This window comes from Glycine max, chromosome 4 (assembly GCF_000004515.6).
Source record: "Glycine max cultivar Williams 82 chromosome 4, Glycine_max_v4.0, whole genome shotgun sequence".
Lineage (NCBI taxonomy): Eukaryota > Viridiplantae > Streptophyta > Magnoliopsida > Fabales > Fabaceae > Glycine > Glycine max.
The window spans coordinates 1,043,679-1,114,509 of NC_016091.4; the positions used below are offsets into that span (position 1 = coordinate 1,043,679).

Genomic DNA, 70,831 nt, shown 5'->3' on the forward strand with positions numbered 1-70,831 from the left:
TTGTGCGTCCTACAATTATACACATGCGTATGTAAGGTAAATATTAATTTTCATTCTTGAATTTGTTAAGCTTTGATAGTTAGGTCTTTGGAAGATGAAAAATTAAATTTTTGTACATATATTTTTAAAAAGCACAACAAATTAATTATACCATTAACTTGTTGTGCGTACATAATAACACTTTCAATGATGACATGATAACTAATGGTCTCCACGTGATTGTCATGCATCATTTACATGGTTATCATGTGTCTAAGAATTATTATTTTTTTAATTTAGTTTCTAAATTTAACAATTTATTGACATTTTAATCCTTAAATTTAATTATTTATTAATATTTTGATTTTTGGACTTAACTATGTATTATCATTTTGGTATCTGAAAATTCTTTTAAATTTTTAATTAAGTCTAACACTATATATATATTATTAACATAATCATAATAAATGACATTTATTTTCGGGGATAATAATTATTTATAATGATAGAAATTGAATAAAAAGTAATTGTCAAGCAAAGAAATAAGAAATATTATATTTTATATTTGAAGTTATTGTTAATTTATTTATTATATTTTTTTAATTTAAAATTTCAAACAAATAACATTATAACACTGATAAACATTTAGTATAACTGAATTAAAAAAAACTAAACACATAAAATTAAATTATTTTCCATTAGAATCAAATTAATAATGCATATTATATAAATATATAGATAATACCAAATTATTTATTTTTAAAAGTTAGTGCATTTGTTTAATTAAGGAGGAAATAAAAAAAAATATTTTATTCAACCAAAATTTAAGATAAAATTAAATATTTTTGGTTTTTCACCATTTATTATATTTTTTGTATACTTCAATATAACTAATATAACGAGTGAATTATATTTTATATTCAATTTTATAAGTCGTATATATTATATATTTTAACAAAAGATGATAATTACCTTATTTATTAAGAAGTAATAAATAAATTATATTTTATACTTAATTTTTCAGATGATAATTACCTTTTTTATTGAGAAGGTAATAAGTGAATTATGATTTATACTAAAATTTTCAGGTTCTATATTTTTAACTCATAATTGGTTATGTTCTTTAATACTTAATCCATAAATAATAATGCAAAAACAAAGGACATGCAAGAAATGGTCATAACACTTTTATTTTTCTTCATTTTGTGATTGTCAAATATTTTTAACTACTTCTTTTATCATTAACATTGTTCTATAAAATAGATTAATTTATTAATTTAACATTCTACAGATTAATATCATAAAAGATAATAATTTGATTTGAGTAGAAAATATGATTTGAAATATTATCAAATATTATTAATAATGTTCTAGATTTAATACTTACTATTACAATGTAATTATTTATAAATTAATTTTATATTTATAGTATAATTTAAATGATAGAATTATAAAAAAATAAAAACGAGAGAATATTTTCTTTTATCTTTCTCACCTGTTTTGTTTTTTCTCCTATTCATTTTTTTGCTTCCTCACAACCAAATACAAATTTAGACAAAGTCACGGAACACCATCCATCTAATTAATATCAGCCTTGCCTTTAGCTTCTCCTATATGAACTTTAAAGTTGCATAGTACAGGTAATAAAAGCAATCACTCTCGAACCGAGCAAATATATTGCTCCTTCCCTTTCAAGAATAGATGATGTTTAAATTTTTTACATAAATATTAAAAAATACAATTAATTTATTAAAATTTAAAGAAAATAGTAGGTAACATTTTTAATATTCTTTTTTATCTATCACTATCTTACACTTCTTATATACTATTCACATTAAATATTTGTTAAGAGACAAGACTATCTATGTACTATGCTAGTAAATGTTTGAATTTTCTTTATATACAAGAATCAAAGATAGATATATATAAAAGAAATTACAACTACTGAATTATAATTCTTGATAAATATTTTTCTTTTTGTTACAGTGTACCGATAATTCTTAGTATATTAAGAATTTAATTTAATTAGCACATATTTATAGAATAATTCTTCTTTTACATTATCATTCAATAATTACATTAATGTATGACAAAATTATTTAATTTTATAATATTTATTTAAAGATTATATTTACCATAATATACTAATACCATAAAATAAACAGTATATTAAATTTAGTAAAAGAAAAAATTTATTACCATTACTTAAAAAAAAAGCACGTACGGGAAAGGTTGCCGCGCAGGGCAAAGACCGTATTTAGTCCCCATTTCAAATTTGTAAATTGTAAATGTCACTCTAATCTTAAATGTAATCCTAATTCTCTATTTAATTTTTTTGGTTTTCCAATTCTAATTCTAATCTTAAATGTAATCCCAATTCTAATAGCATTGGCATGGCAATGACCAGAAGAACAGCAACAATGTTGCTGCGTGGTTAGCAGTGAGAGAGAGAAACAGAGAGAATCGAATGCAACAACTCTCACGTCGGGACCAATTTCCCTCCTTCCTTGTTCGAATTTATTTCCCCTGCAAATCGTGATGGAAGCGTTGATCGAGTTATGCGACCTCATTGCGCAGAATCCGTCGCTATTCTCCGACAAGCTCTCGTGGATATGCGACAAATGCCCCCCGCCGGAGTACCTCTCGGCGGGATCTCCTAGGGTTTCGCGCTCTCAGCTCAATGCCGTCCTCGCCGTCGCGCGCTTCCTCTCCAACTGCCCCGATTCCGCCGATCTGCGCCCAAAGTCCGTCGTCCTCGAGTTCCTCCGCTCCGTTCCCCATTCCTTCACGCAATCCTTCTGGCCCCACCCTTTCAGCCTCGATTCCGTCGCCTCTTTCTTCCTCGATTTCATCGGCTACGTCTCCAAGGCCGCACAATCCTCACCGGATTTCGCCGAGGAGCTCGCCGCCTTCGCCGGCGAAGTAGTGATTTCCGCGATCGGCGAACAGCGCTCTGGCATTGCTAGGGCTTTCTTGGCCGCTCTCTCGCAGAACTTTCTTCCAATTTCGTCCTTCGATGCCAACAGATTGGTGACTTGTTTAATCGATCAATTCGCTGCGCCTACGGTGGGGCCTGTTCCAGGCATGCCGAGGGAACAACTTGCTGCGGAAAATTCCTCGGCTCAGAGCTCGCCCATCAGTGTGAACCACCAATCCCTAACCAATTACAATGACAGTCCCGGGAATGAGAATGCTTCGGGTTCCTCGAGCAGTGTGGCTTCTAAGGCCGCGGATGATGTCAGCACGGCGTCGTCGAGAGGGATGGTGAATGGGGGAAACCATGTTTGGAGGACCGGTGCTGATCAATTGGCGCAGAATTTGGGTTTAAATGATGGTGGTCTTGGCGCGTTCTCGTCTGGCCAACAAGTTGTTTTGTTCGAGGAAGAGTCTGTGGAGTTCTTGGAGAGGCAGGAAATAGCTTTTAAGTTGATTGCTCACGTGTTGGAGAAGGCCCACGTTGAACCTGCGCTTTTGGAGCAGGTTAGGTTAATCGGGAAGAAGCAGATACAGTCCATGTCTGTGTTTCTGAAGGTATATTTTGTTCCTAACTATGCTTCCCTCTGTAGTCACTTTATTTGTTATGCTTGTGTAAATTAGTGAGTGTCTTGGTTTACTCACTGTGGTTTTTGGAATGTAGTTAAGAGAAGTGCTAGTAACACATTTTTTATCTCACTCTTTACTATTGGTTTAAATTAATTCGAAATTACAAAAATTATGAGTGAGACTCGTTAAATAAGAAGTGAGACCTACAATTTTTTATGATTGCCAATAAAATTCAGTTAATAATAGAGAGTTTTCAAAAGAGTGTGTTGCTAGCATTTCTATCTAGGTTAATTTTAAGAGTGAGCTGTGTTTCATGTTTGTATGTTCTTGCAGATAAGGAAGAGGGATTGGCATGAGCAGGGGTCTCTTTTAAAAGCTAGGATTAATACCAAACTGTCAGTTTATAAAGCAGCGGTGAACCTGAAAATCAAGAGCCTCTCAGCACTGGATTCCGATTCGAGGTCTGTTAAGAGGTTGGTTTATGAGGCAGTTGCGATATTGATAGATGCTGCCGAGGCGTGCTTACTCTCTGGATGGCGTAAGTTGAGATTGTGTGAAGAGCTCTTCAGTTCATTGCTTCTTGGGGTAGCACATATTGCTATTGCCCGAGGAGGACAGCCGCTGCGTATTTTGCTCATTCGCCTAAAGCCAATTGTTCTCAACGTTTGTGCTCAGGTACGCTTTGTCACTTTTCAATATTACATTTCCATTGATGATTTCTTTTCAAACTTACAATCCAATTGGCATTCAATTTCATGATTTTTTTTTTTAATTTTGAAATATTTTTGTGGCAGCCTGATACATGGAGTAATACCCACGGAGGCATGTTTGAGAGTGTCATGAAGGTCAGCTGTCAGATAATTGAATCCTGCTGGAATAAGGAGCGAGCCCCTGTTGACACATACATAATGGGATTAGCCACAAGCATACGTGAACGAAATGATTATGAAGAACAGGTACATATACTAATGGTCACATGTGCACTATGCAGAAACTGGCTATAAATAAAAATAAATGTATATCTGGTCATGTCAACACTGTACTGTCCTTTTTTTGTTTTTGTTTTTGTACATATCTATGCAAAAAACATCATGTCTGTACGTTTCCATATATATTATGGACTTATACTTCAGTGTTCACTCCCTTTAATCTCATCAGTTGCTATTGTAATTATATCCATTCATATGGTTAGTATAGTAGATTTTTCCTGTTTCATCTGCATCGTATCTTGTCCAAAATTACTGACATCTTTTTAAGTTTGTTAAGATTTTATTGTATCTATTAATGTATTAAGTTATTTGCTTGCTTATGGAATCTTGTCTTGCCATCAGGACAACCAAGAGAAACCTGCAGTTCCTTTTGTACAGCTTAATGTTATACACCTGTTTGCTGAGCTGAGCGCTGCAGTCAACAAGTCTGAGCTGGTAGACGTGTTATTACCTCTTTTTATTGAAAGCCTAGAAGAGGGTGATGCTTCAACTCCTAGTTTGTTGAGACTCCGAGTATGGAACTTTGTCTTCAGAGCATGTATTTTGAAATTGATATGAAATTTGTCAACATATTTTATGACCCTCCTCTTTGTTCAATAATCTGTCAGTCCTTTGGCTTCTTTTATTATGATTCTTACATTTTTATTGTGATCCATACAGCTTCTTGATGCCGTGTCTCGAATGGCCAGTTTAGGTTTTGAGAAATCTTACCGTGAAACAGTGGTTTTGATGACTAGAAGTTACCTGAACAAACTTTCCAGTGTAGGATCAGCTGAAAGCAAAACAGAGGCAACTGAAGCCACAACTGAGCGAGTTGAAGTATGTAGTATATCTTAAAATGTCAACATGTTCGATTTGGTTTGTTTGGTGTAATAAACTGTCAAATGGATTCTCACTAGTTGAATTACATTCTAGACTCTACCCGCAGGATTTCTTCTTATTGCTAGTGGTCTTACTAGTGATAGACTGCGTTCAGATTTTCGTCATCGATTGCTCTCCCTATGCTCAGACGTTGGTTTAGCTGCTGAGGCTAAAAGTGGAAGGTACTCCTTTTTTCTATGCCGAGCACATGAAATGTCAATGTTCTAATAATGTTTGAAATTTTTGTTGAGAATTTGGATAGGTATAAATTCAACTTCATTTCCATGATGAGTTATGCTTTCTGAAGATATCACATCTGATGCTTACTCACTGCAGGAGTGGAGCAGATTTCCTGGGTCCTTTGCTCCCTGCAGTTGCTGCAATTTGTTCCGATTTTGATCCTACTTTAAATGTGGAGCCATCACTTTTAAAACTATTTCGCAACCTATGGTTCTATGTTGCTCTTTTTGGCCTAGCGCCACCGGTACAGAAGACTCCAGTAACTACAAAGTCAGTTTCAAGTACACTGAACAGTGTGGGAAGCATGGGTGCAATTTCCCTTCAAGCTGTAAATGGACCATATATGTGGAATGTGGACTGGTCTTCTGCTGTTCAACGAATTTCTCAGGGGACTCCTCCACTAGTAAGTTGATCATAGAAGATCTTCAAATTTTGGGTAAACAATTCCATTGGAGTTTTTTGCTGTGCATGTTTATAGTTTTATATAATAACATTGTGAAATTTGTTGCTTTGCCTTGTTATTGTCTTATAGTATATTTATGCTTCATCGTGCAGTACTATTTAGTTTTTTTTTCCGTGCTTTCCTAGGTTATTATGAATTCAATAGCTTTCTCTATCACCCCCAAAATTTAATAGTTTACCGTGCACTATACTGAAGCTTTACTTTTATATCTTCCTGTTTTTGCCCAGGTTGTTAGCTCAGTGAAATGGCTCGAGGATGAGTTAGAACTAAATGCTTTGCACAACCCAGGCAGTCGTCAAGGCAGTGGCAATGAAAAGGCTGCACTTGCACAAAGAGCTGCTCTTTCTGCAGCTTTAGGAGGGAGAGTTGATGTCACAGCAATGACCACAATCTCAGGTGGATTGCACTTGTTTTATATTTAGTAATTCTCTAAGTATATGAATTATCAACACCTTCAGATTTCTAGGAAGGTGCCGCATCTTGTGTCAGGCTCATCAGATCCTTTGCTTGTATAACACTCCTTTCCATGTCACACACATTGCTGTTGGATACAATTCATTGTAAAGTTCAGGATGATATTTGACAAGAGCCTTGGGAGAATCATACCACTAAAGCTAGTCGTTGTAATTGGGGAACCCATGGACTTGTAAACCCCCCACTAGAATCCCATACTTCCAATGTGGGACTCAGGTCCCATACCTTGCATCCATACCCTATTCCCACCAAGCTTCACAGTCCCAACGCCCACACAAGGGTTGGCTATGCACTAGCCCTTTGACTAGTTCCGAGCGAACACTGCAATGTTGGCATCATCACCCATGCTGCTTGTTTGCAATTGAGTGACATGTTGGAAGGCTCTGATATCAATTAATAAGAACCTTGGGAGAACCACACCACAAAAGCTAGCTATTGTAGTTGGGGAGCTCAAGGGCTTATAAACCCCACACTAGAATCCCATACTCCTAATGTGGGACTCAAGTTCCATAGCGATTGGATCCTAACAATATTTCACATACCTTGGACAGTGTTTGAACAGGTTGGCATGTCTTAGACGGTGTTTTCCATATGACTTGTTCATAGCCATGTGCCATTGATAAACGTCAAAATTAATTATTTCTTCTATGACATGTTTTGTGATCAACTTCATATTATATAGAAGTGTGAACTTAGCTATTATTGGTTTGTGAACATGAATCAACCTTTCAAGGTTAATGTGATTGTTTTTATTATTTAATCATTTTTACATATTGGTTATACCCACAGCTCGTTATAGCCTTGTGCTGTTGAGTATTGACGATTTTTATTTGCCACTGTTTTATATATTTAAGTTCTTATGTCCAATTTTTTTGCAGCTGGTTAAATTTACACTTTTTTAGCCTGACAAATAGGAAAATTACAATTTATAATGTGGTTTCTTGTTTTATATTTAGGTTGGAGTTACTCCCTTCCCCCTTCTTAACTCTGATATTCATTTTTGTATAACCTCCTCTCTATCATGACTGTTGTGGTGCTTTTCTTTTGTTTATTTGTTTGCCAGGAGTGAAGGCTACTTATCTTCTTGCTGTAGCTTTTCTTGAGATCATCCGCTTCAGCAGCAATGGTGGAATCTTAACTGGTGGCACCACTATGGATGCTGCAAGAAGTGCCTTTACTTGTGTCTTTGAATATCTCAAGACTCCAAATTTAATGCCAGCTGTCTTCCAGTGTTTAGCAGCAATCGTCCACAGGGCTTTTGAAACAGCAGTGTCATGGCTGGTAGACATTAGTTTGACCTTTTTACTACATTTATTGCTAATACTTCCCATTATGTGTACTCATGAGGGCCATAAACCTCAACCCACGAAGCTAGGACACACGTTTACTTAGTGATAAGCAGTTATTGTCTAAATTGAGCTAGCATTTGTTTACTATTCATCCCAAAGATTTAAGGTGGTATGAAAAATAGCTATGTATGTATATGTAAAACAAGTCTATGTTCTCTGTTTCTTGTTTGAAGAATGTTACTTTTCATTAGTTTGACCTTTTAACTACATTTATTGCTAATACTTCCCATTATGTGTACTCATGAGGGCCATAAACCTCAACCCATGAAGCTAGGACACACGTTTACTTATTGATAGTTACTGTCTAAATTGAGCTAGCAATTGTTTACTATTCATCCCAAAGATTTAAGGTGGTATGAAAAATAGCTATGTATGTATATGTAAAACAAGTCTATGTTCTCTGTTTCTTGTTTGAAGAATGTTACTTTTCATCTATGTAAAACAGCATAAGGGTTACTCTTTAGATAATTAGCATCTGCATTTACTTATTTTTATGTCCAAAATTGAACTTGTTCAAAAGAAATTTGAACATTGTTATATCTGTATACTTGTATTGACAAATTCAATGGGTTCATGCCCTTTCAAGTGATCATGAATTTTTATGGTGATCTAATCTAGATTAGGCGTATGTGACCTAATGGTTGTGGTTATAGCTTATTTACCGGTGCTCTTATTTATGTGCCTGTTTATGTTTTTCTTTTTGTTAAAGACTGGTTTTTGTGTTGTTATCTATGTCTTTGCACTATATGGATTATGTACACAACTGTTTGGTCCGGCTTCAGGAAGATCGAGTTTCTGAAATAGGCCATGAAGCTGAGACCCGAGATTCAATACTTACAATGCATACCTGTTATCTAATAAAAAGTCTGTCCCAGAGGGAGGATCATATACGAGATATTGCAGAGAACTTGTTGACTCAACTCAGAGATAAGTTTCCACAGGTAAATTTTCAACAGTATGTTATAAATATGCTTAAATGTATATGTAGTTAATTGCCTAATGTGTCTCTGCCTTTTTTTAACATCTGCAATATATTTAAGATTAATGGTATCTTTGCAGGTTTTATGGGATTCTCCTTGCATAGACTCTTTGCTATTTTCATTTAATGACGACTCTTCCACTACCATCATCAACGATCCTGCTTGGACAGCAACAGTCCGTACCTTGTATCAGAGAATTGTTCGAGAATGGATAATAAAATCAGTTTCTAGTGCTCCGTGCACTAGCCAGGGCCTTCTTCAGGTTGAAGTGATCTGTTTCATTGATGAAAATCAATATTTAAAGTTTTTATAGTTTCCTTGTCATCATTGTCTCAACAGAAGGGTGCATGCTTGCTTTGAAGGGTGCTAAGATATGCTGTTTCCTGTATGTAACTAGAATTATGATTTTTATTTGAAAACTAAAATACAAATCCCTATTTTAAGCTAGTGTCAAATGTTGGATGATATTCTTTTCCTCGGGGTGAGCATCATTCTCTGCACAAAAAGTAATTTTTATAGATACTTTGAGGTTTGATTTTCTGTGCTTTTGCTTCTTCTGTTAATTCCCTTCATTTGCCCTTCTATCTCCTTGTTTTCATACCGTAAGTAATGGTCCATATATGGCTACACTACTGATTGTTGTTAACTTTCATTCAGAAATTGTTCCCAAAATGTGGTGGTTGCACACATTTTATTGTGCCTTAATTCCTTCCACTTGTTAATGCATATATCTTTCTGTTTAAATTTTCTATAGGTGACATTGTAAAAATATCTTTATTTTGATTAAGTCCTCATAATTTTCTCTTTGCACCATCTCTGTATGCATTTCATGTCAGGATAAACTCTGTAAAGCAAATACTTGGCAAAGAGCACAGCCCACAATTGATGTTGTTTTACTTTTATCTGAGATAAGAATTGGCACCGGGAAAAATGACAATTGGCCAATACAAACAGCAAATATTCCTGCAGTCACGGCTGCAGCAGCTGCAGCTTCAGGGGCAAACTTAAAAGCATCAGAGTCTTTTAATTTGGATGTTATTAGTTCTGGTAAGTGTAACCAAGCTGCAGCGACAGTTAAGTGCAACCATGCTGGAGAAATTGCTGGGATGAGAAGGTTGTATAACAGCATTGGTGGATTTCAGTCCAGTACTGCACCTTCTGGTCTTGGACTTGGAGCTGGGCTTCAAAGAATTATATCTGGAGCTTTTCCTCAGCAGCCACAAGCTGAGGATGACTCGTTCAATGGAATGTTGCTTAATAAGTTTGTGCGATTACTTCAACAGTTTGTCAACATAGCAGAGAAAGGTGGGGAAGTGGTCAGGTCTGAATTTCGTGATACTTGCTCTCAGGCCACTGTGCTGCTTTTATCAAATTTGGTAAACACATTTCTTGTTAGTATTTTAGTTGTTAATACTATAAGTTAGAATTCTCAGGGAATCTATATTTTGTACCTTTATCTGAGTTATGTTTTTCTTATGGACAAGAGTTCTGGATCCAAATCAAACGTGGAGGGCTTCTCACAACTTCTTCGTCTTCTTTGCTGGTGTCCTGCTTACATTTCCACTCATGATGCAATGGAAACTGGTGTTTTCATATGGACATGGTTGGTTTCTGCTGCACCTGAACTTGGAGCTCTCGTTCTTGCTGAGCTTGTTGATGCATGGTTATGGACAATTGACACCAAGCGGGGTCTTTTTGCATCTGAAGCAAGGTATTCTGGACCTGCTGCAAAACTCAGGCCTCACCTATCCCCTGGGGAGCCTGAATTGCAGCCTGAGACTGATCCCGTGGAGCAGATAATTGCTCATCGACTATGGCTTGGATTTCTAATTGATCGCTTTGAGGTTAGGCATTGGTCACCATATTTTTTGATGTACATTTTCTCATTTTGCCACTTTATCTAAAAATTATAATGATTGCCTTTTGTAAATGTTTGTTTTGATCTTAGGTGACCATACTGCGTTTTCATATTCCTATTGTATAAACAAAATTCATTAATTCATGACTGATTATTGGGTAAATTGTTTAGTTTGAGTAACCTAAGATTTGCCTTTGAATCACTGTTCACATTGCGATTGTTAATAAATTAATAATCAATAAATCATTAGTTGAAGTTGCTGTCAGGATTACATTTACATGGAAGTTATATTTTGTTTGGTGCTATATATAAATGGGCATAGTTAAATGTGAAATTGGTAGGGTCGAGTATTTGATTTCTCTATTAATCTACTGTATTTTTAGTAAACAATTATGTTATAGTTGTTTGATGCGGATTAATTAATGAATTCAGGAACTTATTCATGAAGCACTCTTTATTTGAAGATTGATAGTCAGTTCTTGGTTAGTGGATCTTGTGGGATATTATTTTAGTGTTAAATTGCCATCAAATGTTACTCGCTCTGTCCCATAATATTTGTCATACTAGGTTTTTTTTACTTAGACCAAGAAAAATCAATAAATAGATGAAAAATAGTAGTAATTTTACAAAAATTAACCTTCTCATCATTAATTCATTTATAGATTTTGTTGCCCATCATTAATATTGTGAGAGATATAAGTGGAAAAAAATAATTAATGTTACGTTAATCGGACAAAAGCAGAATACCCCGATCAAAGAAATCTTGAATTATCTATCTCAAACCAAGAAAAAGATATTGAAAACGATTATGTAGGATCAGACAGTGAAAAGAATAATAAGGGTATAAAGAAGAAGAAAGACAAGAACAAGATGGAGGCAGAACTTAATTTCTTACTAAGAAATTTTTTGATTTTACATTTAAATTGGAATAATTTCTTAGGTCAAAGAATATTTAACAATGTCAAAGTATATTAAAAGCTAAGATGACAATTATTTTGGGACTTATTTTTTCTTATTATGGGACGGAGGGAGTAGTTGCTAGTGCTTTTTATGCTGGTTGACTAATTGTGAATGAATATGTTGATAAACTTTGTGATTGACCTATTGAAGTAAGATAAATTGCTCGAAGAAGGCATTGGCACATTGCCTTACCCTTACTTCCTTTACTGTATTAAATACTGAATCTAGTTTCAGCTTCAAATATTGGAATTATTTAAATTAATTCCCTGAATCATTCTTATCCTGTCTCTTGTAGGCAATTCGACACCAAAGTGTGGAGCAACTTCTGCTTTTTGGTAGGATGTTGCAGGGGACAACAAAGCTTCCCTGGAATTTTTCACACCATCCTGCGGCCAGTGGCACTTTTTTCACTCTTATGCTTCTAGGGCTCAAGTACTGCTCTTGCCAGTTTCAGGGCAATCTGCAAAAATTTCAGATGGGGCTTCAGCTGCTGGAAGATCGGATATATAGGTGAACACGGGTGTCTCTTGTAGTTTTTTTTTGGCATTCTTGGTGCATTTCTCCTAAATTGTTCTTTTTCTTTACCTGTGCTAACTGCTAAGAGTAGTGCTGGCAATAGTACTTTGTTTGCTATTATTTATTCATCAATTTGTGCCTTTCTTCTTCTTCATGAAGCATACATTTTGTATTCATTGCTCAGCTCCTCTCTTCTTGCATGGTTTTAATTCCCTGATCTTGGCGGCTTGAAACATTTTCTGGAAACTGCACAACTTAGGACTACTTTTTTAGAGCGCCCCCCTCCCACTGCCACATTATGTTCTCCATGATTTAATAATCATAAATTGTCACCCCTTATCTTTCAGTTCTGACCAATAAATAATGGTTGGAAAGTGAGCTCTAATTTATTTTTTATTCAAGCTGAATGCTTTGCCCTGTTTAAAAATATTCAGGAAATTACTGAGATGATGGAAGTAAATAGTTTATCTTTTGTATTCTTTTATTTTATCTTTTCTACTGAAAATCAAGAAGAACCAAGCCCTGTTCCACTGACAATAAATATTTATGTCTCTTAGGGTCCATTTGATTTGCTAAAAAGTAAGGACAAGACAGGACAAAAATATTTGTTCAATCATCAATGTTTGATTTTAAAAATGAACATGGAACAGAACAAAAAAGAGGTTGAGGGACAGGACAAAAACTTCTTTTCTTGTTACTCAATTATCTATGGGACAACTTTTTGTTCCCAGTACAAGACATTCAAAAGACCAAAACACCCACATATCTCTCTTCTCTTTCCCCCACCTCTCCCTCTCCTCAGTTTCTTCTTCCCACTATCATAATAAAATAACTGCCCGTGAAACTGCCAACGTTATATGATGCTGCACATTGCTTCTTCATTAAAAAACTGAAACGTAAACATTTTACGCTAGAATATAAAAAAGCTGATATAACAAATATAGAAGTTGTGACAATTTTAAAATTATATAAGAAATAGACATGCAACTGAGTGATATTATGAATAAACTTATCAATATATATAAATTTTTTTATTTGTTTAATTTTAATTATATATTATGCATATATATAAATAATATTACGAACAAATTTTTTATATTTCAAAGATAATATATTATATAATATATATTATGAAATACAATAATATATTATTTTTTGATAATGATGATGATAGTAATAATAATGAATTATATTAAGATATTTAATTTTAAAAAGGGTATTATAGTAAATTTTATATTATTTTTCCTGTGCTGTCCAGACTCCAGTGTACACCAAACAATAGACTGGACAAAAATTTGTTCTGTGCTGTTCTCCTTGTACTGTACCTCAAAGCCATTATATTAGAAAACTTAGCTTACTCAGTAAGCTAAAGAGAGGTAAGTACAAAATACAGAGCTCTGAACATAGCAGGTACAACAGGTATACAAAAGACAAAAAATAAAATGTAAGCTACTACTCTAGGTACATCATAACCTATTTTCCAACAAACACACCGTTAATAGTGTTAAATCTGTTATTTATTTCAATTTGAGTTGGAACATTTGGTAGATTAATCAACTGAATGTGTGTGGGTGGGGGGGATGGTATAACTGCAAAGGACTTGTCTGGTATTTCATGTTAGCTCTGTACTAAAGTAGATTTTAGGCTATTATAAATATTTTTAATGGGCTATTCTGCTGGAGCAATAGTTTCTTGCAAAGATAGGGACCAAAATTGGATTCATGATGTTCACCATTCTTATTAATTGATTTTTTTTTTTGCTTCATTTGTAGGGCATCTTTGGGTTGGTTTTCTTTTGAGCCAGAATGGTATGACACAAACTATACAAACTTTGCTCAGTGTGAGGCTCAATCTGTTTCTCTATTTGTTCAATACCTTACAAATATGAAAGGAGATACTGTCCAAGTTGGTTCAAAAGGAAATGGACAAGAAAATGGGAATCCTTTGGCTGATGTGGTAATAATTCAATGTCTAGCATTAACATCTGCTTACACTGGGGACTTTGGAACATTAAATTGTTGACTTTAAATAATTGTCATGTCCTTTTTAATTTTTTTATCTTTCTCTATAAAGTGGTTTTAACATTCCCATTGGACTTAAAAATATCCTAATCCTAATTTCTACATTTGTGATAGAGTGATCACCATCATCCTGTTTGGGGTCAAATGGAGAACTATGCTGCAGGAAGAGAAAAACGGAGGCAGCTACTTTTAATGCTTTGCCAGCATGAGGCTGATAGGCTTGATGTCTGGGCACAGCCGACTAACACAAAGTATAAATATCTGTTTCTGACCACTGGAATTTCGTTATATGTTTTGTTTTTCTTGTCCTAAGCTTTCAAATATCTGGTATGTATTTTCAGGGAAAGTAGTTCCCGACCCAAGATTAGTGCAGATAAATGGATAGAATATACTAGGACTGCCTTCTCTGTGGATCCTAGGCTTGCTTTATCCTTGGCCTCAAGGTTCCCGACCAATGCATTTGTAAAAACTGAAGTAACTCAGCTTGTACAGGTAAGTTTTCTTCTTCTTGTTTTTTCAATAATAGAGTTTGTGAACAGGAAGTCCTAGTCAGTTGAGTGTCTGCAAAATGGGAATTGTTTTAATAAGTTAAAATTTAAATGTTTTTAGCAACTACTGTTGTCTATGTTCTCTTGTCAGACAGTGGAAGGTTAGGCTTGGATTTATGGTAGAAAATGTAGGATTGGAGGGTTACAGTGAGTTGGTAATTGCAAGAGGTGTCTTAAAGTAATATAATGTGGTTTAAGGAGGGGTCAATTGGTTTTGGGCATGAAGTGTAAAAGTACCTTCTGCAAAAGGTTTTTGGTTTTGATAGAGAAGATTGAGGTGTGGCAACTGCGGTTTTGAATGATATTCTGTCTAGTGCCAAATAAGTCAGGTCTGGGTGGTGTGAAGTGAAAAAACCATAGTAGTGACAACAAACCTAGGAATGGCATAGAGTTTGATTGCATTGCACAGCTGCGAATAAAGCAGTTTGCTGCCAGCATTCGTAAGCTGATCATTCTATCAAAAGAAAGCATTACAAGTGTTTAGATTGACCTCCCATGAATATCCTATTCACACAAGGATATGGACTACTACTATTGCATAGGGAAACTAATTGGTCGACTAACTGCCTGCCTTCACTTAGACACTTACATTATCTTCCTCTATTAATATCCTGCCTCTGCTACTGCAGTTGTGGAGCTAACTAGCTAACAATTAAAACTTTTCTAACAACTTTAACTAACAAGGTCTAACTAGTCGAGGCAGGCCCGCTTGATTCCTTGGGACTATCATTATTTCTCCTAATGTAAACACTCTTAATTGGGGTTGGTTGCTAATCACATTAAGAAGTCTATCAGCCACTAAAACTAAATACAGTAATACGGTAATACCTACATTGGGGATCAATTCAACCTGAAAAGCTTAAGCTGTTCGGAGGAAGAACACAGCTGGTTTTATCATCTAATAAACCTCCTCATACAAGAGCCCTCTAGTGTTTAAGGATGTACGAGGCACAAGTCTACGTTACCTTGTGTTGGAATTATTTAATTAATGAAGAATGCTGGTGGCGTGGTGCCAAGGATCAAACACTTGACCATTAGGTCACAAAGGCTCAAATACCATGTAATGGCCCAACACGACCTATAAGCTTGCTTAACTTTGGGATGGTGCCATGGTAGCTTATGAGTTGTTTTATTTCTCTAAAAACTGAAATAACACAAAACCAAAGCCCAAATACAACCCAGTACCAGTACATAATAATTTCTCTATATGTCACATTATATAATGCAACAACTTACTAATATCATTAACCAACAATAAGGTTATCTAGCAAGGTTATGGACCATACAATCTGCACCGAAATGAAACCTAGACCAAAATAGAGATGATTTGATTTGTAGCTTATGCTTTCTTGATAATAGTATATGTTGTGTCGTGTATCTTGAAGGCAAGGAATAGAGAAAGGAAATGTGTTGGTTGATGATAAAAAAACTAATATTTTACATGGAAAAAATATTTGATTTTATGTCTGATCTTATATCTAGCTGCTGCAACAAATTTTGGCTTATTCACAAGCATTTTTAGTTACACATTTGGGTTGGATGAAGATGGGAAATTGAAACTTAAAGTAAACAAATACATTTATTGCTTAATAGGATGCTGTTGAACTGGTTGTCCTAAACTGAAATTTCATACATTTTAAATTCTAATAAGAACTTTCAGTTATATAGTTATTGCTCAAAAGCAATATTCTGTGTTCAAGGAGTAAATATAATCATCCTTACCCAAGTTATTTTCTGTCATGCCCGATAATTCTATACCCACACACACACACACATTTATATTTACCTGCAAAGGGGAGAATTTATTCTTGTGTTGTGTAGCTTTTTTATTTTTTATTTTTTCATTCCTGTGGTTCTTGCTGCGCTCTCTCATTAACTCGTCCAAATTCATTTTCTTGTAAAATATGAGACAATACCTTTGCTTTACAGGCAAATATAGTGGATGTGCGCAACATACCAGAAGCATTACCTTACTTTATCACCCCAAAGGCAGTTGATGATAATTCAGTGCTCTTGCAACAATTGCCTCATTGGGCTCCTTGTTCTATTACACAAGCTCTAGAGTTTCTTTCTCCTGCATACAAGGGTCATCCACGGGTCATGGCATACATTCTAAGGGTTCTGGAATCCTATCCTCCTGAACGAGTAACTTTTTTCATGCCACAGCTGGTGCAGTCGTTGCGACATGATGAAGGGGTCAGCTTTCCTCCTACTGTTTGTCAATGGTCACGTAAAACCTGATTTTACCTTTTTTCTTTCACCATTTCTACAGCATAAAGAATCCTTGTGTTTTTAAAGTTGTGATCACATTGAGATTTTGAAAAGATCATGGGTGCTCAAACAAAAATGTCAATATATTAATGTTTTTCACCCTGTTGAATCTCATTATGCATTGTTGTCTGAATTTTTTTAGTCCATTCTCCAATTTTTTTTCTTTAAACATATAAAGTATTTTGACATCATAAAAGATCCCATTGAGTGAAACATCTTCAGCTCAGACATTTCACAAATGAAAATTTCTAACCTTTTTTGAAGTTTTTTAAATTGAACATTTTCTTAAGTTAATCTCTAATAAATAATAATTGATGTATAAGTGTAAATAACATCAGTCCAATAATGACTTTCAATGTGTTTTTGCTTAGTGACCAATTGCATACATTTATTTTTACAGAAATTGGTTGAAGGGTATTTGCTTAGAGCTGCTCAAAGAAGTGACATATTTGCCCATATTCTTATCTGGCATTTGCAGGTATAACCTGTGATTGTTATTTTTTACTTGTTATACAATTTATTCTTATTTATAATTGTGTTTTTCTTACCTGTAGATTATGCTCCCTTTGTCAATATATGCATTCATTACAAGTTATTTGTTTTTTATTTAATAAGTGGTTAAACACTGATTTTATTTTGGGCAGGGTGAGACTGTACCTGAGACAGGAAAAGACCCAAACAGTGGGAAGGTATGCCAAAAGAATGTTTCTGTATATCTAGTATAATTTAACTAATATAGTTAATAGTTAATCAGTTATTGCTAATATAGTTAATAGTTTGAACTCTAGTCCACATCAAGTGTTAGGATTTGTGTGTCAGGTGTTAGAATATGCAATGAGAAAACACTATCTTGAGTTTATTATCAAGATGACATTTGCTCAGATTACATTAAGTTCCTCAATTTTTAGATACATGTTTCTAGTTTTGTCTTTACTCTTTGAAACTAGCATTCGAATATGTTGCACTACTTTTAGTACTTTGTGAAAACTGAAAATACAACTGAGAAATGTTAGCAACACACTCTTTCAAACACACTCTTTATTAATATATTCAAAGTGAATTCTTTGTTTTCATTATAGAATCTTTTTTTTTTTTTAAATCATACTTTATAGATTTTATCTCTGTATTTTTATTTCAGAATGGTTCATTTCTAGAACTGCTGCCAGCGGTAAGGCAGCGTATAATTGATGGTTTTAATCCAAAGGCACTTGACATATTTAAAAGAGAGTTTGATTTCTTTGACAAAGTTACATCCATCTCTGGTGTACTATTTCCACTCCCTAAAGAAGAACGCCGAGCTGGTATCCGGAGGTACTGGCCAAATGTCTGAAGGCTTATTTTTATTGTGGATTTTTATGTTAAATTTTCAATGTGTCTTTGATAGAAGTTAATGTTTATTTTTACCATATGTGGTAGGGAGTTGGAGAAAATTGAAATGGATGGTGAGGACCTTTATTTACCGACAGCTCCTAACAAGCTTGTTAGGGGTATTCGAGTAGATAGTGGTATTCCCTTACAATCAGCTGCAAAAGTCCCAATCATGATAACTTTTAATGTAATTGATCGAGATGGGGATGAGAATGATGTAAAGCCACAAGCTTGCATTTTCAAGGTTAGCTGGGTTGTATTTATGATGATATCCTGTTATCATGTCAACAAAACTGCAGAAGATTAGGCTATTGGGGCTTAGCGAATTAGCCCTCTTTAATTATATTTTTATACAGCTAATTTTTACTCCAGTTATACATGTATATTCTCTTAAAATATACTTTAGTTTTTTTTCCTTTTTTTGTGTGTGGGTTGTTAGATGGCTAGAGATAGTTTCAAATGAAATATGAACCAAATAAAGAGTAGTGATATGTTTGGAGTATGGCTAGTGTTACATAAACCATTTTTTTTTTGTAGCATGTTTATTTTCTTGCTTCTTGTCAATTGTGCTTAATATATGCTTGTGTTTTGTCATTCTTGGGCTGACTGTTCTCTTGCATTTAAGGTTGGAGATGACTGTAGACAAGATGTTCTTGCCCTTCAAGTAATAGCACTACTTAGAGATTTATTTGAAGCCGTTGGCTTAAATCTTTATCTATTTCCTTATGGTGTACTGCCTACTGGTCCTGAGAGAGGTATAATAGAGGTGAGTTTATTCTCAGTATGCTATATCATCGTGAAAATTTTGTGGCTCATCTGTCAAAGTATTTTCTTGATGAGAATGAAGAATGCTACTGCAGTAATAACTGCCAAATTATGGTAGTACTTGGAAGTGTAACTTTAAGCAATGTATTTCTTTTTGAGCAATTGGATTCTCAGTCTAGGACATGGAACTGTCATGGTTATCAAACTCATGCTAAACACAAGTTTTATGATATCCTAGGACACAAACAAGTTGAATCACATATAAAATCTTTTTATCAAACATGAGAGCTTTTACACATTAGCTTATGGAGAAGTTCATTTCAGTTTTTCTTATTTTTTTTCTTCTATAAGTGCTTCTGGATATGCTTACCCAAACATGCCCATAGCACAGAATTTGGTTGATTTTGTTGGGTACCTCTGCTGCAACATGTGTATGATGGTTTATGATGCTAATTCTATACTATAAGGGTTAGGTCAAAAGGTTCTGTTATTATTATTTTATATAAACTTCCAATGACTTCCAATCAGTTTCCTTGTTATTATTTTATACTATAACTTATTTTTTGACCTTGTATTTCTAAAACAATATCAAATGACTTCCAATCAGTTTCCTTGGGAACAAGATTCAATGTTAATTACTCGTGTCATATATGGGGTAATTGTTTTGTGGATTTGTAATTTTTTTATTTTTCACATTTTCCAGGTTGTGCCAAATACGCGCAGTAGAAGTCAGATGGGGGAAACAACTGATGGAGGTTTGTTTGAGATATTTCAGCAAGATTATGGGCCTGTTGGGTCTGCCAGTTTTGAGGCTGCACGCCAGAACTTTATCATTAGCAGTGCTGGTTATGCTGTTGCTAGTCTTTTGCTTCAACCAAAGGATAGGCACAATGGGAACCTTCTCTTTGATAAGTAAGATCTTTGTTTTAATTTCATTACTTTGTCAGCAAGTCAGTTATTATTGCTAGCGGATCTGAATATAGCTTTAGATGCCTATGAAGCATTTGAAAATCCTCATTGTTTGGCTCCCTTTGTTCAATTTATTGGCGATCTTTAGTCCCCCTGCCCTCTTCTGCTTTATGGTCCGATAAATGGCATCACTAATATGCATGCTGATGCAGTGTTGGGAGGCTTGTTCATATTGACTTCGGTTTCATCCTAGAAACTTCTCCGGGTGGGAATATGCGTTTTGAAAGTGCTCATTTTAAGCTGAGCCATGAGATGACACAATTACTAGATCCATCTGGTGTTATGAAGAGTGATACATGGAACCAATTTTTAAGGTAGTAATGGCATTTCTATCTAGATCACAAACTTTTTTTTTTCCTGGATGTCATATAAAACTCAGCGTTCTTTCGCTGTTTATTGTACATGTAGTTTGTGCGTGAAGGGGTACCTTGCTGCCCGTCGACGAATGGATGGGATCATCACTACTGTGTCATTAATGCTAGACAGTGGGTTACCTTGCTTCAGCAGGGGTGACCCGATTGGCAATCTTCGGAAGAGATTTCATCCGGAGATGAGTGAGCGTGAAGCAGCCAATTTCATGACCCATGTTTGTAAAGATGCTTATAATAAGTGGACCACTGCTGGCTATGACTTGATACAGTATCTGCAGCAAGGCATCGAGAAGTGAGATAATATAGAGCTTACCTAACATGTACATTGTTGCTTGTAATTTTACATTCATTGTTGTCTTATGCTTTGATTTTTTGAGGAATTTTCACCGTTATAGTATTGGGGAGGGAATAGTAGTAAATGCCGAATGAAGATTCAAAAGTTCTGTAATATATATATATTTTTTTTTTGGGGGGGGGGAGCGGGGGTTCCTCGTAGTGTAAAAATACAGCTCTGTAATCTTATTTATTAATGGTAAATACAATTCATTGAGGTGATAGGTACAAGCTCCAGTTACTTATCATTATTCGTTAAAAATGCCTATAGTTTTTTTTACCAGACTAAACTAGAGAAATGGTGGTGGGCTTGGATCCTTTTTCATTACCAGAATGTACCCTAAAATCGTAAAAGTGTATTTAACCCATAGCGAATGATGACAGATGATGTATTAATTGATTTAATTCACATGCAACCAAATATGTACCTATTTCGCAAATTAATATGGTAGAATGTGATTTTTCTCCTGTTCAGATACTGCAGCGTCTTAAAGATAATATTTCTTACAATTTCTTTTTTCTCTGAATAAATTTGATTTGCCTTAACTATGTAAAAATTTGGTTTGTCTCTTAATATGTAAAACTTTAATTTTAATTTCTTGGAATGTTTTTTCTTAGCAGGATAAATTCCTTTTTTTGGTAATAGGATAATATTCCTTTTGATTTGAATATGTAAAAGTTTAACTTTTATTGCTTTAAATATACAAAATTTCAGTTTAATCTCTTTTAAACATGGTGTGGCCTGACACCGTTAGTCTATGTAGACTAAAAATAAATATTACTCCGCATCTTATTTTAAGAGACTTAAAATATGTTCATTTTGAAGAAAGTAGCCGAGTAGGTAATAAAATTACATCAAATGATCAAATAATATCCACGGAAAAAGGAAAGGTTACATTAACAATGTAGTTTTCGAATAGCTTACCACACTTATTACCCGTCTCTCTCTCTCTCTCTCCTCATTCATGAAAAGAAGTAGTACTATAATTTTGCGTCGCATACTAGACTTGTTACTACTTAGAAAGCTAATCTAATCTGTTACACACCATTATATTATTATATTATATTGGCTCAAAAGTATTAAGCACGATTATGGGTGGCTAATTGGCTAATTGGATGTCTCCGTTATCACCGTCCTTACCCTTGGACCATGAGGCGAATTTACCAAAGGAGCCTTCCATTTCCTCAAGGGTCTTGCCCTGTGTTTCGGGGAGCATGGTATAGAAGAAGATCCATCCACACATTGCGATTCCCCCAAAGAGGAAGAATGCCCCACCAATAGTGATCTTATTAGAGAGGGACAGGAAAGTCATTGAGATGACCCCACTAGTGACCCTATTCACGACAACTCCCATAGCCGCACCCTGCGCGCGAAGCCTTAAGGGGAAGATCTCGGAGCTATAAACCCACGTGATGGGACCCGCTCCGACGGAGAAAGTGGACACGTAGGACAAAACCATGCCTATGCTCAACCCAATGGCCCACTTGAGGACGGCGCGTGAGTGGTCAATGACGGTGAGACTCAACCCCAGCGTCAGAAGAGAAAACACCATTCCGCCAACACTTGTCAACAACAGCGGCCGACGCCCCACCCGATCCAACAAAAACGTAGCCACTAAGATGAATACGGTTTTGGCGAATCCAACGGCCACGGTTGCCAGAAGCTGTTCCCCATCGGATTCCAGCCCAGCCTTCTTGAAAATCTCGGGGCTGTACAAAACCACGGCGTCTATTCCGGAAGCCTGCTGAAAGAAATGAATCCCGAGAGCGGCTATGAGGATGTGGCGCACCGCCGGTGTAGGGTAAAGGAAGAACTCTTTCCATACACCGCCGCCGTGGTTTCGGTTGGTTACTTGAACGACGTCGTCGGTGCAACTCTCGGGGATGCCAGCAGCAGCTTTGATGTCGGCTAGCCTCTGCTGAGCCTCTTCTTTGGAGTCGGAGGTTTTGTTGAGGACTTTGGTGGCTTCGCCGAGCCTACCTCGCATCACCAGCCAGCGTGGCGACTCTGGCATGGCTAACACTCCCAGCGCTAGGATCACTGAAGGAACCGCCCCAACTCCCAGCATCATCCTCCATCCCAGCTCAAGTGACAGCTTTGAAAATCCGTAGTTTGATATGTATCCTAGCAATATCCCTCCATTTATGAATACCTGAATTCAATATCATAAAACTAACATCTTAACAAACTTAAGTGGAGTCTTGTAATGAGTGTAGGTAGGGCTAGGTACCTCTGGGAAGGAGGTGAGGAAGCCACGACAGGAAGGAGGGGAGACTTCGGTGGTGTAGACGGGGGCGATCATGAGGGCATAACCGATGCCGACGCCGGCGATGAAGCGCGCGAACATAAGAAAGGGATAGTTCGGGGATATTCCCATCAGGATGGCTCCGGCGAAGAAGATGCTTCCGGCAAGGACGATCGTGTAACGCCGGCCGATCCAGTCGGAGGTTCTGCCGGCGAGGCATGAACCTATCAGAGAGTAAAGGTTGATGATGCCTACCAGGATCTCGATTTGCACGTCCGTCAATTTCAAGTCTCTCTTTATGTATATAATCGCTCCACTCATCACCCCAACATCTGTAATCAAGTATATAACATAACATCATATCATGTAATATCTTATGTTGATTGTGGATATGCAATATTCTTGCAGTGAAATAAATTATGACAGGAAGCTCGATAATATTGTTCTTTATGCACACACACACATACATATATATATATATATATATATATATATATATATATATATATATATATATATATATATATATATATATATATATATATATATATATTATTAATTTCCCGAAGAAGAAATGTCTCCTTTTTATTCTACATACTACAACATAAGGGAAGTAACCTATTTATATCAGTTGAAATAGCATGTAGTATAGGACTTGGTGCAGAAAAAGAGAAAACAAAACCTTAAACCTAGCTATGCATGTCGATCCACGTGTAGTTATGATAATTAACACGTACGTACTCACCATAGCCAAGTAATATGGAAGTCATGGAAGCCAAAATGGCACAGGCGAAAGCATACTTGTTCCTTCTGGGTGTCTTTTGAGGATCAAAATCCTGAAGAGATTTTTGAGTTGCTGTTTTTCCCTCAGCCATGATCTTCAATTAATATCGACCCACTAAGAGGCAAATATATATCAGAAACACGTACAGCTGATATGTTATGAATGAGTACGCAGTCTATAATATTTCAGTGGCCATACAATAGATGTGATGTATAATAAGAAGCAATGGTCGAGGTGAGGTAGTAAAATTATGCAGGACAGATAGATAGATGTGTGCCTCAGCTGGCGTGCGTGCTTATATAGAGGAAAGCACATGACCTTAGACCACGGTGCGGTGTCCCTCCCGCATGTATAGTTGAAAGAGTGAAACCTCTACTCTCTCTCAGGTTACGACTTATCAAAATTTGCGACAATAACTAATGGGGTTGCCTAAATTTGTTGTAGGCCAGTCTCATTAGTCACGAGTACACCCATCATTTACTTTTATTCTTTTGAAATAATTAAACCATCAATTTTGAAATTTAAAGAGTTTTAAAGTATACATCATAAATCCATATTTAAATTTTAAATGCAAGTTTAAATAAGTTGTCAAACCTATATATAATATCATTCAATTATACGGATAATATGTAAATGCCACTGGTGCTTTATCTATAATTTATAATAACTAAAAACATATTGCACCTAAAATAATATCTTATAATTTATAATTGGATCCCTAACCCTTAATCTATACTGTTTGAGATGATTGCAAGATTTTAATTTTTGTTTTTTAAATGTAATTTTTAAAATAAAATACAATTAGAAAAAATGGAGTTAAAATGATTTTTAAATTATTTTCGAAATACTTTTGCACTCATTTTCAAAACCAAGAAAAAAATATTTTATGAGTATGATTTAGTTTTAAAAAAACATACATTTCTCACACATTTGACAATCACACTTTTTATTGCTACCATTATTATCACTACCATTGTTGTTGTCAATGTTATCGTCACCACCATCATCACCACCTTCGTCATCCGTCATCACTACAATCACATCGCCATTGACACTGTCATTGTCATTATCACCGTCACTACCAACACTAATACCACATTTGTCATCATCACTACAACCACTACCAACCATCACTGGCTGCTAACACCAACACCACCATCACTGTTGTTATTGTTATCACAACCAACATTACTATTATTACTATCACCACCATTGTCATTGCCACCATTATCACCAATACCATCTCTATCTCTGTCACCACAACCGTTGTCGTCACTAACGTTGTTGCCACAACCACCACCAACATTGCTACCACCACCACTACCGTCATTGTCACTATTATCATCACCAATATTATTATAACACCACCAATGTCATCATTGTCACTATAGTCATTGTCGTCACCACCACTAGCATTGGCTTCTACCACCATTATCACTGACACCATTGACATCGTTATATATCACCATTGTCGCCGTCACCTCTATCGCCACTGTCACCACAACCACCACTTGTATCTCTATGGTTATCGTAGTTGATATTACCATCATCACCGTTGTTGAAACTAATCATATTTTAAAATTTTTAAAAGCTAAAACTAAAAATTGGTTATTATTTATAAAAATTTTGAAAGTCAAGTGTAAAATTCACCCCAAACAGAACCTTAGATTTCAATTTGATCTCTTAAATTTTAAAAATTTCACTTGAGTCTCTTGTAATATCTTTGTGTTTTGATTGATGTGATATTTTTTACCCTTTATCACTCATTTAAGTTGACAAAATTAATGTCATAAACTAATGAAAGAACCTATTTGATTTAACAGCAAATTTAAGAGACAAAAGTAAAACCTTTTAAACTTAAAGAATTAAACTAAAATCTAAAATATAAATAGGAGATTAAAATTCTGTTTTAGCCAAAAATTAATCTCACAAATTTTGAAGTCATTTATTTGAACCACTAGGGTCAACCTAGTGAGAGGTTTTAGAGTAATATACATCATATCTTAAATTTAAATCCCAATACGATTATTATAAAAAATAATAATTCTCAGAGTATAACGGATTAATGTTCAAATTCCCCCATGAAAGAGATGCTTACGTTTGTCTTAAAAAAAAATGCCAGTGAGAAGACTGAAAAAATTGGCCTTTGTTGTGGCCTGAAAAAATGACAAAGAGTAGTGACGCCACAATTGATAAATGCCAACAGAATTGAGCAGTGCTTGGCTTAATGCTCTCAATGCATGGCCGGTTCATTGTCGGTCCGGTTCAGTCCAGCCTAGATAGCGCTATTGCCTAAAGTACGGCTATTTCCACAAGGATGTTCTGTTCATCATATGCCATGCTCATGCATCTACTCTTCCTCAATCTGTTGAAGTTTACGAGTGGGAATTTTTATATCGATACTGGAAATTATATTTCTGATTAAGACAACACGCTCTCTCTGTTTCTCCCTCTCTCTCCCCACAATAATACATCATGCATATGGCACAGTTCTTCATATTATCTTTGACAGTTACGTAGTTTATATATATGGATAAAAATCCACTTAATTGATTAATTCAAGATAAAGCGACGTAAACATTATTTTATTTATTTTTTTAAATATTAAATTTCATCAATCTAACAAATGGATTAATAGAAAAGCTTTTATACTATACGTAATCAAATCTATAAATTTAATATAATAAAAACAGTTCATATATCTTTTAAACCAACTATTTAATGCTTAATATATTTTTTGGTCTATTTTCCTCTAATTTTTTTTTTTGTCTAATCCTTTTACAAAATACATAAAAAAATTAGCGGAACGGTTTAATTATATTATTTTCTTATAATAAATTATTTGCATATATAGTAGTTGTACAGGTTGAGCTGTATGCCATTGATCTCTTCCAGCTGGTAAAGTGGAGGGCTGTGGGCAACTTTGTTTTTTTTAAGATAATTAATCAACTTTGCAAATGGTGTATCTATATAAATCTTTTATCAATTATTTAAGTTTCTTTTATTTCCGAGGATAGACCATGTACACGGTATGCTTCGTTCAGGTTGCTGCAGTCTATATACTATATTTTGGTGAAAAGAAAAAAATATATATATGGGAAGGAAAGTGATCAACTAGTAATGTGAAAATAAAAAGAGAAATAGCTGTGCGATATGCACAAATATGGGCCAAATTCAGTTCATGATATATGATGATATTCATTATCAAATCATAGTTGGAATATGTGTGTAATAAAATATATACACATAAAGTTAATAATTTTGACATGAAAATAAGATAGTCCACGTGGTTATGTATGTGCAACTTTAAGGTGCATGTCAACATCTGCGTTTAAAATCTTTTATTTTCACTTTGGTGGACGTATGCTGGAAGGTTCCCACCATAGGTAGCAAACTTCTCATAATACATGTCGTCAAGGTTTACATCATTTTCTTTTTAATTAAAGCGCGGGGTCAAATGACCCAACAAGAAACAAAAGACAATAAAGAAGAAAATCTATCGAACAGTAAAAGAAAAAAGGATAAGGTTAAAAGAGGAAGGTCAATAACATACTCCAATCATATTCCTAAAATGTCCAAATTATCAGTCACTTGTATTACACCTCATAGATGTTCAACCCATTTAGAGGAGTGTTAACAATACTATTTTTGCACTGTCTCTTATTAATTAAAATTTATTGAAATGTATAAATCATGAGTGAGTTCATTTTCAGACCCACATTTTAGTCAGTGAGATTTGAGAGTGTATGGAAAAATATGTATTAAATGATGTGTTGCTAGTATTTCTTTTAATTTATATTATGTTCATGGAGTTAATTAATGTCTTAAGTGTTAAACTAATATTGAGTTGATTTAATTTATTACGGGTTATATTAGAAAAAGACTACGAGGAGAGACCAAAGCTCCTCTGACATGATTAGAGAAACTATGAGAAATCAAGAATGAAACAGGTCACTCCCTGCGTGGTCCAAATTAGTGATATGATGTAAGTGACTCATGACATGGATTTAGTACCATAGCTAACAGATATAGATAATAGATACATTCTTACGTAAAAACTAGCTAGTGTCTGTTTTGTTTAGTTTGGTAACAAATTTTACATACCATAAGTCCATAACACATGTTTTAACAGTCTAATTATATTTAATGGTTAAAAATTTAGATAAAACACTCAAATTATATTTGTTATAACACTTTAAAGATAATAAACCATAATATGTTTGAAAGTTGAATTTTAGAGGGATTTCTTTTTCAAATTAAAAGAATTATATAATATTTATAAAATAAATTAAAATTATCTCATTAAATTTATATTAATCTATCTTTTATTTCTTTTGCTTTAAATATTTATTTAAAAAATTATCCTCTTGCGATAAAATAAATCTTGGCTTCAGGCTGCTGCAGACTGCAGTGTTGTGGACTGGGAGTTAGTAAAAGAAATCAAATTACATTAAAATTAATACATTGATAATACTCGTGTGGGCTCAATAACTTGTTTTCGATAATAAGTAATCATCACAATGCAAGATGCGCTTTGTCCCAAGATTAAAACTAAGTTGGGATAAAAATTTAGAGAGTACAATTTTTTGTGAATTTTAATACACAAAATAAAGAAAGATTTTTTATCCAAAAAATGTAAAAATATTTTTTTATTACTTTAGAAATAAAAGTATTAAATTTTCTCAATATATATATAATCCAAACATGCACTGATTTATTTCCCTATCGAGTGATACTTGATGCTGTAATTTTTTTTTTCTATTGAATATATGCATGCAAAAACAAAATATTAAAGCGAAACGGTATTTCAGAGTTAGAAGAAAAAAAAAAACTTTCTTGATATACTTGATGCGTCATCATGGACTGTGTTAATGAAGAAACAAGAAATATTGAAATGATTGAAATTGATAAACTTCTGTCGATGGTTTTCCATGGCACACTTAGCAATCTTTGAATGCCTTTAAAACTGCCCCGCATGACAATAGTTTTTGTGAAGGATATTTAATTTCTCGCTACCTGCAGCATCCCATATGCACACAAGTAAGCAAAAAGTTTTTTGAACTTCATGACTATACCTATATGTGACATAAAATATATTGGTGCATCCTTTTTTTTATTTATTTATTTCAACAAGTGTTATCAAATATCAATATTATATATATCATAGATCATCATGCTCGCCACGATTATTTGAAACCCAAGCTAACGAATTTCCCAAAACTTTGGTAGGGACTATGGAGATATATTGCAGTATGGCGTCCCATCATACTATTCGTTGCGGTTATAAGAAGCTGACACTTGGACTCTGCAGGCAGAGTGACCAAAAACCCATTACATACAACAACATACGTGTGAGGATCAAAGATTTTCACTCCAACTTATCAGTGTTGTGACTTCTTTGGCTCTTTCTTGGTACATTAGAGCAAGAGAATCTCGTTTACGTTTGTGTATAACTTCTCTTTTTGGGCATGTGGCACCAATAGTGGTGGTGGAAAAGAAGGCATTTCTGGTGCTGTTATCATCTGGTTGAGTAATGGGTGGACCAGTTTTGGGGCTATAACAGCCTTAAACAAAAAATGTGGTACGCAACTCCCTTTGATAATTGATGAAGATCACTTTCAAATGAATTTTTGTGGTATTATGTGCGTACCTCTGCCACTGCCTAGATGTGTAGCTTATCAGCCTTTTTCAGGAAAATGGGAGATGAAATTCCCACCGAATGAACTAGAATCATGCATATAAAATATATCTTTGGCGGATATGATTATGAAGCTATAGAATAACGTAAATCACTTTTGAGAAAAGTTTGTATCAGCATATGCGAGTCACTGTTGCCTGTTGGTGTGACTTGATGTGTCAATATTGTATTTGATGAGGTACTGTAGCAAGTCGCACATCGATCAATTTCCGCGTGGATCTGCGCGAAACTCAAATTCTGACCTTGGATTCTCTGTATTTGGTATTGCGTTGCCATATATGTTTAGGTGGTGCCAATCATTTTTTCTCTTTTCCAGTTATTTTTTTTTACAAGACTTTTTTTTGGTAGTTAGTACCACATACATGTGACATCAATTTAGCCCAAGAAAATGAAATATCATTAGCTAGCTAGGTACCTAACACTCTCATTTTTCATGTACTATAATAAGAAATTGATTAGATGGAAGAATTTAGTGAAAATATCAGTACAATTGAAAGTTTTGAGATAACAATGAGAATTAAAAGTCACAGTTGGAATTATATTTATCCGAGTTCAACCTGGGTGGAATGGCAAAGTTTCTTTTTTAACTATAAGCTAACGAATTAATGATTGATATTTTAATTCATATTCTGTTATATATATAACTTAATTTTGAACTAATAATTAAAATTCTATATTTATTTTATAATGACTTCTTACTTTATAAGAATTAAAACTTAAACATGCATGTAGGTGCTGCCATAAAGTTATGGGTGGTGATGATGAACAATATATTATTCTCCTTCCAGCAATCAAAGATGTTCTGTTGCATGTTGTCCACATTAAACGACCTCTCACCATAGGTTGTCATGGATTACGCTCGTCTTAAGTTTTTGAACATATATTTTTATTATTTTCAAAAACGTGTTAAATGAGAAATAACATTAATATACTTTTTATTTAACCTTTTTAAAAATGCATTTAATTATTTTCAAAAATCATTGAAAATCATAATTTTTGTGTGTTTGCTTTCTTATTTAAGAATCAAAATTATTATTTTATAGTTAAATTTGAATTAACTATTGGGATCTCAGCCTGCATGGCAACTATTTTTATATTTGGCCATGCAAACTGGGTTCAATTTAGCTGATTCAAACCTCATTGGTATCTAAAAAAAAGTTTTGAATCAACATAAACAACTAATATGTTATATATATATATAGAAATAGAAATAGATAGATAGATATTTTCGTATAATCAACTCTTTCAGTTTCGTTGATCATCTAATTCTTCTACCTAGTTTTTTACTTTCTGTAGTCTTTCAATGTTGTATTGCTTTTCAAGGTTCCTTGCTCACATATTAAGGGAAATTTAAATTTATTTATTTATTAAATTTAATTTAATTAAGTTTATTAATACATTGTATCATGCCTTTTAATATAAAAAATATTTATTATTTATTTAACTGATATTCTTTTGACATTACTCAGCAATTATTTTTAAAAAAAAATCCATATAGTTAAAAATGGTTAGGTTTATATTATTTTAAGAGTTTTTAAATTTAATTGAATTTTCTATTTAAGTAAATATAATAATATTCTTTTTATAAAATATAACAAATTATAACTGTTATGATTATTATATTGTTTTTTAGAATAACATTTATTTGAAGATATATTTATTAAATTATTTAAAATATATACTTCTAAATAAAATTTTAGAAGAGTCTAAATTTTAAAAAAAACTAACTTAAAAAATTTTATATCAAGTAAATAAGGTAGTTTGAATTTGTGTTTGAAAATTATCTTTTTAAGAAACATATCATTTACGAAAAAAAAAACATAACACATAGAAATATATTATAAATTTTTCAATATTTTTTAAAAAATTATTCTGAAAAAGTGATTTGATTATAATTTAAGTGATTTTGTATTACAAATCTTTAAGTAATTTTTTTTTGTTTGATATCGAAAGCTTAACTTGCCCATTTCTAGCTGTGAGACCACAACCCAATGATAAGCACCAGTTTCTGGGCCTGCGTTCAAAATGCAGGCCTCCTGTCCAAGTTGTCAAGGCCCTACTATTTGAGCTCTATTATTTTAATCAAGTCTATGCTATTCGCATTATCTTTTTTGCTTTTATTACCGCTCCCTCTCTTTTTAAAATTTTAACAAAAATACTTTACAAAAATTAGGTCAAGAGACAAGTGTACTCATAATGACAGATTTCATCATTATGCGTGATTTTCTTATTAAGTGACAAATTTACTTGCTTATTATTACAGACAAATCAGGAATAAGGTTTGTATAATATTTCGCTTTATTAATTGACCAATTAATTAATTATTTTAGGAATTTCATTATTATAATCAATTGAACTTTAAAAGTAACAACGACTGACTAATTAACTAACTAACTATACATATATATATATTATATATTCAAACTCGATTTATCAACGAGAATGAGAAAGAGCAAGTTTTTCTTATAACATAAAATGTTATTATGTGAGTTATGCATGGTTCTCTTTCTTGAAATTAATCTTTCTGCTTACATGCTTTGAGGTTTTGCACTATCATACTGATTTAATACTGGACAATTCTTTACCTTGTTAGATGTATAAATTTGGGTATTCGTTGAGCAGACAATTTCCCAGTGACAGAAAAGAGCGATAAACACAGGAGCTTGTTTTGAATAATTTGATAATCGCACTTGTATATTTTTTGTAACATCAATGCAATGCTGAGTTTCATTTAGTATTTGCTGCCTCATGCTTTGACTTTGACTACACTCTTGCCGGCAACAACGAAGAAAATTAATCCTGTCTCCTGCAGCAAACGCAGAGGAACTTCTCATGGTGAGGATGAACATTTTTTTTTTTAAATGCAGGAGGAAAATCTATGGCTGGTCACATGATCACACATAGCGATAATTTAATACCGGTCTTACATATAAGAAAAATGTTTTATAAAAAAATTAACGAATGAATAGATTTAAGATGAATTATAAATGACTGAAGTTCATTTTCTATTAATAATTTAACTCTCAATTTAATCGATTTGTAGAAAAGATCAAATAGAGTGAAATTAAAGCTGATTAGGAGAATAAATAAAATTTAAGAATAAATTGTGGGGAAATAAAATTTAAAATATTTATTTATAAAATAGATAAAGTTAAAGAAATAGTTACTCTTTTCTCTTTTAAAATATATCATCCACAACTGAAGCGGTGAAGTTAAGGTAACCGGCGTTTGTAAAATTCTCTTTCTCTCTCTCTGGCCTCATACCACCGCTACCGGAGCCGCTATATCATGTTGGAGCCAATTGTTGCTGTCACGTTTAATTTTCATCATTACTAAGTTAGTTTAATAGACTCTGTGCTCCATTCATTCAAATTTCATATTTATATAGGAACAAAACACACTCCTCTCCGCTCTTCCCAATTCCTCACCCCATTGTCGATTCCCAAACCCTACATTTTCGCCCAACGGCGGATCAGTTTCCCTATTCCTCACTCACCAATTAAGGTACGCTGCTTCTACTTTCGAGGCCGTGTTTGTTTCGCCATCGAAACTTATTTATTACACACTACTTTAGCTTAGGGCTAGTATTTTCGTCTTCTTCCCCATGAGTCATGGGATGATTCTAATAATGTAGTGATTTATGTTTACGTGGTTGTGTAGTGTAAGATGGAGGATGATGAGAAACCCACGGGTAACTCCCATGGCATTGCTGATATGGATGTTGCTGATGCTGCTTTGCAAGGCCAACGTGTTGCTTCTTCCCCTGCTCCGCTACAACAGGATCAAGTAATGGTCGAACAGGGTCATGATATCAAAAACGGCGATTCTGGTCCTGCTCATTTGCCAGAAGCCAGTGTAATTAACAATAATCAGTTTGAAGTTGAAGATGCTCAGACCGTTTCGCATCAGGAACTGACCACTCCAAAGCCTAAAGAAAAAAACGTCAGAGAAATGAAGAATGTGCTAAATGATACTGAGGTACTTACTTCCAGTAAAGATATTAGAGCATTTTGTTGTTGTTCTTATTTTGTAGATTTTTTATTATCTCGACATTAACCCACAGATGACTGATTATGATGAGTATGGCACGCCTCTGGATCGAGAAACATTCATGAAAGAGCTTGAGACTTTCTACAGAGAGCGCTCCTTGGAATTTAAGCCTCCTAAGTTTTATGGAGAGCCACTCAATTGCCTTAAGTACGTATAATATCCCCTGTGATGCATTGATGTAATCTCTTTAAGGCTAGTTTAAGTGGGCCTGACTTCCTCCTTGATACTAATTTTGAATGTGTTACCTAACTCTTTTGATAGCGGATTCCTTACTTTTCCTTGGGCTGCAGGTTGTGGAGAGCTGTTATCAGACTAGGCGGCTATGATGTGGTATGGATTAATCTTCTGTGTTATTATTAACAGCTCATCTCTTTGTACGCCTATAGGCCATCTTACTTCAAACTCAAGACTGTTGTTAATGTTATTGCTAAATAGTTCTATCCCATTCATGCCTTTTGTAAGATAAAAGGGGTGTTTTCATTGAATATAGATTTCAACATTTTAGCAAACGTCCAGATGATTTATCCACGTGATTTCCCTATGTTTGATGGCTTTGTTGAAACTTCAGAGGCTCAGATATACTGTAGTTATGCTTTCAGTACTACTGTTTGTTATGCTTTCCCTATCTTTGATGGCCTAGGTAGTGTGGATATACTCAGAGCTACACAAATGATTGCAGACACTAGTTGTAGGCTGTAGCACAGAGAACTGATGCCGTGGAAGTCAAGCATTTTTCAACTTGGTTCTCAGTCCTCTTGTCAGCTTTACAAAGATCCTATCATTTAGTATTTGTCATTCATCTAATAAATCCCTTTTAAATTTTGAAAGATATGGTAGGGCTAATTTCAAATAGTTGTTATCTGACTTGTGGAGACCTCGTAACAGCTTCAACCTATGTGATTTGGTCTTGTACTTTCCTTATAGTAGGGTCGTGGCCCAGATTCTTTATTCTTTTGTCCTGTAACTTGATTTTGATTACCAGACAATTTATTTTATAAATTTTGGAACAGAATGTGTCATTGCATGTTTAGTTTATTTGACATGATGAAAGAGAATGAGACATGATAATTGTGTCAGAATTACATGAATATACAGTTGGTGCTAAATGTTTTATTACTACAGAATTGTTTTATTTTTCAACTCTAATTAACATAATTACATAACATATACTCTACCATATTTACAATATTACTATAATTACATAATTTCCATCAAAATCCATAAGTTCTATTTCAGTTGGTGCTAAATGTTTTGGGCCCTTTGTCAGTTATTCATTACCAATAAGTGATAAAGTTGACCTTATTGATTGATTATATCTAGGTAACTGGATCCAAGTTGTGGCGGCAAGTAGGAGAGTCTTTCCACCCCCCAAAGTAAGGCCTAAACATATTATTGTTTTGTAGTTCTTACTAAGCCTTCATAACCTCCTCATACTATATTTAAGCTATTTACTGTCACTGTTGAACTCTTTATAGTTTGCTGAGTGGCTTATAACTGATTGTTATTAACATGTATAATTTAGTTTCTAAAAAATAAAAGGCTTAATTGCTTTTTTGATCCCCCTGGTTTGGACTATGTATTTTAGTCCCCCTAAGATTTCCCCAGCCAATCAAGTCCCCCTAATTTTAAAATTAAGCAAATGTGGTCCACATGTTAAGTTTCCATCCAATTGTTAATAGAGTTAGCTGATGCAGTGGCTGTCAGATTTGCAATGTAGCAAGTCATTGTGCTGATTTGGATTAATAACCAATCAAAATATGCCAAATGAGGAGGTGTGGTTATATTTGGAAAATATAAACTAGCTTCTTGGTTAATGGTTTTGGGGTTTCTGAAACTTGGTTCATCTTGAGAGTTGAATGAAAGAACAAATCAAGTGGGTGATGTGATACCAGTAGCAAGTTAACCATATAAGGAACCGAATATCAATAAACCACTATGAAGTCTGAACATATATTGGGACCAAAAGCTAGGGCACCAAACTAACCATATACCATTGATCATTTAACAAATCAAATCAGTACCAAATTACTGTAAATTAACCATATCTCTGCTACTGTATCATTTGAGTTTTGGTCCATTGATTACACCCACCAAGAGCAAATTGCGGTCCCCCTTGTCAGATGCCTTTTTCACTATCTGGTGAGATATCCTATTCCTAATCTCGTGGGAGAACTCTAGGAAATTGAGTCTTTGGTTTCTTTTCTCACTGTTAGCAAACCCATAGAATTGTTTCTGTTTCGAGTTTCATGAGGTTTAATTTGATCTAAGTTCCTTTCATTTTTTTAAATCTTGTAAATTGTTTATATTTTATATATTCAATCCTATGTGGCATATTGAGTATCAAATGATTAAATTGATTTCCACATATGCAATTTCATTGCCATGTCATGATGTCAGTGTTAAAATTTGATGGTAACTTAACAAATGGATCACATTTGCTTAATTTTAAAAGTAAGGGGACTTGATTGGCTTAAAAAATATTAGGGGGACTATGATCATGTGTGTCCCATACTTAGGGAAAATGCAAAAGTCAAAATAAAAACTCTTTCGAAACAATTCATTTAAAAATATATCCCTTTGCTCATTATTATATTGATTTTTTTTTCTCACAGGACCTGCACTACAGTCTCATGGACATTTAGAATTTTTTATGAGAAGGTAGTGCACTCATCTCTAATTATTTGAATGATTTCATCTTTGTTATTGTTATAATTGATATATTAGAGTAAACTTATACTTCTGTTGAGTGTTGATACTATAATTGGCTAATATTTTTTTCTGAAATATCTGATGAGCGTCAGTATCAGGCTTTCAGCTTGAATTGATGTCTATTTCATGTTCCTAAATTCAAAGGTAAAAGAAGGGAAGTGTGTATGCTGTCTCTACTTCTTTCCATGGCGCGTGCTGTCTTTGTCACAGGACTGGATACCAATGAAACTAAAACCTAGATTTGCCATAATTATCTGCTTTTCTGCCTTAAACGTTTTCAAGTGTTACTTTTCTTGTATGATCTGGTTTCCTTTTTCCTGAATTTTCAATTTTTGCAGGCACTTTTAGAGTATGAAAGGCATAAGAGAGAGATTGGGGAGCTACAGCTCCCTGTTGGACCATTCCATCAATCTTCAAATGTGGAAAAAGAGGTTTGTATAATGTTCTTTCTTTTTTCCCGTTTTTATTTCTTGATTTCATGCTCAAATGAAGATTACTTTTATTATATCTATTGTTTTCCTTTGTCATTTGAACTTGAATAAAGCTCCTTCTTTCTTTAGTTATGCTCCTATTTTGCTAGACACAAAAGTTGAGTTGTAAAGAAAAGGCCACTGGATTTGAACTTTGAACAGTATGACTGCTAGAATGCTAACATTGGGCTTTTATGGTTATGTGTGAGACAAAAATAAATAAATTCTAGAGTCCTAGGTTTTTTGTTGAGTACTAGTAATTAGAAAGATTAAGGTAATCAATGGGAGTATTTTTAATCATTGCTGTCAATGATAACTTTTGAAGTGTATCATGATAGAGAAGAAACAGAAACCAAAAAAATTTGGCACATAAGTTTTCCATCAACAAAAGCTAACTTATCATAGATGCAATATTCTCTATTGTGATGCCTTTACAGTTAGCATACCTTTTCCAAAAAGAAAATAGTCATAGATGCAATTGGAATAGAATATAAGGGAAGATACTATGTAATTTCTCATCTATTAGAACGACTACATTTCACAAAAACCCATGAATGTGCAGTAATCAAACAGAGCAGATTGATAACAAAGGAGAACTTCCCCACTTTATCTACTGATCAAGCTCAGCAACTGCTGGAAATCCTAAATCACCATCTTCCTAATCTTCAAGGATTGAAACTATATAAGGACTGGAGTTTTTGCTACAAATCAAGTTACCCCGCATTTCCTTCCTGTGAGGACAAAATGGAAAATTTAAGAATTTCTGAACCTTTTTTGTTTCAAATATTTAATTTATTTTTTATTATTTTTGTTCTAAAAAATTATAACATTCTTAAAAACATGCAGAAATACATGTGTGTCCCATTCCCTTCCAATATGTAAACATGGATTTTTTTTAAAAAAGTTTGAGATATGCATATGCGTGCCTGTATGGGTACTATACCGGGTTGAATTGTCAAATATTTGTTGGTTGTTGGCTTAGAAAGATGTTTGACAGTTTAAATGACTTAAACAATAAATGATTGACAACTCACCTTGGATATTAATAACCTTATGGCTTAAAAAACATAGGTACTGGAGCAATCTTCTCACATGATATTATATATTAAGTAAAATATCTAAAGTATTTATTTATATATGTAAAATTTGCAACACACAGTCACAGTATTAAAAGAGAAAAAACTGAAGAACTGTTTTGTAAAAAAAAAAAAAAAAAAGCTATAAAGGAGTAGAATATTTGAGAAAAAATGAATGCAGAATATTATATAGCTTGAAATATGGAGGTTAAAGAGTTTCTACATGATTGACAATTGCTAACAGCATATAGGGGATAAGTCATTAGTCTGTCTCTCAAATTCTTCATATCATCATATTAATCATATTAAGTAATTTAAGAAAATGTAAAGGAGAAACCAAAATATTTGCCAACAATGCTTGAAATTGCAACCATTGTTGGTGGTGCCATCAAATATGGAAGGATGTTCTGACTTCTAAGCCACCAATTCCCAAAGTTCTCAATCTGAGAGACCTTTCGTCTTGGGATCATCAGAGGTGGTCTGCTGCTGCTGGTTAAGCAAGGAGAGTTGAAATTTTACAGAAAAGAGCATTTGGGACAGATTTGGGAGCATGTAACAACATTTCAACCTCTACCATTTGTTTGTATATATCAAATAATGAGTTTCTTTTGCAGCCTGCTGTTTACCAGACTCCAGGCTCAGGTAGAGCAAGAAGGGATTCCGCAGCACGTGCAATGCAAGGTTGGCATGCTCAGCGCCTTCTTGGATATGGTGAGGTTGCTGAGCCAGTTATTAAGGTCTGTTGAGACCTTTACAATTTTCATTTTTATTCTTAGCATCATTTTATTGTTGATCACTGTAACTCTCTTACAGCAATGTTTCTACTGATAGAGTGTTTGTTTTTTCTTGCACAGGACAAGAACTTCAGTTCCACACAAAAGCGTGAAAAGAACCTAAAAAGTATTGGTATGGTCACTACAAACATCACCAACTTTCTCTAAATTAATAGCTATCTCATTTATTTATGCTTCAATGAATCAGGTATGATCAATAAACAGAGGACACTGTCTGGTCTGGAGCATGCTGAGAAATCTGCAAATATTGAAGGAGATCAACAGTTAAGTTACTGGTCTTTTCTGTTAATTGACCTATAATAGTCCTGTGCGTAGAGTCATGATCTTTGTATCAGTTTCAGTGTTGGCTTCTCCATCCACAATCTCTTAATTCATGGCATTGGCCACCCACCACTTGAAGTTCTCTTCATTATAACAATTACTGTTGAGTAAATTAATTTTGCTGTTACACAATTAATAAATGCTATTTTCTATGAGATTCATAGGTTTTCAGCAAATTAAAATAAGGAATTAACCAGAACAAGTTGGTGCACCTTAATGATACTACCCTATACATGTCTTATTCAAGTCCTTGGAGATATATCTGCTTTCTTCCTCCCTAAAGGTTTCTATATCTACATCTTTCCTACCCCACCCCAAAGTTTTGTGAGCCAAAACACAGACAAACTGACAAAGTGAATATGCCCTGGGAGTTTGGCATTTTCTTAATGTCAGTCAGGATTCTGTTCATTATTACTGATTCTCCGATCAATCCAACCACATACAATGCCTATTTCAATCTGAAAAAGATACGTGTGCACTGTGAGATATGATAAAGTTTCAGTGTATCTAATGAACCAAGGCTAATTGAGTTTTTCATCTGATAGATTGGTCACAGCGGTAGTGGACGTTGGACCCCCAGCTGACTGGGTGAAGATCAATGTGCGGGAAACTGTAAGTCAGTTTGGTTGTATTCTTTACCTAGTTTATGTCCTTCTTATGTATCATAATGACAGATCTTTTCTCCTGTAAATAGAATTTAATAATAAAATTTTACTGTTTTCTGTATCCATGTCCAGAAGGATGGTTTTGAGGTGTATGCCCTTGTTCCTGGGCTCCTTCGTGAGGAGGTAAGCACCATGGTGTCTTTATCCCCTGTTTATTTTTATGCAGAAAAACTGGCTTATTCTGCTGGACGAAACACATGCCCGTGCAATTGTCAAATCCTCACTCCTAGTTATCCAACAATGACAACCATTAAAGATAATTATTATGTCCTTGAATTTATTAAATCTTATCTTAGATTTTTCTTCTTGAGCATAACTATATAAAATAGGATGTAGAATCACTTTTTACAATTTCTAATGATCTATATTGGCTGTTTTTCGATGCCTTTTTGTGAGGAGGAAAATTTTACCTATATAGTTTTATATAGATTTAGTTACTCATTTGATCCCTATAATTTTATAATTTATACCTTTTAATTTTTATTGTTTGAAAGTGGTTTTTTAAGTTCTTATAATTTGAATTTTAATTATCTTTGAGTTCTTGTAGTTTGAAAGTGGTTTTTTTAGTTCTTATAATTTATATTTTAATTCTCTTTTAGTCTCTATAGTTTGAAAGTGATCTTTTTAATTTTTATACTTTATATTTTAATTTCATTTTAGTTTTTACCATCAAAATATGAGTAACATTATTAATTACAATTAACTACAAAAATATTAACGAGATAATTTGTAATAAAAAATAGTTGATGATTTATAACTAATTTGTTGTTAATTATTTTTATTTTTTTTGTAGCTAATTATTTTTTTAGCAAGAACTAAAAGATAATTAAGATACAAATTATAGGAACTAAAAATATCACTTTTAAGCTATAGGGACTAAAAGAGAATTAAAATACTATAAGAACTAAAAAGACCATTTTTAAATTATAGAGACTAAAAGAGAATTAAAATATAAATTATAGAGACTAAAAAAATCACTTTTAAACTATAAGGACTAAAAAGTATGAATCGTGAAACTATATGGAACCAAATTAGTAATTAAACATTTTATATGTGTTTGGGATAATTTGCCGTCATGTTAAAAGTAAAAACTAATTGTATTTAATGATTGAAAAAAGTTCTTCTAAGTGAGCAAGGGTGTATTCACCCTTAATTTTATGAAGTGCACATTGAATGATTTAAATTCTGAATAGTGAATACAAACATTATTTGTTCATTTTAGATTTAAATGAGTATTTTCCTTTGTGATTGATAATGGCTTCCTTGGTTTCTACTTTTATTGTTGACTTTGTTATAATAAATCCAGGTGCGAGTCCAATCAGATCCGGTTGGACGTCTTGTTATAACTGGTGTGCCAGAACACCTTGACAATCCATGGGGAATTACCCCCTTCAAAAAGGTAAACTACCTTTTCTTAACAGAGATCTTGGTATGACGCTGAGAGTAATAATAGAATTTGTCACGTAAGGACGTGGCATCTTCGTTGAAAGTGATTGACTGAAATTTGATGTTTTTCAGGTTGTGAACTTACCTACAAGAATTGATTCGCTTCAGACATCTGCTGTTGTTAGTTTGCATGGTCGACTATTTGTACGCGTTCCTTTTGAGCAGGGAGCTGTGTGAATGTTCCTCCCTTGAATCATTGATTTATGAAATCTCCTCCTTAATATTATTAGTTTAAACTACCAGCAATTTTAACATTTTTTTAGGAAAAAAATACCTAATTTCACTAATATTATATGCTAGAATTTTCCCATCAAACGCCTTTTTATCCGTATGCGACAGAAGTGGACTTTGTGTGCTGTGGCGCATCATTAACAAGAGTCCGAGAAGTGGAGTGGAGGACTCGTTCAAAAGCTCGTTGCTTACTCTGGCTAAAAACACTATTGTATATCGTCTTTCAATTACGTGTGGATGTGGACAGAAAATATTTTCATGATTGCTTACCGATCCAAATGTAATAAACCTTAACCCAGGTCAAGTTTTTTAATCGTATATATGATTTTGGTTCCTTTTCTTGCATGTCTCTTTAGGACCTTTTTTTTCACATTGCGTCAACCTTTTAAAATTAACTCCCAAAGTTTTAAACTTGCTTTATACTACTATGATACCTTTTAAAAGAAGTTGACGCGTCCTAACTTCCCTTGATCCAGCTTTCCTATATATAGTGATGTAATGTTATTCCTTTTAATAAAAGTACACGAACATATATTAAATGCTTCAAAATATTCCAGAGAATTATTTTAGAATATTTTTTAAAAAAAATAAAAAAATTTAAAATAATGAATGAGTATAAAAGAATATGGTAATTATGTCCTTTTGAAAAATAACAGTAATTTTATAGATTCTACCCAATAATTGAAAAAAAATCTACATGGAAAATTCTAGTTATAATAAATTAAATACTGGTAAATTTGAATTTTGAAACATATGTTAATAGAATTTGATATTTTAAGCAGTGACTGACTGACAGGAAAAGTAAGCAGTGTCTGCTACCATATAATTATATATTATTTTATAAGAATTACATTTGAATTCCAAAATTTTACACAAGCAATGTCATATCAGTTTCAACCATACATACATACAGAAATTCATAGGTTTAGGGTATGTAAGCATTACAAATTATGGAAGAAACATTTTTGTTCTAAATTATATTCGCATGCTCTTATTTGGAAAGTGTATATTAACATGTAAAAAGTGGCTGCCAATTATGAGAACGCGCAAAGTGTATATTAACTAAAAAAGGTCACAAGTTCTGAAATAATAATAATATGATGTAGACTGGAGTACTAATAAACTTTAACTGTTAGCCAGTTTGGCTTCACTGCTGCCCTACTGCCCCTGCAGCAACATCCCAGCCTTTTATTATTAACTATATCTATAAAAATATTCTTGCAGCAACTTTAAGTATTATAATGGAGATTATACATCATTAACTATAATGGCACATAATTTAGTTACTGCACTCAAAATAGTAGTAAAAAATATACATGATAAGGGGTTTGGCTTGATAAATAGGAGACAAAACTAAAAGATCAATTGATCCAGCATTTATGCTCTTAAAAAATAGCAGTAGTAAACAGTTACCACTAGTTGTTTTCCTATATTCAGCATTTTTATGTTTCCTACCTCCAGCAGCGCGCATACAATTGATCCATTATTATGGCAGGATGTGTTGTATAATAAATAAAAATAATAATTAAGTTAAAAACAATTGAGATCCATTTAACACACCTTTGCAAACATTTCCAAGCTCTTAATGATTTCAGAAGCAAACAGATCCCATGTTTCTTGTATATAACTCAATAAATCTGAAAGCGTATCTAAGGCCCATCATCGTCTTGTTTGGATCCATAGTTGATGTTTAGATCATCGGGTGCAAAGCTTTTAAGAAATATATACGTATTAAGAAATTAATTAAATATATATACTTGCGCAGATGGTGATCCGATCGAGGAAACTAGCTAGACAACAATATATGTGAACAAAGAGAAAAATATCTTGAATATAGACAAAAAATAATGATGGAAAATATTAACCTCCTAGGGATTAAAACTTATTTAACCACAGAGACTAAGTGAATGCTTAATTAGTTGATAAGAGAAGTTTTTTTAAAACCAAAACATTTTGGTTTTCTATTTTCTTTTCGCTATCGCAGTTTCTTCCCTCACTTCTATTGTCTAACAATCATTTTTTGAAATTTGTTTTATAGAACATTTTTAAAAATGAAAAACACAATCAAACATGGCCTTAATATTTTGTTTCTTATCGCCAGAACTTGTTGCTCCACAGACCTCTCTTCAGTTGCTGCTCTCCCTCCCAAAAAGGCAAGACAATGCATAAGCATTTCTGTACTTTCAGTTTTACCAACACCACTTTCTCCACTAACCAAAATAGATTGGCTTTCTTCTTCGTTTATCATCTTGCTGCAGATAAGGAACAATCTAAACCTGTAATAATTTGGCCGATATTCGGGAATCATGACCAATAGAAACTCTCAAATGCTGAGAATCATGAGCTTTCTTTTTCTCTACTAACCATGCAGCAAAAGCAGCTCCTATTGCTTCGGCAACGGGTTCAGTGAGGTTAACTGGCTCTCCCTCAACACCATCAACAGCCACACCACGAATGTCCCTATTTAAATTAATTTTACTAATAAGTTATATACAAGTCAATGTGCAAGATGTAAGAATGCTACCCGTCTTAATAAAAAAGAAGATGGGATTTTTGTAGCTAGAAGCTTTCTTTAAAATACTCTACTGTATACAGTCATCATTATACTGAATGCAAAAAGATTATATAGCCATTATCAATGAAGTTTTCATGAAATGGTTAATCTTTTAATGTGTGTTAAAAGGAAAAATAAGATCTTAAGAATTAAATAGAATACGATAAGATTTGTTTTTTATTCTCTTTTGTTTAAATGCTACACATACAGAGCATAGATTGTGTACAACAATTAACAAGGCAATGGGAAGAAAAGGAGCAGAGAGGATTCAACTGTATTCAGTTACCATTAAGAACTTTTACAGAGTACTTGTGTTGCTGTTTTGGACAATCTTCCCTGATGTTGCTGCATATAAAAAATAAACATTTACACCTTTATCAGATTCATTCAGATTTCTAAGTTCATCAATTATATCTTTCTAGTCATCATAGGGGATGAACTGTTACTATATTATACCACTCTAGTTGTTAACACTGATGATTAATCTGTTATTAACAATGATAGTATTGCATGCAATTGAATTGGAGAAAGGAGTGGAATGAGACCGGCCATGTGAATGTGACGGAATTTGCAAAGACCGTGCTTCCTTCAATTGCTGCAACATGGAGAAACAGAGATGTGTTTGTTTTTCTGGTACATTTTCTTCTCTTCTCTTAGTTCCACCAACCCCACTTTACTACAATCCTTGCTCACGTGACATGTTGCACCCGCATCCACCTCACTATTCCTATTCCTAGATAGAATCCTATTCATATTCCTGTGGTTTATTCTCTCCCTATTTACTAGACAATAGTCATCATTCAAAATAATCAGCAATTACCTTTAACAATGGCCCCCTCTCTTCTTACTCATCACCACCATCATCATCAGAAGCACTCAACTCCACGTAGCTCTCATGATGATCAAGTTCCTCATGAAGCACCACGTGGCGTCATGGGAACTGGATAGGTGGCAGATGGAAGCAACTATCCCTTCCCCGCGTCGCTGCAGGGTGAACTATTTGGATGGGCTGGAACTACATCAACTGCACCACCCAAAACTCATCCTTTCTAGTAATTATATATATACATCAATATTATTATATGTGCAACACATGTTTTGGCCACCCTGCAAATGTATTATATGTCATGGTCCTATCTGCTTTACCTAGCTAGTTTTGTTAATTAATTCATAACAAAATATCGGAAATGGGCTACATAGAGAATATAATATAGTAATGGTCCTATCTGCTTTACCTAGCTAGTTTTATTTTCATGAATCTTGATGTTTTAAAGCACCTTCGAGAACGAACACAGCACAGAAAACGTAACCCTAGTTCCTGCTATTGCGGTATCTCAACATTGGCAAGTGATGTTGAACCTTTTCTTTCTTCTTTCTTGCTACAAGCAATCGATGTTGAACTTCAAACATATTGCTTCTTTTTTTTTTTTTCCTACTCCCAACTGAAAGTTTTCTGACCAAATCAAGTGTTAGGCTCACACTTAATTTGTTTGGGTTAACGACTAGTAGAAGAAAAACGCACTTTTGCAAGTTACAAAAACATCAATGTATTCTGGAAAATGATGTTTTAGCGTCAAAGTATGTATGATTTTTATTATTTTATGTGTGTATCATATAAGGTGAGAAATATTAATATAAAAAATTATATTAAGTCTAGGTCTGAAATAATGAAACTGATATTTTATAAATAAAAAAAAAATTAACATGTATGCATTTTTTTTAATACTTCGCATCCTCTCTTCATTTAAATATACACATCTTGAATGTCAATTCTGGGCTTGCTTTGCCGAGGAAACGCAAATTAAGCAAATCACGAAAACCCATATCCGCTAACTTCGACGAAGCACGAGGGAGCCAAGGAATTACCAGAACCAGTGACATTGAAACTTGAAATTATAAAAAATGTACTAGTACTCGATCTAGTAAAAAAACTCTACTCCTAGTAAAAATATATTCTTGGAACCGTGAATGCATCTCTTTTTGTTTCTTTAAATAGTTGGTCTTATGTCCCGAATTACTTGACCGGGGCCGGTTTCTTAAAGTGTGAGCTTTATAATACTCCTGCCATATGTTGTTGCTACCCAATTTCCAAACCCCAAGGTGGCAAGGTTCATGTCTGCATTTCAGTGTCACAATTATCTACATAAGTAAGCTTCAATCACTTCTTAGTTCTTAATAAAAAAATAAAGATTTTTTGACATCAATACTAATTGAAATTTTGAGAGAGAAGAGCGAATAATAGAGAAAAAAAAATAAGAATATTAATTAGGTGTTTTGAAATTTATAAGTATTAAAAAATAGGACTCTTCTTAATATGTGCTTTATTGGGAAGACATAAACGATAATCACAGACCACTCCTTACCGGAGCATGTTTTCTTTTAGCTTTGTTATCCACTGAAAAAATTTACAAGAAAAGGAAACAAAGAAATAAGTAGCAGACACTACAAATTCAACTGTTCGGGAATGGACACACTATTGGCTGTTTTGATTTTAACCATATCCTGGAAACACTCAAATTATTTTTTTCTTGTGTTTTATTAGTTACCAATTAAGCCAATGTCGATGAATTTCTCAGTTTGATCCTCGTCTTTGATATACTGGAGAGAAAAAAAAAAAGAAGAGGAATCATGTTAATTATGTAATGGTTAGATAGTATTATTCTCGATCATTTATAACATGGAAGTAGTAGCATTTTTATTTTTTTGGAAAAAAATGTGTTTTATCCTTATTTAATTTTTGATAATTTATTAATCCTTCATTTTTTTAAATGTGTGAATTTTGTCCTTATTTATTAATTCCGTTTATGACGGTGTAAAATGTAATTTCCGAGAGTTTAAAACCTAAAAACTTGTAATTTACTGTATCAAATTATATATATATTTACATAAGATTTTGTTTTATAAGATGATATCAGGTGATAATCGTATATTTATTTCCTTCCAAAATATTAAATGGTATTATTCAATTCAATTATTAATTTAATTCAATATTATTCTATTATGTAAATAGATTATATTTTATTATTTATTCTATTAGAGTTATACTTAATTATTATTCTATTAAATGCAAACAATTTTACTTTTACAATTTTTAGTCTTAATCAATTATTTTATTCCTCTTTTAACATTTTTAAATAATGATTTTAATATTGTTTAATAATGTACTAGAAAAATAACCGATCAGTTTATTTTATTCATTTTTAATAATTTTTTAGTTAACAATATATCTTTTTAGGTAATATATATTAAGTTATATCAGTTTTATAAAATAAGGATAAACTCATATTTTAAATCATGTAATTAAAAATTATAAGAATGAAGTATAATAAGGAAATATTAAATTCTCGAATCATGTTTAAACATTAATTGATAAAATTATTTTCAAATATTAAATAATATTTAAAGTTTCAATAATAACATTCACCTATTTGAAATAAGTTTTTTGTTTAAATCAATTTTTTTCTTATTTATTCCATTAAAGAAAATTTTATATTTTAAATTAACTTATTTGATTAATGTTCAAATCTCTTTGATTAATAATATATAAATTTTTAATATAATAATTTAGAAAATATATTAAATATAAAATAAAATTTATGGAGATACATTTTTTTATGAAGTACAAGTTTTATAAAAACACAAGCTTGATGTATGTATATGAAAATATAGTATACATCCCACAAAATTTTCGTGTGATTCTTATGACATTTAATATTTATTATATATTAATATCGTTAAATATTGTGTGTATATATATACTAATATATATTTTTATTAATTAAAATATAATAGATAAATACAGTAAAAAAGTTGTAATATATAAAAAATTATAAATTATAAAATTATTACATGTATAGGACATGGGACACTAAGCTAGTTGGTTAAACTTGATAGTTTAAAATATCATATAAACTTGCAGGAGGAATGCTAGCAGTCAATACTTTCTTTAACACGCATTTCCAAATACTTTCTTTATTAACTTATTTTGGTGTGACCCATTTCTCTTTCTTCGAATTTAGAAATAAACTTATTAAAATTAAAATTAGTAACTTTTAATAAATTTCAATAATCATCCAGTATAAAAAATGTCATTCCTCAACTTTATTTCTAAGGATATGTTTGGATTTTCAGTTGGGGCTAAAATTCCAGAAATTAGAAATGTCAAAAATAGGAATAAAACTTAATATTATTAGAAATGTCCAAAAAATATTATATTCATAAAGAAGAAACATAAACATATTCCTCTTAATGTAAAAAATATATCAGATTAGTATTAATTATTAGTCTAAAGTTTAAATTATAAAGTATAAATTTTGTTAGACTAGTATCTGAATATACTACTATTAGTATTATTCTATTGAATATTAATATGTTCCGATATAAATTTATAAATTCTTTCTATTCTATTCTTATTTAGTAATAGGATGGTATTAGTGGGATCCTCCAAAAGTATGTTTCAAAATAAAATCAGTTTAATATTATGTTTAATTACCCCTTAAAAGTATGTTTAAGAGAAATCGAAAAAAAAAGTAAATCAAGAAAGATTAAGAAAAATGAAAAAAAAAATATCAACCATTGATTTGAAACCATAATATCTATCGGTCAAAAACAATTTTTCATGATAGGAGATTTTTTTTATAAGCACGATAGGAGATGTTATTAAGTCTTCCATTGATTTTAAAATCATCATATCTGTCGGTCAAAAAGACTTTCCCACAATAGAAGACTAGACATTGTTAATTTTTTCACCCTAACCTCGATCTATAATGTAATAGGTTCATTGACCGTAATTTTTTTTTATTTGTTTAACAATAAGCTTGCCAAAGTCTTCTTAGTAATACACCCATATGCCTATTTAAAATCTTAATATAAAATGAGCCTTTAAATAAACTAATAGGTCAGGTTTGACCTTAAGAGGCGTTTTTAGGTGAGATAATCCTGGACCCATGATTAAATGAGACAAAAACACAATTAAAAAAACTTTAATGAGAAGAGAAAGAAAAAAAAAATCAATTATTTTAGTAATAACTTAGTCTCTCTTTAAAAAATAATAACTTAGTCTTGGCGTTTTTTTAAAGTCTTTTTTAATTATCAATTTTAACTTATCCAAAGATAAAAGTTTTAAAAAATTAACTTCCTCTAGAAAATTAAACGTATATTTGCATATAATATTTTATATTTATATGTACTTTTAGTAGAAAAAAAATATTTTGTATATAATACAATATATCATTTCAACGAAATTGTATGTTCTTTTCTATCAAACAAGTTTATATTTTACTACAAATTTAAATATGTTTTTGGTTTTTTTTAAAATTCGAACCTAGAAGAAACTAAAAAAACTATTTTTTTAATTAAGGGACTAAAAAACAGATTTTAGAAAGAAAAAAATAATAATCCAAATTTAAAAGACTAAAAATATATTTAAACTTTTACCATACTTGTGTATAAATAACTCTTATCTATTGTTTCGTCCAAACCCACTTTAATTTCATATTTCTGTATACTATATATTTGAATTGTAATTGGAAAGCCCAAAAAATACGAAGACAACCCTGGGGTTGACCGGCGAAACTACAAAACTGGTCAAATCAAGCTTAAACAAAACCTAGCTTGTCATATACCTATACACTGGACGACTGGTCTTTACGAGTAGACCATAGATATAACGCGGGTAGACTGGAAACAACATTAAGAACGAGATCGTTTTGCATTCAGAGTTGAGACAGTCAAACGTCCGTTGAGATAGAAGCAAATAGTTTTTCTCCTTTCATCACGTTATGTCTCTTAGAACTTGTGTCGCATTTCTTAAACTCATACCCTATAATAATAGTACTGAAAAGGGTAAAATTAACAGCAAATGAAAAGTGCTTCCTAAAGCCTCAAATCAGAATACAGGATACAAGCAAGTTTAAGGCTTCAGAGTTTCACGTATTCTTCGACCAAAACAAGAGGCTTCAGACATTCTTGGGCCAAAAAAATAGCTTAAACATTCTAGGACCCAAAAAACAATGCTTCCAGACATTCTTGGACCAAAATTGTTAAACGAAGGGAAACAATGAAGAAATCAGACAATCCAAGATTCCAAACATTGTTTTCATTTTTTTTTTTTTGAAAGGATTGTTTTCATGGTTGTTAAAGAGTGCTATGTTATAAATGTAATCAATAACGGTTAAAAGAAAAATGATATTGTCAATAAGAACTCAAGATGAACATGACTATTTGTGACCAAATGGTAGATTTCCAGCAACTCTTCCATCTGCCTGCCATTGCCAAACGGGGAGAACATATTCTTAAATACAGTAGTATATAAACAAAAGTTAAAGACAATGCAGAAACCAGGGCTAGAGGGTTACCATAGTGAATGCACACTTCTTTAAAGGAAAATAAAATAAAACAAAAATTCGACATCCATTGATTGCTTGTCACATTGTCACTGTGAAATTAATGGGCTACATTGTTAAGAGTCTTAATTACTGGACAAGATCTGAGTAAGTTGAGTTACAACCAGGACTTTCATATATATAGACCCAAGGTCATTGAGCACAAGAGAAGAAAGAGGTCTGATTACAGAGAGAGAGAAAAGCAAGATTACATAGGGGACAAGCCTAAGTCTACTATGTCAGAGTAGTACAACTAAAATAGCTTTATTGCTGTCACTAATACATCAGAAAATATAATATAATCTAACAAGAAAACATAACATACTCTAACAGTCACACTGTATGTTCCCAAGTTCAAGTTCGCTGTCCATTTTTTCTAAGTTCTCTAAAAAGTAACCACAGCATCCTCATTGTATTTTGGTTGTTAATGATCCCCTACATTACAAGAGTTTATGCCCAGTTGAATTTGACTGCACAGTGTCAACAACACAAGTACACAAGTGAAAATCGTTCTACTACATCCAGAAAGAGCAAGAAGAATATCAAATCTATCTCGACATCTTATTCTTATAGATTTACCCAACATTTGGTAGAGATGAAACAAAAGAAAGGAAGGAAAAAATTGAAATTTGAATTGAAGAGAAAATAGAAGAAAAGAAAAGTTAAAATTTTTGTCTCATGAAGTCAACTATTCTTTTTGCTTTTCTTTCACTTTCTATAAGATCAAATAAAGGAAATGACATCCTGATCTGTGTTTGCTTTCCTTTATTTTTTTTTTCTTTCACTTTCTTCTCTTCCAAACGGACCATCTGAGTATATTCAGTCAGCCATGGAAGTAGTACCAAGTGCAAACCCAGTGCACACCAGAGCACAAACAGTAAACAGAGATTAGAGAGTCAATAAACTAGAGCAACAAAATGAGAAAGTCCTTATGCCATGACAAACCTCAAGAACTAATGGAGACAAATAATTAAACATGGTAAACCCTACTAGTACTAGGTAGCTTCATAGCATAAGAATGTCAATTCCAGTATCCACAATACCCTACACAGATCGCCCCCAATTGACATTTATAGAAACTCATTTTCTTCTCACTAAAGTAGCTGAGTATTTATGGTATTTAATTCTGCTACTGAGGGATATCCGGCTCTAAATACATTTTGATTCATTGCTAATCATCTAAAGGGAAAACATAGAGGAACTGTTGCACGGTTGCTCCTCCAATAAATTTCTACTGAGTAGGATCAAATGTTGTAAGATTTCCAATTCACGGTTGAAGAACAGAGAAGAAAATAGGAAATCAAATACAAAAATTGTTAGTGGACACCTAGGAGGAAAAATATAGTTATGATAGTTGATACGATGGGATAGGAAAAGAAAGATAAAAATAAATAATAGGTGTTAATGAGATGTTTCCTGCTTAGAGTTGAGAGATGTTCATCAATCATTACTCAATCAAATATCATTGGCATGCAAGCAGCCTATTTTGCAATTTTCAGATTGATATTACAATATTACATCACCAGGAGCTATGAAGAGCGACTCCGACATGATACAGGTTAATGTCAAAAATATAGGACATCATGACAGTATATATTACCTTCTAAAAACAATGTTTTACAGCTTTACAATTTTCATATGATAGACCCTCACAAATGGATATGAAAATCACATCAAACAATGAAAAGAAAATAACGAAGGTGAAGGACAAAAGCACAGACGTCAGCAACAACCATGCTGAAGGAACCACCAGTTGGAGGAGTGTACCGACAACCACAAATGGCGGAGGCATGGCTAGTAACGATGGAAAACAATGACAATTGACACTGACAAAAACGCAAATGCAGGCAACCACCACACTGGAGCAGAGCAACCACTAACATCCATGACAAAAACAGGGTTTTGTGTGCAAAAATGTTTGTGTTCAATGGAAGAAAGAGTTATGCGCTTCATAATATTTTAAATGATTTCAATTTTTAAATAATTTTTAATATTTATAATATAAGCCTATTTTTTATTATAGTAGTGTCTAGCCGAGAGCAGGTTTCGTCATGCCTACTCACTCGCTTGGCCTGTGTTGGAGAGGTGTTCAAACTAAAAAAGTGAGACACCGTTGAGGGGTTTCCTACATCCAAGAACTGTTAGCATCTAAGCCGACATGCCATTTTGAAGGGGTGTCCATGCTTAATAGGCAGCAAGCCTAAAATTTAGAGAGCAAACCAGAGGTATAACTATAATCAAATGCCAGTTTTGTGTATTTCAAAGAATACGCAAACACAAGCACACTTAGTTCAAAGCCTAATGAGTGCAATGCAACTTTTTAAAATTTCTACAAATGCTGACACAACTCATATGAAAACAGTAAGCATGTACCAAACTTTAACATTGCTTCATGAATAATGGCAGAAGAACTTATTCATTACAATAACTTGCCTCCTGTCTTCGGAAGGATGGATTATTACAGTCTTACTCAAAACTAAAATAAATAAAAATAATAACAAATATGACCGGAAGAGCAGTGCTGCTATGTAAAACAGACAACCTAATTTACAGTATAAACACATAAACGTGAATACAATAAACAGTAGTAATATATTAGCAAAGATGAATAAGAGCGTGCATGAAAACACGAGATATGCCTTATTATTAATTATCTCCATTTTGAACCCTGCCAAGAACATCATAAATGTAGCAATGAATCAACCGGAAGTCATGCCCACAAACACACTCACATCTATGATCTATCTATCTTCGGAATGGTGTATTTGTATAGGACTGAGTAGAAGTAAGGCAACAAACTCACATGAATGCTAATGAATGAATCAATCCTCTGGTTTGGTTGGTTTGTCCTTGTTCTTGTTTCCATATATCAAACCCGTAACCTGGAATTGTTGAAATTGAGAACTAATTGTAACTTACTTGTAAGTGTTGAAGAGAATATGAATATGAATAAAGAAGTTGAAGAGGAAAGCGAACCTGAGGATCGGGAATGGGTTTACGAGTCTCAACGTAACGATAAGGATCAGACTCGGCGGCGGCAAGAGCGGCCTTCTCCTGCTGTTCACGCTTGAGGTCTTGGGAGGGTTTGATCCAGAGGAAGTAAGCTAGGGTTCCGGCGACGACCCAAGAAGCAAGGTTGCTTCCGCCCCTGAGACCACCCATCGAATTGCTTACGAAGGACCTCATGTTGCCAAACGTTCTTCTCCAGCTACTCGCCATTCTATTTTATAACCCCAACCAAGTCACTCTCAGATTACAGATTTCTCCGAGTGACACCTTGGACTGCCTAATGTTCTCCCCACAACTAGGTGAGTCCGCTCCACACAAATTTATGGTCTAATCTATATCAAGTCCCAGCTAAGTCAGATTTTTTCAGAAAATAAGTCAGGTGATTTATAGTAAAATCTATTTTGTTAAGAATATTGCTATTGATGCTTACAACTTTTGTTATTTAGTTAAATAAGTTTATATCATATAAATAAGATATATTTGAATCTTATGAAATTTTAAATACATATTTTTATCTCTTTTAATGTTAAACTATCATAAACTAAACCCTTAAAATAAGTTTATAGGTTATGATAAACTTTTATATAGGTCACTCTCATACACTTGATAAGTCTTTAATAGGTATATAGATTAGGCTTAAATCATATATTTTTAATTCAGGTCCAATCTTATGGGCCCAACAAATTCTTTTTTTCTAAATGGGAAATCACTTTTTTCTTTTTATCCACTAAATTATAAACTAATTTCATCAATATTATGTGATTGTCGTCAATTTAAGAGAATTTGCACACAATTATTCTTATCTAATAGATCGTTCTTACAACATGTGAACGCAATTAGATTTTACATCATTACATCAACCATTTAATTTTTTTCCCAACTAACTCTAAATCAAAGGCCATGATGGACTTACCCTAAATATGTTTAACTCAACATAAAATATACTACTACTATTTTTTGTTGTGTTTAATACCATTATATATATATATATATATATATATATATATATATATATATATATATATATATATATACCATTGTAAAAACTATAGAATATAACTTAATTAATAAAAATCATAATATAAAAGATATTAACAAATATTTAATAAAAAAATATCACATATATTTTCAATCAATTAGATGAGATATCAAAACAAAAGATATCACTGCTCATGATTTGGCTTAAGAGAATTGTATATATGATAAGAATTAAATGTGAATTTTTTTCGTTAAATAATTTATTTTCTTACATGTGAATACAATAAATCTTATAAAATAAATAAAAATTCAAATTTCTATTTATTAAATTTAAATTTAAAAAGATAGATGAATTCAACGAAAGTAAAAAAAGATTAACAATTTATAAGAATAATCGAATGTGTTAATCCTTTGATTGGGTTATTCTTAGAATAATAACTTGATTTTTAATTGAAAAAATATATAAAAGATATTAACATTCAGTTATTTAATAATAGAGAAAATTACCCTAAATTTGTTAAAAACAACATAAAGCAACTTATGTCAGCACAAATTTGTACAAGTGACGTGAAAACTACTACTGGAAAAATTTGTGAAACCTATGAAATAGGATTAAGCAACACAAGTCGATCAAGATCATGCAAAAATTCCATATGCAAGCAACAATGAAACAGCACGGTACAATTGCACGATATCACACGGCATCCTCGCAAGCAAAATTGCGACTATTGACGCTAGAAGACAACATAAGTCCCCAAACTACCATTATTCCAACATTTGGATAAACTATCACTTTGGTATAATATTTTTTGGAAATATTTTTATATTATTATTCAATTAGAAATTATATTAAATATAGTTTTTAAAATAATTACTAAAAAAATAATTAATTTTATGATGTATTCTAATTAATAATTAAATAATTATGTGAAACACTCTTATACTATTAATATATTTTAATTAAATTTAATTATTTATGATTGGACGTCACGAAAAGTCTGTGATTCACTTCAAATTTTGAAATAAGAAGGGAGAAATTTAAATTAAAAGTTTGGTTGTACAAAAAAAAATTATATTTATATCATCCAATATTTTTTATATAAAAAATGATTTTTTCACTAATAATTATTCCTTTTGTCTTTTGTTCCAACAATCACTCCTTACTTGTTAAGATCTGAGATATTACATATATTGTTTACATAAGTATGATAAAATTATCCTTGAGTGAGAAACGAAAAATAAAATAAAATGTTACATTATGTGAGTTTGAAATAGAAACACTTGGATAGAATAATACTAAGTTACTAACTCTAATATAAGTGAAAGTTTTTTTAAAAAAAATAATAATTTGGTGGATTAATTTGTCTTGTAGTTGGTAACATGTTATGTTGGACAAGTTAAAAAACTAATAGATTGAATTATCTAGTTTGTCCCATCATTTGTTAAGTTAGAGGGTTAACTCATCAGAGTGAACTCACTTCATCACTCTTTGTTTTATTTATTTTTTTTATTAAATTATTTAAACTCACCTAATATGTGTATTAAGACTTATTATAGTTATGATCCCTAAACACACATACATGTATACATTGAGAGTGACTCTCAACTATAGTGGAGTTACTCAACTGCCCCACAATGCCCTCGTCATGCATGAATTGGAATAATAAGGCAAAGGGAAGAAATTATCGGGTATTTTTGACTAATATAAGGAGGACTTAAAGGATAAGGAAAACAAATGATACTTAAATGATTAAGAGACAAATCGGCTAAGATCCCTTATTGGTCAAGATTTATATTTACACTAATCCTAGAGTAAATATGTATTTTATCCATTTTAAAATAGCTTTATATTATGTTTCATTGAGAAAATAAATTGTATACATGTTTAAAGAGAATTTTATATTGTTTGTTGGGAGATAATTTCTCATCAAATACTCCTATAGAAATAATTAATTTCTCGTAATATGACAAAATATAATTAGAATATCTCTTAGAAGAGATGTTCACATACAAGGTTATCAAACACGAAAGTTTACTCAGACTCGTGAGAGTTTTATAGACTCAACTCTGGATTCAACTCGTAGACTCATAAGAGTCTACTTCATATAAAAATAATAACAAAATATTTATAAAATAACATACTAATTAAACATTTCAACAATATAATAAATAAAAATAATAAATCATAAAATTCAAAATATTTAAATAATCAAGTTTAGTAATAATACATCACTACTAGATCATAACTAGGTTATAGTAGTGGTAAATGATTCTCATCGAGGGTTTGATGTTATTAGAGAACAAGGGTTTCATACAATTTTGTATTTGAGAATTACAAGCTAAATGAAAGTATGTTGAATGCTAGACAAAAAATAATAAAAAATAACTTTCATTTTGATCTAATTTTTTTTAACTTGCTAACTCGTTAACTCGTGGTAAACTCGAGAGTTTATTGAGTTTACTTAGATTCTACCGAGTTTGTTCAGGGGTTCATTAAAAAAGAGTTTATTCAAGAATCAACTCGTAAGGACAAAAGAATTAGCGACTTAACTCGAGATTTTGATAATCATGTTGTTCACATGTACTATTTTACTATGCCCGAAACAATATTATCTAAAAAAATACATATGAGAAAAAATAATACTACTCCTATTGATTGTTCACACGTGTTTATATATATATATATATATATATATATATATATATTTATAAAATTCATATAATTGAGTTCCAATTAGATTGTGGGGAACATTCAGAAAACATAATTGAAAAAAAAACAAATTGAACGCAAATTTTTTCGTCCATTAATAGTGCCTTTTCTTCTGCTGTCCAATTAATCAAACGGCTTACTCTGAGAAAGCGTTGCTCGCAAGTCACCAACACTTGCACCGGAGATGCAGCATATCCATCACAGCCGCGTTGGCTTTTAGATAGACGAATCCAAAACAAATACTAGTACGACACCATCACAATTTTAATACTCCTTTAAATCTTAACTATTTAGGTTTAGTTTTCCTGATTTTTAAATTCTTTATATCAATTTTTATTTTTTATTTAATAATTATTAGAAATATAATATAAGTGTGACATAGCTTTATTTTGTATTTATTCTTACCTTAAGTTCAATATATTGTTCGAAATATTATTAGTTTTAATTAGTTAACCATGTAAATTATTTACACCGTTAATGTATCTCAAACTAAAATAAAAATATATCAATTGTTTACAAAATTATATAAATTAATGTTATATCACATTTCTATTATATTTTTTAACTCTTAGATAAAATTAAATAATTGTGAAATAATAAAATTAAATAAAATAATTAAAATGTTTATTTTCTATACACTATTAATAATTTAGTATAAAAAATTTACGCGGTTGATCTATTAAAAATTAATATTAATATGAATTCTAAAGTATGATCATAAAAATCAATAAATTGATTATATATCATGATTTTTTGTACGACGTAAACTATTAATCGATAACTGAAATTAAAGAAACAAAACTTACACGCATAAATTAAAATTGAAAGACTAGAATTATATTTAAATATAAAATTAAAAGATATTTGTCAATAATAAATAGAGATTGTAACAATGAGGCGTAAAAAAACACATTGTTAATAAAGATTTTTCTTTTACGGGTAACATGACTACTTATCCAAAATTTACTAAAAATAGTATAAGTAAAAAAGGTGTTAAAAAAGAAGGGGGGGGGGCGTGTGTGGGTAGGGTTGAGAAAAATGAGAAGTCTGGAAAACTGAAGCGTTGTTCATTTGATTTGATTTGATCCTTTGGGCGTTGTTCCTCTTCCAAAGAGAATGAATGACTCTATTCCTCCACCCTGTCAACCATAATTGCCTTTCCCTTCTTTCTCATCCCACTGTTAGTTGTATACTACTACTATCCCACTCTCTCTCACCATCAACTTTTCAACCCCACACCACCCACCCTTTTCCAATTCTCTTTCCGTCCTTCCCCACCTCAATTCTAGGGTTTTCCCATTCTTTCTTCTTTTTTTATTACCCCTTTTTCTCTCCTCTTTTAATTCGTTAGTTAGGTTACCCTCTCATCACTCTGCTTTTCGATCTCCTCTCTCTCTCTCTCTCTCTCTGATACTCAGTATATTTCTTCTAAATCTTCACTCTCTTGTCCTTTCCTTTTGTTTTTCTTCCTACACCACACGCACACACAATTCTTCCTTTCTCTTCTTTTGATGTCTTAGGAACCAACCAACCCCCCAATCTGAATTGATTTCATCGTTATTTGTGTATTCATTGCGTGATTGATTTTCCGTCTTCTTCTTCTTCTTCTTCTTCCTGTGTGTGCGTGTGGCGGAGAATAGTGATCAATTGTTAATGGCATACCAAGCGATGCAGGGTCCGAGTTCGGGATCGAGTTCGAGTTCGGGGTTTCAGTTATTGAATTCTCCGTTCGGAGACACCACCTACACCAAAGTCTTCGTCGGAGGATTGGCCTGGGAGACTCAGAGCGAAACCATGCGCCGCTACTTCGACCAGTTCGGCGAGATTCTCGAGGCCGTCGTCATCACCGATAAGAACACCGGAAGATCCAAGGGCTACGGTTTCGTGAGTATCTTATTAATTACATTATCATCACTGCTGCCACTGCCACTACACAACACGACGCCGTTTCAAATCATCAAAACTTTGTTGCTTTGCGTGATTCGGATTGCCATTTTACATTTACAATAGAATGACTTGGTTTCTATCTCAATTGGAGGGTATAGGTGACTTTCCGGGATCCCGAGGCCGCAAGGAGAGCGTGTGCTGATCCATCTCCTGTTATTGATGGCAGAAGGGCCAATTGTAATTTGGCTTCACTTGGTCGACCACGGCCCCCTCTGCCTTATGGTATTCTATTCTGTTTAATTCGTTTTCATCACTATGAATGAATGTATCAATCAAATTTAACAACGTAACGTAGTGAAGTGAAGTTACATTGCTAATCTGCGGCTGAATGTGCGTTATAAAGTTTAATTCTGATGTCGGTTGTCTGCATTGACCGCTGACGTCATCATCATTGTCGTTTGCTGTTGTTGCTATTATTTATCATTATCGGAATCCCACATTGGCGTGCCTCTGTTATTGAGATAAAGTCATGGGCATTGATAGAAAGAGGTCGAGTGCTTGTGCCCGAGTGTTTAGTACTAACATTGCCCTAAAGTCATCTCCTGACTCTTATGGACCACCTTTTTTTAATTTTTTTTTTCTTTTCACATGATACTGTCTGTCTGGCCTAGTAACATCTTTGTTTGTTATTTCTTGTTCATCTTTTAAACAACGTGTTCGTTTTGCTTCAACAACCGTGTCAGGCCCAGGCAATGTTATTATTTCCTTGATATGTGTAATGGTCTGCATCAACATAAGCATTCTAGCCTACCCTGCTACTCAGGTTACTTTTATTTTATTTATTTTTTCTTTTATAGGACGGATCAGACCTGCCTCCCCTTATGTTGGAAGTTTGCAACCAGCTCGTGGTGCTTATGTTGGGGGTTTTGGCTACCAGCAACCAGTTTCCTACAGCTATCAACAAGGATTGGTTTACCCTCCTTATGGGTGAGTGGGATGTCGTTGCACATTATCGCAAAATGAACACTTGCTTTGAAGATTTGTTTGCATTGCTAAAAATATTATTATCTTGCTTGTTCTTTGTACTTGTTGTATCTATGCGTATCTTTGCTGTACTCTTGTTATTTTACTCATTAATCCCCCCCCCCCCCCTCTTTTTTCTGTGGTAGTCTACACTTACCAATCACGGCATGCAGTAGTGGTTAGTTAAGAAAGGAGAATCCTGGGAGATTTGGTTTTTAGTTGTTTTGTTGAATGTGGGAAACCTATGAGTTAGATATAATGGATTAGTAATTGTTTGCTGTATTTATCCCCATGTGTGTGAGGTGTTCCTAACTATATTTAAATTGTGCATCAGGATGTATTACACCAGAATCATGCTATAGAGGTGATCTTTTCAACATTATATGTGGTTGTTTTATCTTTGCAGGTATACGTCATACGGACCTGAGTACATCTACCCACAGGTTGAATTAGTTTTCTTGATTGTCTTAGGAAGAATGTTTGTGTTGTTTGTGCACTGCAGCCACTGCTGACTTTTTCAACTTCCATCTTGTCTAATAGAGTCTGTACAACCCATATATGGGGCAACAGTACCTTCAGATATATGGAGTGCCTGGGGCAGTGAATACAACAACTATTTATCCTTATGGACAAGTGGGTCAGGCTATTACCAGCGGTCATGGTTATTCGGCTATGCAGGGTTATACAGTACCAGGTCATCAGATTGTGCCCTATGGTGGATCCAATGTTAATGCCATAACAACTTCACCTATGCCTGCCATTCAAGCTTCATATCCTAGTGGTATGGTTGTCTACCCTGAAGAATTTCTATTTATGACTAAGGATGTGCTATTTTGTTGCCTTGTGAACTTGTGTAGTACTTTTCACATGTTTCAATTTAATTCATGGTGCCTAAATTTTCTTGTGATTGAAAGAGTGCTGCAATTCATATCTGATTTATGATTTTACTTATCAACAGCCATATTTGGCGGGGGTATTCAATGCTCATATGTCTAGTAATTAACATTATCCAGAAAATACTTGAGCATGAAACCATCTAGTTGTCAACAAGTATTGATATGCCAAGAATGCATTGAACTTTCAGGTGTTGGCATATTTTTACTATTTAAGCAATTTCAGTTATTCTACACAGATTTATGTAGGAATTTGGAGCATGGTAATATCTGAAACAGTGCAGTAGTTTGATTTAATGTAGGTAAATTGGAGTTCTGATGGGTGGCAAGTAGCAAATCTGTGAGGAATGCTTGATATGTTTTTTATATGGATTATGGAGAAGTATGATTAGACACGCATGTGTGTATATGTGCATGTAGAATGAGACATTGAAGCACCCATGCTGGTTATTATTGACATTTGAGAGAAAGACATCTTTAGGTTCTATTAAAAGGATGTAATGTGATTTGCTAGTGTGTTGACATTTTCAGGAATTGCTGCACCAGTTCCTGGCCAACCACAATTTATTGTTCCTGCTCCTTCTCCTCAGTTTATGCAAGGTAGTGGTCCTGACCAAACAGCTGGGTGAGGGGGCGAATAAGGTGGGTTATTTCTTAGCATCTTACTTTGCAGATCTTTATTTCCAACATGAACTTATGTTTTGAGAGTACCATGTCACAGGTATCCATAGTTTGCAGCAGGACTAAGAGCAGCGGAACTGCTACTTGAGTGGCGGGCTTCCAATCTAGCCTTGCAAGTTAATTATTTTGCATTCTAGAGGTATTGTTGCTTTGTTTTATGTTGCCTTAATGATAATGGTGGAAATGAGTTAAGCTTCACAATGGCATTTCATAACTTACTTTTTAGCTTAATAAGCCAAAAATTATATATCTTATATATATTTTTTAAATATTATGGAATTTGGATCCTTGAAATTATTTTGGCTAATTATGAGTTGCAACTTGTAATCCTATTTAGTTGAACATGATTGAGCTCACAAGGCTGGTTCAAATAGCTCACAAGCCTAACTCTAGCTGAGCATCTGCTACTTAATTGGTAAAAATAGCCTCAGTTATAATTTTCAGAAAAGAAAACAAATTTAGTGGTTGCAAGATTTCTTAAAGTTGCGTGTACATTTTGTTAAATTCATGAGGGTATTAACTGCCCAAGTTTATTGATGTGCAATTCACACGTTTGCTATCTCTTTAATTACAGAGGCTTGCAATAGTATATAGCTTTTGTTATAAGTGACATTATGTCAGCTATATTTTATTTTGGCATCATTTTGGGTATTTGGGTCCCGTTTGCACATGGCATAAAGGTTTTATTTTTGCTCTCTAAGGTGCTGGAGACCCTGATTACTAAACGGATTGCTCTATGTTGTTCTGAAATTCAAAACGTTGGCACTGCAAACTACAATGTTCTTTAGTTAGGTTTTAGTTCTTAACAAATTTTATGTTGTGCAGGTCATATATAGTCATGCTCACCAAGTTGTGTCTGAGTCGCTCCAGATGGCGAAGGAAACTGGAATGTGCGGGCTGCTTTTCCATTTGGACATTTACACTAGTGTATTTATACCTAATACTACCTGTACTCAAGAAGAGTGGCAGTAGTATTGGATCAATGGGTGCTGGAATAGGTTTCTAGCAGCCATTTTAGGAATAAACTTCTGTAAAAAAGAAAATCACGTCTGAATCAAAATATGATTCTTTGTAGTCTTGTCCAGCATTGGGTTTGTAGATAGTTGTCAATGTTGGTGAATTGTGTGACGATGGATGGGCCATCACATTGAATGTGATTTTTGTGCATAGTAGTTGTCAGGGGTTCTATTAGAAGACAAGGGTGTAATTTTATGATTTTAAGAACCTGCCGATTATGCAGGGTAGAACCATCAGTATATTCCATTAGAGAGGATTGCAGTGGTTCTTTAGTGTTATATTACCGTCTTTCAGCACGGAGTCACATTTCAACATTTTCTTGAATTAATTTTCAACCTTTCGTCATGGTGCCCCTCTATATAATTGGTATTTTTTTAAGCCCTCTAATAATTGTTATTTTTTTTAACCTCTCTATGTTTGGTATTGTTCTCAACTGTTTATTAATCAATGGTGGAATTGGTCGCGATAATTACAAATCGTGGTCTTTTTTATCTGGCTTGGCATTAGGGTGGTCATACAGTTGGATTGTAAATACAGGGTTGGTTGGGTTGGGTAAGATTGGTTTATAATTCTACCACTCGTTACATCATAGTTTATGCTATGATTGGTCACATATCACACTATGAATGAATGCATCGTAATCGTCATTCTTTTAAAATATTATAAATTTATCTTGACTGATTATTAAGAGGTTAATTAAAAGTTCTTTGTTTGGGTTTTAAATTCAAATCTATTTCTTAGAAAAGTAGTTCGATTGTTATTGCCGATCGAACTCTCAACTCTCGGCAATTCAAATTGTTAATTTGATATATGTGATTTGTGATCACTGCTCTGTTTGGTGTAAATGTTAATGGTAAAAGAGTTAATAATGAAATTGATAATTTTGAAAACTTCAAATTTATTTGAGTGTTCTACTATATAATTTCTTATGAATTACATTATTGAAAACATTTAAATAACTATAGTTTTATTTGTGAAAATAAACTTTGTAGTGTTCTTTTGTGTTTTTTTTAAAGGATTAAAAAAAAGTGGGTTTTGCTTCAAAGAAAGACGCTGTATTTTCGGTTTTCGGTTTTTTTGATAAGGAGGGACGAAGATCCAGAAGAACAACTAAGAACCCACACTGCGAATAAATGGTACACTTGAAGAGTCCTGCGAAAGCAGGGGCTTAGATCCATTAGGAGTTGAATGAATTGGCATGTAATGTCCTTTGTATGTGCACAAGAAGCTAACCATATGGCTCCAAAATTCCATCAAAATTACAAACACATGGATTAATTAGTGTAGATTGTTTTAGCTTGATCATAATTTCGAGATCGAGTCTTGTATGTAGCTGCCTTAATTAAATATTGAATAAATAATCAATTTTGTCCCTCAATTAGTAATTCATTGATAAATATATTCGTTGGTTAATTTTCGTCCTGTTACGTTTAATAAAATAACCTACGTGACATGACATGGAGGGACAAATTTGTCACTGAAATGATTGACAAGGATTGCTAGCATATAGACATATTTATCATGATATATTTGTTGACTTTTCGTCTTCCCATCTTGCTGATAAATGCGTCCCGAAAAGAAAAATACAAAATTTAGTTTCCGAAAATATAAAAAATATGACAAATATATCTGGATGTTAATAATAATAATAATAATAATAATAATAATAATAATAATTATTATTATTATTATTATTATTATTATTATTATTATTATTATTATTATATGTTTATAATTTACTCGTTTAATACTTATGCAATATATTTTTTAAATTTTCTTTTAACATATATATTTTTATTATTTTGATTTCCTTGTCAAACCTTAATATTTGCTTTTGAAAAAAAACTTTATCTTATATCTTATAATTTTATCAAATTTCTACTAAATTTCTCACTTTTAATCTTTAAAATTATTTCATATCCCAATTCCAATTAATGTACACTTATATGTAGATTGAAAATAATATGTCAAAAGTTTTGAGTAAAAAAACACAACTGGTCGCAAGACCAAATTTATTTATTTATTTATTTTTTAAAAAGAATTTAATCAACTATTTTTTTTTTAAAAAAAAAGTCTCACAAAATTTAAACTAGATAAAATTAAAATGAAAATATATGTCTTTTTCTCTAATCAATAAAATGTATATATATATATATATATATATATATATATATATATATATATATATATATATATATATATATATATATATATATATACCTCAAATATGAAAGAATCTCTTGGATAAACTGTATGAGCTTCCACTCGAGATAACACTATATGAACGAAACGAAAACAGTTACTAACAAATAAAGAACCCAAATAAATTTAATTAAAAAATACAATAATGCTCAAATTAATACATAAGTTAACTTCAAAAAAAAAAACTAATATAGAGTTTATTCATTGCTTGTGGAACATAAAGTTGTATCTTTCATGGACTACAACGACCTTATATTGTATTTAACATATTATGGTAGGGTACCTAATAAAGATTAATAATTAATTGAAAAAATAAAAATTTTCAAGAAATAAAAGACTTTCATTTTTTTAAATGGTAACTCAATTTTTTAAATCATAAAATTAAAGAAATTTATTTTATTTTGAAAAATAAATAGTTGTATTGATTAATTAAAAAACTAATTAATAATCTGATAAATGGATAAATAGATAGATAATCAAAGTATAAGAGTTCAAATCTTAAGTTTTATTTTACTATTTTTTAATCTTTTTTTTTTCCTAACTTCTCTCGTATACAATTTATTATTAATGTCCGAATATATTTGTCGCATTTTTTATATTTTCAAGAACTAAATTTTGCATTTTTCATTCATATCACTTAGTCTATCTATTAACCCGCGACGAAAATTAAGGGTCAAATATATTTGTCGCACATTTTACAATTTCAGGACTAATTTTTGTATTTTTATTTTTATAGCTATTTACCCTCAAATATTCAGGGAAAATTTATCTGTTACCGGAATAGTGATGATACAACATCTTTTCTAAAAAACAAAACAAAACTGACTCATATGTTAATTTTTTATATTTCTGTTTGATCTTTCTATCACAAAATTTTCATTTAGAACTGTTAAATGGAAAATTCATTATAATTAAAAATTTTACTGTATTAATTAAAAAATATATTCATTAATAAAAAATAAAAGGAGTGAATAAATATGTGAATGTAAGATTCCCCAATTTTTGAATGGATTTCAGATTTGAGAACGCGTTATTTCAGTTTACATGTTTATTTATTTCTTAAGATCCGTTGCAATTTCTGAATGATCCAAAATCACATACACCATACGTAATTCATATTTCGAAGGTGTGCTTGTAATAAGTGTCCAGTGCTAAATTCATGGCCACCGCCGCCACCGAACCTCTCCCTTCCACCACCGAAACGCCTCCGGCACCGCCTCCACCGAAGCAACCCCCGCCTCCCGCGCCGCAACCTCCGGCGGCGGCGGCGGCGGCGGCAGTGAAGCCGGAGGCTCCATTGCCCGATTCGAAAACTTCGGCGGAGGCGAACGTAATCGTGGTGCCGAGCTACTCTCGGTGGTTCTCGTGGGATTCGATTGACGAATGCGAGGCGCGTCACCTCCCTGAGTTCTTCGAATCGGCGTCCAAGAGCCCTAGGGTTTACAAGTACTACAGGAACTCCATCGTGAAGTACTTCAGGTACAATCCCACCCGCAAAATCACCTTCACCGATGTCCGCAAAACCCTCGTCGGAGACGTCGGTTCCATCCGCAGAGTCTTCGATTTCCTCGAAACTTGGGGTCTCATCAATTACCACCCCTCTTCGTCGCTCACCAAACCCTTGAAGTGGGACGACAAAGAGACCAAATCCGATTCTGCATCCAACTCCACCGAATCTTCTTCCGCTCCCGTCAAAGAAAACACTAAGAGACTCTGCAGTGGCTGCAAAGTCGTTTGTACCATTGCTTGTTTTGCCTGTGACAAGGTACCTTTTTTCCCTTTTGTTTTTGTTTTTTGTTTGGATAAAACTAACTTAGATGCAGTTCAATGTGCGCGTTTGGTGTTATTAGCTTATTAGAATTGTAGTTATCTCCATAATTTACATTAGCTTATTAGAATTGTAGTTTTATCTCCATAATTTACGTAATTTATGTTTACATTAAAGGTCATTATTAGTTACAGAAGTGAAACTTAATTCTAATTAGAAAATACTGTAGTACTAAAAACACAAGTAATTATTGTATAATTAGAGACCACCACGTGACCATAGTTCTTACTAATTTAGACGTGAATTGTAGCCGAATTTTTCAATTTAAGAAAAAGAATTAATAAAACTTGACTATGTGTCATGTGATGATTATGATTTATGACCATGGTGGTTTGGACTATATACTAATTTCTCCAAAAACACCTAAACAACAACATCTAAGTTTTGTCCAGCATTTGATATAGGGAAAACTGAAATGTGTGTAGTATGATTTGACACTTTGTGCGAGGTGTTATGTTCGTGGCAATTATCGAGTTGGTGTGAACTCTTCGGATTTTAGGCGAGTGGAGATAAGTGAGGAGACAAAGACGGATTGGAGTGAAAAGGAGATCACGAATCTTCTGGAAGCTATTTCGCATTACGGTGATGATTGGAAGAGGGTTTCTCAGCATGTTCCTGGCAGAACTGAGAAGGAGTGTGTTGCTCATTTTCTGAAGCTTCCTTTTGCGAATCAATTCCAGCATTATCAACAACACCCTGCTGTCAATGGCACAGATGACGGTTGTAATCTGTTAAAGATGGTAACTAATGCTGATGCTGAATCTGAATTGGATACTGTTGCCTCTGCTGAACCCAGTAAGAGAATGCGTCTCACGCCTCTTGCAGATGCAAGCAATCCCATTATGGCTCAGGTTCTTCCTTGCTTTCTTTTAAATTATTGTTCATGAAAGGATAGAAATGAAATTTAATTGTATTGCATGTAACCAATAAAGAATCATGAATTGCATTTATGTCTTAATAGTTAGTTGGTTACTAGTGTTATCAAATGGCAGAAATAATCCGTTATATCATATACCAGATAGCATTGTGGGAAAATAGCAGAAGTTGCATAGTGGTAGAAATGTATGATATATATCAATATATCAATTAAATACAGTAATTATAAATTTAAGTTATATGCAATGTAAAAAAATGACATAATATAATTCAAGTTTAATTGGCTGGAGACTTCCCAGAGAAGACAGGAGGATGAAGGATTATGTGTGGGAGAAATTTAACTGGTTGATGTGTTGGAGAAGTTTAACAGGTTTTACGTGAGTGGGAAAAAAGTCACAAGCAGTCTTTTATCCATCTCTCAAAACCGTGATGCCACAATGCATGCCGTAATCGCAAACGGATAGTGGGTGCAAGCCTGCAATAACCATTTTTTCGGAAGGCATACCACAATGGAATTGTGATTGCAGATCTGAGGGATTACGCAATGCAATAGGGCTATAGCGGTTGGCTATTTAAAATCACTGTTGGATACTGATTACCAGATTCTGACTCGGCCTCTTGAATTTTGCTCTGGGACTGTTTGGGGTTAGGGTGACTTTCTTGGTTTGGTGGTTCAATGTGTGAAGGCTTTGAAACTTCGTTGATGTGAAATACTAGTACGTAAAAGTAGTATACTGAGGTCATGATTAAATTTTTAACATGGTTCGTGATAGCTGAACTGCCCAATGAAGATTGATCTCTTCAAAAGCCTTTGTATTGTTCTTAATATAATATATATAATATGTTGACACTTTTTATTCAAATTCTCGCAGGCTGCTTTCCTGTCTGCTTTGGCTGGGTCAGAGGTTGCACAAGCTGCTGCTCAAGCTGCATTGACAACTCTGTCTGAGGTTTACAAAGCAACTAAAATAAATTATCGGGCGTTTCCAAGGAATACATTGCTGCAAGGTGAGAATGATAATTAACACAGCCTAAGATTGTAGGCTTCTGAATGAATTAATCTGTCATCTGTCTTAATGTGATTTATCTGGGAATGGATGGACCAATCTTCATTGTGTTGTGTGTTTGATTGGAATAATTTCTAAATGTAGCATTGTAACTGATCTTTAGTAAAAATCGTTGGAATAATTTGTCATTTCCTCTTTTCAATGGTTGACTTTTGGAATAACTACAGAAGAACATTACACTCTAATAGAAATTTCATATATTTAGCTGTTAGTTTCTTCTCTTTTTTCCATCTTTTTTTATATGTAATTAATATATGTTCTCTGTGATTCCACGAGTTTAAAGTGTAGAAATTAATTTTTGAACTCAATTTCCTTAGTAGAATTGTGGCTTTATGTTTTATGCAGATGCTGGTATCACGTCTAACGGTGGTAATACTTCAGATTCATTTCAAGGATCTCGATTGCATGCAAACATACAGCTTGAGAAGGAAGAGTTAGATGTGGAAAAAGCAATTTCTGAGATTATAGAAGTTCAGGTCTGTCATATGTCAAGGTTTGATTTGATGGTATCTGCATTTACAAAGTTTGAAAATCTTTGCTAAATACTGGATATTCTGTTTTGTAGATGAAAAATATCCAAGATAAGCTTGTTCATTTTGAAGATTTGGACCTGCTGATGGAAAAAGAAGGCCAGCAGATGGAGCAAATGAAAAATATGTTTTTCCTTGATCAGCTTACTCTTTTATTTCATAAATCATCTGCACCAAAAACTGGAGAATGACAAGAAGGCAATAATGTAAAGACGAACCATGGCTGACTACTCTTAATTAGCTAGTGATCTTAGGCTTAGCGAATGTATTCAATTATCCTGCTCTCTCCATTTGTTTTGGCCACGAGTCACTGGACTATTAGTTCAATATCATACAACTCCATCTTGATGTAGAGCGTCTTTTAACTTTTTTTTTTATAACCAATTGTACATGCATTTCTAGAGTAATGCGTTGTCTGTATTTGTAGATAAAATGTGATTTTTTTTTCCAAACATACACAAAAAATTAATTATTTACCAAAACATACATATTCTTCCATTATTTACCAAAACATACATGTTTACTATGTTTATTATTCGGTGTAAAGTTGGATTGAGGGAACTTACATAGAATTTACGATGTTTTCCCAAAAATTTTGTGAAAACCTGTTGAGGATTCGGATTCCTCCAATCCAAAATTTTAACGTGATTTTTTTAAAATTTTTATTTTTAAGAAAATTAATTTTTTAATAGATTTTAAAATAATATAAAGACATGTCTGTTGGCTTTATATTTTTTAAATTAGGATTAGTTTCGTTGTTTTCATGTTTCAATTATATTTGTTAGTATATAATTGAGATATAGTAATTATTTATTTATTGTGTTTTTTATGAATTTAATTTTTAAAATCATTTTTCCTTTTTTTTTTAATTTATTTTTAAGACTACAAATTAATTGTCTCATTTTTTTAATTAACATACATAAGGGAAAAAAAATCACCAAGGAAACAAAAATTGAACTTCAAAAAGATTTACAACATATTTTAAGTGTCTTAAGTTTGTAATTTATTTAAATACCTACATGTAACTAAAAAATTATATCATAATATTATCTAATTTTATTAAAAAATTAATTTTTCTTTAAAAGAAATTTCAGGTTGAGAATTTGTGTAATGAGTTTTTGTACAATTTTTGGAAAAAATAGTATAAATTCGGTTCCTTCCAACTTAAATTTACAGTATAAATAATAAATATGTATATTTTGGTAAATAATAGGAAGATATATATGTTTTGGTATTTAATTAATTTTTTATGCATGTTTTGGAAAAAAAATTCGATAAAATGTAGGACATGAAGTGAAAAGAAGAATACATAAAGCGAAAAATAGAAGAGATAAAATGATAATTTCCCCCCTAGATTATGTATGGCCACAAGTATATTACTTTCATTCAACAATCTTGAAGGAAATGTCATGGTTTTTATCATACTAGTCTGATCTGGAATGCCATTTATAGCTTAAGAACAATGCCAGGAAAATCTGAGGGGAGCCAGAATAGAAAAGATCTAAGCAGACACAAATCCGTTATGAAATAGAAAAGATGAAGAAGGGCTGTGAGAAAATTTCTTCCTCGTCATGACCATGTTCATCATATGAACCTAAATGATGCAACTACCTGCAGAAACCAAGTGGAAGCTGAATTTCAATACATAACTTACAAGTCACTTCAACGACCTACGCTTCGTTGTCGCATAAACTAGATATCTGGAATCATCATGACCTACGTACTTCTGTCAAATAACGGAGTATGATAACAAAAAAAAAAAAAATCACCTTCTGAACTTTTGAAGCATACTTGTCTGTTTCCTCTTCCACATACTGCATGGAATAAATAGAATTAGACTGAACA

General features: G+C 32.9%; 7 protein-coding genes across 14 annotated transcripts in view; 4 read left to right on the forward strand and 3 right to left on the reverse strand.

The window, feature by feature from the left end:
• The first annotated feature begins 2,291 nt into the window (after window positions 1-2,291).
• LOC100777069 (phosphatidylinositol 4-kinase alpha 1) lies at window positions 2,292-21,103 on the forward strand. Its single transcript, XM_003522922.4, has 26 exons — window positions 2,292-3,510; window positions 3,856-4,197; window positions 4,317-4,478; window positions 4,854-5,024; window positions 5,172-5,330; window positions 5,427-5,554; window positions 5,709-6,015; window positions 6,303-6,471; window positions 7,613-7,830; window positions 8,681-8,839; window positions 8,958-9,140; window positions 9,715-10,254; window positions 10,363-10,722; window positions 11,992-12,206; window positions 13,985-14,168; window positions 14,348-14,484; window positions 14,575-14,725; window positions 16,711-16,977; window positions 17,453-17,530; window positions 17,697-17,741; window positions 18,191-18,363; window positions 18,469-18,664; window positions 19,046-19,186; window positions 19,889-20,097; window positions 20,307-20,468; window positions 20,563-21,103. Exons 1-26 carry the CDS (start codon window positions 2,518-2,520, stop codon window positions 20,819-20,821), a joined length of 6,108 nt encoding a protein of 2,035 aa, XP_003522970.1. The 5' UTR covers window positions 2,292-2,517; the 3' UTR covers window positions 20,822-21,103.
• Window positions 21,104-21,705: 602 nt separating this feature from the next.
• Window positions 21,706-24,344, reverse strand: LOC102670364 (polyol transporter 5). Its single transcript, XM_006577861.4, has 3 exons — window positions 23,850-24,344; window positions 23,090-23,436; window positions 21,706-23,011 (listed from the first exon to the last, which is right to left on the reverse strand). The coding sequence occupies exons 1-3, from the start codon at window positions 23,977-23,979 to the stop codon at window positions 21,959-21,961; spliced, it is 1,530 nt and encodes a 509-aa protein (XP_006577924.1). The 5' UTR covers window positions 23,980-24,344; the 3' UTR covers window positions 21,706-21,958.
• Window positions 24,345-32,774: 8,430 nt separating this feature from the next.
• LOC100777965 (AT-rich interactive domain-containing protein 5) lies at window positions 32,775-41,341 on the forward strand. 2 transcript variants are annotated; one of them, XM_014774403.2, is made up of 14 exons: window positions 32,777-33,090; window positions 33,247-33,564; window positions 33,650-33,783; window positions 33,927-33,966; window positions 34,957-35,009; window positions 36,249-36,294; window positions 36,684-36,776; window positions 38,506-38,628; window positions 38,746-38,797; window positions 38,873-38,948; window positions 39,552-39,618; window positions 39,744-39,794; window positions 40,978-41,070; window positions 41,190-41,341. In XM_014774403.2, exons 2-14 carry the CDS (start codon window positions 33,253-33,255, stop codon window positions 41,292-41,294), a joined length of 1,245 nt encoding a protein of 414 aa, XP_014629889.1. In that variant the 5' UTR covers window positions 32,777-33,090; window positions 33,247-33,252; the 3' UTR covers window positions 41,295-41,341. The 2 variants fall into 2 exon arrangements, with proteins under 2 accessions (XP_040870671.1, XP_014629889.1); XM_041014737.1 differs by lacking the exons at window positions 39,744-39,794; window positions 40,978-41,070; window positions 41,190-41,341 and adding an exon at window positions 39,838-39,972 and having other exon boundaries at window positions 32,775-33,090.
• Window positions 41,342-50,025: 8,684 nt separating this feature from the next.
• On the reverse strand, window positions 50,026-53,666 carry LOC100527639 (uncharacterized). 5 transcript variants are annotated; one of them, XM_006577731.3, is made up of 3 exons: window positions 53,262-53,666; window positions 53,089-53,167; window positions 50,026-50,165 (listed from the first exon to the last, which is right to left on the reverse strand). In XM_006577731.3, the coding sequence occupies exons 1-2, from the start codon at window positions 53,502-53,504 to the stop codon at window positions 53,108-53,110; spliced, it is 303 nt and encodes a 100-aa protein (XP_006577794.1). In that variant the 5' UTR covers window positions 53,505-53,666; the 3' UTR covers window positions 50,026-50,165; window positions 53,089-53,107. The 5 variants fall into 5 exon arrangements, with proteins under 5 accessions (XP_006577794.1, XP_006577795.1, NP_001235308.1 ...); XM_006577732.3 differs by lacking the exon at window positions 50,026-50,165 and adding an exon at window positions 50,399-50,720 and having other exon boundaries at window positions 53,262-53,644; NM_001248379.2 differs by lacking the exon at window positions 50,026-50,165 and adding an exon at window positions 50,515-50,755 and having other exon boundaries at window positions 53,262-53,633.
• Window positions 53,667-57,983: 4,317 nt separating this feature from the next.
• Window positions 57,984-62,828, forward strand: LOC100782606 (RNA-binding protein 38). The gene is made up of 8 exons (XM_003522932.5): window positions 57,984-58,866; window positions 59,028-59,151; window positions 59,727-59,856; window positions 60,299-60,335; window positions 60,433-60,673; window positions 61,317-61,427; window positions 61,507-61,605; window positions 62,292-62,828. The coding sequence occupies exons 1-6, from the start codon at window positions 58,636-58,638 to the stop codon at window positions 61,412-61,414; spliced, it is 861 nt and encodes a 286-aa protein (XP_003522980.1). The 5' UTR covers window positions 57,984-58,635; the 3' UTR covers window positions 61,415-61,427; window positions 61,507-61,605; window positions 62,292-62,828.
• Window positions 62,829-65,692: 2,864 nt separating this feature from the next.
• On the forward strand, window positions 65,693-69,393 carry LOC100783679 (SWI/SNF complex subunit SWI3B). Of its 2 annotated transcripts, none has more exons than XM_014774405.3 (5): window positions 65,693-66,450; window positions 66,939-67,364; window positions 68,262-68,397; window positions 68,838-68,932; window positions 69,022-69,393. In XM_014774405.3, the coding sequence occupies exons 1-5, from the start codon at window positions 65,845-65,847 to the stop codon at window positions 69,175-69,177; spliced, it is 1,419 nt and encodes a 472-aa protein (XP_014629891.1). In that variant the 5' UTR covers window positions 65,693-65,844; the 3' UTR covers window positions 69,178-69,393. The 2 variants fall into 2 exon arrangements, with proteins under 2 accessions (XP_014629891.1, XP_014629890.1); XM_014774404.3 differs by having other exon boundaries at window positions 65,694-66,450; window positions 68,802-68,932.
• A 955-nt stretch (window positions 69,394-70,348) lies between these two features.
• The window catches only part of LOC100785276 (psbP domain-containing protein 3, chloroplastic), a 2,385-nt gene continuing 1,902 nt past the window's right edge, over window positions 70,349-70,831 (reverse strand). The window contains exons 9-10 of one of the 2 annotated variants that reach the window (XM_003522937.5): window positions 70,756-70,800; window positions 70,349-70,597 (exon numbers count right to left, since the gene is read on the reverse strand). In XM_003522937.5, the coding sequence (XP_003522985.1) occupies window positions 70,571-70,597; window positions 70,756-70,800 (72 nt within the window). In that variant the 3' untranslated portion in view covers window positions 70,349-70,570. Of the gene's footprint in view, window positions 70,598-70,755 lie in introns of both variants that reach the window. The other variant, XM_041014738.1, reaches the window with a different exon arrangement.

Coding starts and splice junctions, on each gene's coding strand:
- LOC100777069 (XM_003522922.4), top strand. CDS start 2,518: ATGGAAGCGTTGATCGAGTTATGCGACCTCATTGCGCAGAATCCGTCG. Junction 8,840..8,957: donor TCAGAGATAAGTTTCCACAG/GTAAATTTTCAA, acceptor GTATCTTTGCAG/GTTTTATGGGATTCTCCTTG. Junction 14,485..14,574: donor GCACAGCCGACTAACACAAA/GTATAAATATCT, acceptor ATGTATTTTCAG/GGAAAGTAGTTCCCGACCCA.
- LOC102670364 (XM_006577861.4), bottom strand. CDS start 23,979: ATGGCTGAGGGAAAAACAGCAACTCAAAAATCTCTTCAGGATTTTGAT. Junction 23,437..23,849: donor TTCCATATTACTTGGCTATG/GTGAGTACGTAC, acceptor ACTTGATTACAG/ATGTTGGGGTGATGAGTGGA. Junction 23,012..23,089: donor TCCTCACCTCCTTCCCAGAG/GTACCTAGCCCT, acceptor TATTGAATTCAG/GTATTCATAAATGGAGGGAT.
- LOC100777965 (XM_014774403.2), top strand. CDS start 33,253: ATGGAGGATGATGAGAAACCCACGGGTAACTCCCATGGCATTGCTGAT. Junction 33,565..33,649: donor ATGTGCTAAATGATACTGAG/GTACTTACTTCC, acceptor ATTAACCCACAG/ATGACTGATTATGATGAGTA. Junction 38,798..38,872: donor AAAGAACCTAAAAAGTATTG/GTATGGTCACTA, acceptor TCAATGAATCAG/GTATGATCAATAAACAGAGG.
- LOC100527639 (XM_006577731.3), bottom strand. CDS start 53,504: ATGGCGAGTAGCTGGAGAAGAACGTTTGGCAACATGAGGTCCTTCGTA. Junction 53,168..53,261: donor AACCCATTCCCGATCCTCAG/GTTCGCTTTCCT, acceptor CAACAATTCCAG/GTTACGGGTTTGATATATGG.
- LOC100782606 (XM_003522932.5), top strand. CDS start 58,636: ATGGCATACCAAGCGATGCAGGGTCCGAGTTCGGGATCGAGTTCGAGT. Junction 59,152..59,726: donor ACGGCCCCCTCTGCCTTATG/GTATTCTATTCT, acceptor TTTCTTTTATAG/GACGGATCAGACCTGCCTCC. Junction 59,857..60,298: donor TTGGTTTACCCTCCTTATGG/GTGAGTGGGATG, acceptor TTATCTTTGCAG/GTATACGTCATACGGACCTG.
- LOC100783679 (XM_014774404.3), top strand. CDS start 65,845: ATGGCCACCGCCGCCACCGAACCTCTCCCTTCCACCACCGAAACGCCT. Junction 66,451..66,938: donor CTTGTTTTGCCTGTGACAAG/GTACCTTTTTTC, acceptor AAATGTGTGTAG/TATGATTTGACACTTTGTGC. Junction 68,933..69,021: donor CTGAGATTATAGAAGTTCAG/GTCTGTCATATG, acceptor TCTGTTTTGTAG/ATGAAAAATATCCAAGATAA.